Source organism: Fringilla coelebs (assembly GCF_963513975.1).
Source record: "Fringilla coelebs genome assembly, chromosome: 2".
In the NCBI taxonomy this organism is placed as follows: domain Eukaryota; kingdom Metazoa; phylum Chordata; class Aves; order Passeriformes; family Fringillidae; genus Fringilla; species Fringilla coelebs.
The window spans coordinates 23,568,008-23,640,096 of record NC_140029.1 but is presented as its reverse complement, the minus strand read 5'-3'; positions in this window follow the sequence as shown (position 1 = coordinate 23,640,096).

Here is a 72,089-nt window from a genome sequence, read left to right as displayed (position 1 = left end):
CTACTTCCAGGACATGAGTGAGTCTTCAAGGTGCCAGTCTTCAAGGTACCAGGCTTACTTTGACTAAACTTCTCTTATCTTCTTGAAGTTTTGCTTTCTAATGTTTTTTTCTTTCTTTTTGTTTTTGTTTGTTTGTTTTTTTGCTTGTTTGGTTGTTTTGGGTTTTATTATGTTTGGGGTTTTTAGGGTTGGGTTTTTTGTTTGGTGCGTTTTTTTTTTCTGATTACTAGGTTGCTATAAGGACCACATTTTTATAGAAGTAAAGAAAAAAGCCCCCAAAACCATAAAATTTTTCAAAATCAATGAAAAAAAAAAAGAAAGAAAAAGGACTAAAAGCACTTTGGAAAGCACATACAAACCAACTCTGGTAAACTTCCCCAGAAAAAGAGGAAAGATGAGGAGGAATAAGAAAGCAGTAAAGAACCCAGAAAACACTCTCTGATCCAACTATTGCTATGCTCACCAGGGAAAACTGTTATAATTAGCCTTATAAGTGAAAGGGACATCAGAAAAGTGAACATAACTGCTGAAAAAGGAATAGATACTAACAATAAGCCTTCAACAATCTTAAGTACATTACTATTATATTACTATAATGATGATGAGGGTGAAATCTACTTTGAGCCTTTTATTCTACTAAGTAAATCTGGACAAATAATCGTTCTGGACTAGATTCCTGATATTTCAATTATACTACTAATAAATTCTTGTCTCTATTCTTAAATTGTGTCCCTTTTTTGTTATTTTGAAGTTTTAAAATGCATTGGGTTAAATATAACCTGAACAGCTTGTGAAAAATTCAGTCATGAGTGAAAGATGGAGAAGTTAGGTATCCCACCATACTGTCTTCCAAACACATCTGTGTGCTGGCAGGCTTGATGTGTTCTGAGTAGGACACCCTCATCTATTGGATCATGCAAAGTGCTTGAAGCTACTTTTTGCCATTGACATTTTAACTGGGGCTCATTCATGACGCTGCATGTATTCTGTGGAATGAAGATACCGTGAAAAGTAAATGAACAGAATCTCAAACACTATCACAGCAACATGGATATGGTTGTACTTAGTAGTCTACCAATAAGTTTTTGCGATAAATTGAATTCAATATTGTAGTTATGACTAAGTATGCATGTTGTGCACTTTTGTTTGTTCCTTTTTGGGTTCTTCCTTAATTCATTCCTTCTTAAAGAGAAGGAAATATTCATTCCTACAAAAACATTAGATTGAGCATTTTCTGTTTGAGACTTTAAGTCTGCAAACATTTATGGCATTATCTGTCATGTCTATTAGATACTTATCCTCTACATTAAATATTTTTCATCTTCAAATTTTTAGTTATGTATTTAAAGCTATTATTGTAATTGGAAAATCACAGAGTGAAAGAATGCATTTTCTACTGATTTCCTTGGGAACTGGGAAATGCCACATGCATTTCTGAATGGTGACAAGACATGAAACAAATGATGTATTTGAATAATTATCAATTTTTTTTTAAAAAATGACAGATAATGCCTTTGTGTTTATTAACTGTGCAATGCTGTAGCTTTTTGATTAAGGGTGTTTGCTACTTCATACAGTTGCCATTACAGTGTTAAGAAATTCTCATCTATCAAATTGATTTTAGAAGTAGGATGGTAATTAGAGATACATAGTTTTGCTAGTTCCTTCTTAGATTTAGGTTGTTTCTCCTGTTTATTTTGACTTTGGCAGCTGTTTATTTAGTTGTTTTAAAGCTCATTCATCATGCATTTGCTACCTACTAGGGTGTGAACCAGTTCTGGGACTGCCAATCAAAACCTGGCTATTTTAAGTGCATGATGCTGAATAAATAGATTGAAGGAAATATCATGTAACTTCTATTGTTGCTGATAAATTTCTCAAAATAGCTGCTTTTCTGCGTGCAAGCAATCAGGCATGTTTTGCCAATACAGAAAGTGCTTACAGGATTCTGTTGTGTTGCTCATTAATGCTCAGACAAACATTAGACTTCCTGGTCAATCAAACCAATTAACTGCTGCTACTGAGCTGTATAGCTACAAAATTAAATTTAAAAATTTAGTTTTCTTTTACAGTGTTGGACTGAAGTTATCAGAATATTTATAGTGCTTCTGCAAACCCTCAGGACTCTTATTTGAAGAGAACTAGATGGTAACAAATTTACCTCTCAGGAATACTATCTTCCCTAATAAGTGGAGAAGAATAATTAAAACAATTTGATCTTGATCATATGAGCAATGAAAGATGTGGGTGCTGAATGCTGAGAAGGGGGGATAATAATTTTCCTCAGTATTCTAGCTTCATCCTTGCAGCCCAGTACTGATGTGCAGTTACCTCTTATCATGCTTAGTGATAACATGCTGTCCCAAGGGAACCCCTGGTCCTTATCTACAGGGCTAATTTTTTTCCATGCAGTTCCTAGCTTGTACTGAAGCACAGTCCTTGATACCTCAGGTGCAAAACATTGAATTTCCTTTTTCTGGCCCTCATGAAAATTTTGTAGGTCCAATTGTACATTTGAGTGTCTCCTGTCATTTTACTTCAGCTTGCCGAGGTTGCATTTTGGTCCATCACCCTGACACTAATGTTGCCTTTAAATGGCATCATCCCTTCGGTGTCACTTGAACATTTCGTAGCACATGTCCATCTGGACTTTTTCCTATGGACCTGTACCTTTTCAGTATGATGACCTATTTTTCACTAGTCAGTACCCATCTCTGTAGCTTCACAACAAGGATGTTATGGGTAGAACATGTCAAAGCCCTGTCTATCTCTCAGCTCTTTCTGCACCAGCTCTTTCCAAGCTGTATGATCCCATGACACTCCACTAAGTAGTCAGAGAGCTGTCCTGAGCATGTGTAGCCAGACCCCTCAGGGGAGGGACAGACAGAGCCTGCAGGTGCACTTACAGCTCTAATGTTCAAAAGTGGGGTTTTTTGGAACAAGCTGGGGTCTTTTGAAAGCTCAGGAAGAACATCGTGCCCAGTATATGAACTGGGGAAAGCTGGCCAGAAGGGACCATTCCTTGTTCGTATCCAGACAGGACATCTGTCAGCAGGTGGTGAGCAATTTTATTGTCTGTCACTTCTTTCTGTTGGGTTTTATTCCTCTTTCCTTTAAAAAAATTAAAAAAACCCCAATAATAATAATTTGCAATAATAATGACCATATTATATTAGTCATATATTTATTAGTCATATATTTAGTTTTAACTGTTAAATTGTTCTTAACTCATGTGGTTTACCTTTTGTTTCTCATTCTTCCCACTGGGGAAATATCTGACACTGTTTGAAAAATGGGGTGGAACTGCATTTAGACATCTAATTAAACAGGGCTGCTGACAACAGCAAAGAATTGAGGGCAACAGTGAAGCTAAAAGCTCAGTGAAAGCAAACTATTCCTGTTGCATTTTCCTGAGAGCAGAAATTAGGATCTGTTTGTTGTCTGATACCGTAGTCTAAAAGTGCTGTCAGGTACGACCATATCCCCAAGTGCCACATCCAGACACCTCTGTAACACTTCCTGAGGTGACCCCACCACCTCCCTGGACAACTTATTCCAATGCCAAACATGCCTGATTGCATGCATGCAGAAGGCTGATCTAGAACAGAGGCTAGACAGAGCTAAATAAAAGAGTGGGTGCTCATTAAAAGGCCTCAATGGATACACCTTGGGCAGTACAAGAGCCCAGCCAGGGCTGCACCCAAGATGAACCCAAAAAGGTCACAAAGTGGATGACCGGTCATGAGGTCTCTCACTTCCGTGAGCTTTGGTCTACTGGCAGACTGGAGCCAACCATCCAATCACAGCTCCAGGCTATGAAGTTCCATCCTCCCTGTTTTTATCTCTTCAATTCACTGCTGTCCACACTCTCTAAGCCTGGAGCTTCAACAGCTGTCCTTGGATAGGAAAAGGATTGTTTTCTCTACCCAGCCTGTGAAGAGAACTTGACAACACCCTATATGAAGCTCAGAGCTACATACCAAAGCAGCACAGAATCTGAAAAACATAAAAGCCAAAACTTAAGGCATCATTTCCACTCCTTTAGTGATTTTATTTTTTCCTAATATCTAATATGGACCTTCTCAGGCCCAGGGTGAAAGCACTTCAAGAGAATCTCTCACTAGTGTATGAATTGCATTCATCTCTCAAAAAGCCCCCCAAAACTTGAGTTGGCATTGGGATTGAGATTTTGATAACTAAAGCCTTTGGAGTTTTGCCTCATCTGTCTGGATTCCTATCTTGCCAAGTAAGACAGTTGCTACTTAAGACCCTCATCCCAGGAGAAGGTCAACCAGCTAGAATATTTATTAAGAGCAAAGGGTGAAGTTCTCTGCTGATTTAGCATGTCTGAATGCTGAAAGCTGGGCTCCAAAATGCATATCCACATGCATTCTCTTGCAGTATTGATGTAGGATTGTTATATAAAATTGAGGAGAGGCAATATCAAATGATCTAATTTGACAATTATTTATTGTTGTGTGATATCCTTGACAGCAGGCTGGGAATATATGGGAGTAATAAAGGGACAAGATGCACATACACACAAACACCCCCTGAGTTATTTTTTGTGATAAATTTTACTGGAATTCACATCAGGGCCATCACAATGGTAATCTGTAACACACAATGTGCTGCTGGTGAAGCCCATGCCCAGAGGCTGCATCGATAGTCTTTGTTGCTCACTCACCCTGCTAATGTGAAAATGAGAACTGTGGGGTGAATCCTAATAGCTTCTGTCAGGCCTCTTAGGATGAGTGTTTGTATGACTGCATTGGCTTCTCATTTATCCTTGCTATCACTCCCTATTCATTTCTCTCTTGGCTTTGAAGGTGAAATCCCTTATTCTCTTTCATCTGAGTTGACAGTAGCACCAAAGCTTTCTCTCCTGTGCTACAAAATTCTTCTTTGCAAAGCATGGAGAGATTTCATCAGGAAAGAATATAAACCAAAACAAAACTGACTTTTTTGTGTAGGAATGTCATTAACACACAGTTAATTGCATAATCAGTTTTTCAAACTGATATTTAATCCTTTGTTTTTTTCTGCTGATTTGGCAGGGACATAAGTGTTCACAATGTTTAGTTAATATAGAACATTTACAAAGTAAAAGGAATTACTTCCAATTGATGGATTCTTATTTATTCAAAGTTAAAAAATTAATAAGAACTGTTACCTTTTTGAATTGTTTGGACTTTACACAATTTTAAGCACTGCCTTATTTCTAGGAAGACCTATGGCACGCCTAGCAGCCTATAGGATACAGATGATTAGATTTAATGAAAACTGGAGTTCCATTTTTTTTGCCCTTTGGTTCTCTGAATCAATGCACTCTGTGAGGAATTGCTTACATTTTTGATACACATAGTCTTCTGCTTGTCAACCTTGCAAAACTGGCTCTTTGATTCATGGAACCTACAATATATACCCATCTCAAACTTTGCTACACATCTTTCAGCTTGGCTGACAATCGCTTGTTGAAGTTTCTGTGTTGCCCTTCACACCATACAGCTAGGAAAAAAATTACTTGACCCACCAGTAATGCCCTATAACCTCTGATAATGATAGAGAGCAGATAAAAGTATGAATTTGTCCCTGGGAAAAGTTTATTTGTAATTACTTTGTCTCACTAGAGGGGCCTGCATCTAATGCAGTCAGTAAATGAGATTTTTTACAAAGGAAAATATAAATTAAAAAATAAAGAAGGCTTTCATTTTAAGGTTTCTACAAAGTGAGAAATATGAATATATTTTTGATATACAATATAAGAATTCAATGCAATACCACACCAATTAAAAAAAATCCTTAGAGTTTTTTTTAACACAATCAAGAAGGATATGGAAAATCTCTATCCAAATAATTCTTCTTGTGATGGTTTCTCTGATAAACTAAAGGCTTTTTTATTCAGGATATAAGTATAGTCAAAGACTTCAAATTCATGTTAACAAATTGCTGTCCAAGTTGCAACAAGTGCAACTATCCAAATTACTATATTTACCACCAGCAATGGTGGCAGACATTCTTGCAGCAATCACATTTTTCAGTCCATTGATCTATTATTCCTACAGGAAAGGAAAGAATGCCCACACTGACACACACTGTGGATCAAGAAGAGTACAAAAACAGCTCTCCTGCATTCCTTGAGATTCATAGTTCTTCAAAAAGGAGAAGAGTGAAGCTAGGAATTGAGCTAAAAGGGCTGAATTTCCCTACTCCAAAGATTCAAACTTGATTTCTGTGGTAGATAAAATAGTTTGTCCTTTATATATTCTCTCTGGCTGCAGCTGATGGATGTTCATCAAACTTTTGTGCATAAAAATGCCACAATGCTTAGAAGCAGGGACAGAAGGTTTATACCTTGGCTTTAACCATGCAAATAATCTGGATATATGATGAAAATCATAAATTTTAACTTCAAAACCAGCAGAAACGCTGACCATAAGAATAACAGGAATAAAATATATTCTTTAACTTTTGTATAAAACAATATTGGAATAGGGATGCCCTTCAGTTAATAATATTGTAGCTGTAGATGCTTTCATGGACAGAATGGAAGCTTCAGAAAAAATTAGTAGAGAAACCCTCCAGATGAGTCACAAGGTGCAGAAAAACCTCCCTTGCTTTCTAAAATGCTTCTCAGAGAGGAGTCTAGGCATGGCTGGATCCGATTTTAGCCCCAGACTTAGTGGTTTATGTTTAAAGGATTCTACTGGTGTAATTGAACCTTTAAACAACTTTGTCCCAGAAGATTAAGGATGAAAAAGCAAGTATAATTATATAAATACAATTAGTTATTTATTTAAATTGATTAGAATAGTGACAATGTTTAAATGAAAGACCTTTTTAAGAATTATTTACTAAACAGTATGGATAGTTGTAACTGCTAGCAAAATGCAATACTTTTCAAGCAATATTGCAGCAAATATGTTAAAGAAATTATATGGAAGCAATTATATTAAAGCTAGTGAAACATTTAATAAATAGTGATTGATATTATTCACCTAGGTGAACAACTGTGGATAAAACTCTTTTGTTTGGCCTCGAGAAGCAACCTTGAGGACTGTCCCCACTCAAGGGAATTATTTTCACACTCATTTGAGAGGTATGCTGGAAGTCCTCATCATGAAACAGTGGTGTTTTGTAGTATAGTGATTGCATGGCACTCACGTACATTTCACTATTATGTGTTGTGATGCTTATTCAGTAAAATATGCTTTGCTGCTGAAAAAAGTCTAATCAGCTATGGCTTCTTCTGCTCAACACTTCTGACTCTCACTTCCTATCAGGGACTGCACATCCCTTCTGGTTCCAGCCTCAGTCAGGGAGATCTGCCTTGCACATCCTCCTCTAGGTGGGTCTGATGCTTTGGTCAAACTGGTTGTACCATTCTTCAACACTAAAACAGGGGATCATTTTTTGCCATCTTATCAGTGGTCAGCAGACCCTCCTTGCTCAAGCCATCATTGATAACTTGTAAACAAGATACAGTTAGGGCTGCTTAGGCAGAGTGTCCTGATTCAATGCAACAAGATACTAGTCCATTTATACAGTCAGAAATCACAGAAATCATAGAATTGCAGAGTTTGAGTTTCTTTGAGTTTGATGGGACTTAAAGTCTAGTTCCAACCTGCCTGCTATGGGAAGCAATGAATCATTTGATTCTGTTTTCTGTCTGAGTAACTGCCATATGAATACTACTAAATGGCATCCCTAGTATTTAGTCACAAAATTGTTAGAAAAGTTAGAGGTGGGAAAAACCTATTACAGTATTTAAGGAAATTTATTGCTACAGCAGGATTTTTTTCCTCCTGGAATTGTATTTTTAATAGAGTGAAGGATTAAAGCACTATCTGGAAATAGCATTTGTTTTTCAGATTAAATCTTTTCTCCCTTCAATTTATCTTCTAATAGTTCTTTATACTTGTGTATGTTAATCATTTATTCTCTGTTCTGGGTGTCAGATTATAACTATGTTTCTCTTTTGCCTTTGCTTAAAACCCCAACTCATTTAGGCTGAGTTTCTAGAGGAGCTTTTGAAAGATAGAGGTACATATCCACTGATCCTCAGAAGATTAATGGGATTTGGGCAAAGAGCATCCAGTCTTCATTCACTACTTTTGAGGTAAATGTACTTTCAGCACATTTAATCCATATTAAAATTTCTCGCTGGACTAATTATCTTTCAGCATCGTGCAATATGCAATTACAGTGACATTTCATGTTCATATGAATCATAATTATCTTCCTATCTATTATCTCCCTATGACTATGGGCTTTTGCATATACTTATCATCATTGGAAAGGATGATTTTACTGTTACATGTGCATTTTAATACTGTGTCAGTATATCCATTAGGAGATAGTTATAATTACTCCCACACAGAAGTAATTGCATTGATGCATTTTTAAATATTTTCTCAAAAGAAAAATCACATCTCTTTTACTAGATGAACCTTAATATGAACATACTCATTTGTTTTACCTCTCCAGAGTAAATTTCTGAAACAACATTGATTTTTCCCTTTATGGCAGTGTAGTTTATTGCAGTGTAGTATTGGTTGCATACTACTCACTGCCTCTGCTTCTATATATTCACATACTTATTAAAAAGCTTCTGATTTAATGTCAGTCTTTCTGCCATCATCTCTGGAAGTCAGGTCAGGCTTCACAGGAAGTTACAGAACTATGGCCAATGTTGGGTGGGATAACAAGAAGAGCTTTTTTAAGGATGATAAAATCAAGAGCGTGTCAAGAGAAAACATTGTACCAATACTTGTTGAAGATGGTCATATAACAAATATGCATGTAGAGACTGTAGATGTGTAGATGTGTACATGTAGAAAATGTAGAGACTGTCAATGTGGTTTTTTTTTTTTTTTCTCCCAGTCTTTATAATACCAGTAGAACTTGAGCTGCCTAGTCCTGGATTCAGTTAATGGAAATGGTTCAAACCTGTGTCAGAAGAGATTTAGACTGGGTACCAGGAACCATTTTTCTACCTGCAGAGTAGATGAACCCTGAAACAGACTTCTTAGAGACATGGTCAATGTTCCAAACCTGTCAATGTTTAAGAAGTATTTGGACAGTGTTTTTAACAGCATGTTTAAACTTTTGGTCAGCTCTGAATTGGTCAGGCCATTGGACTGGATCATTATTACAGTTCTTTTCTAACTGAAATATTCTAGTCTATTCCATAAGTAAACTGTTTATGTCTTAGTTCCATTATGTGATTCCCCACATTTACACAGGACTTTATGGATAATATTTCATAAGAAAAAAGTCACTGTAAAATTCTCATATTCTCACTATGGTTATTAAAGTTATATTCCTTAAGCCACTGTTATCACTTTCTAGAGACCATTCATCATTCACAAGCAGGATAAAAAACAGATGTATTATTTAAAATATGTATTCCAAAACCATCTTCTAATAATTCCCATAATATTTTGTCAGTTCTCAATGTCTGCTCTATACCAGCTACTTAAAAAAATTCTTTGCACTACTTGTCTGGGATGCAATCTCCTCATTTCTCAAAAAAGCATATTGTACAGTTTTAGAGTGGTTGATCTCATTATTTTGAAGCTTAATATCCTTGAAGATGTCTCAGCATATATCATGAGCAATTCCTCGAGTTGCAAAGTTATCTCCCTGAAAACGGTCTATATAACCCTGGAAGCTAGCTGGCCCTGTATTACAAATGATGTGTGCAGTCCCTGTTTCCTGGCTGGTTCATTTTCTTTTATCACTAGTCTCTCTAGCCTTCTGACACCCTCTGTCATCTGTTAACATTTTAAAAGCTTTTTGCAATATTTTACTTGAGGAGAGAAATGGATGCTACTACACAGGTACTTGAAGAAAAAAATTCTGGAAAAGAACCTATAGTAGGCAAGGATTTAATGTGTAGACAGATCAGGAGCAGATGATCTATTAGCTCTTCTGTCAAGTCATAACTTTTTTTAGGCTTTTATCTGTCAACAAAAGTCCAGCTGTATCTGTGTGCTCAGTTAATGGGAAATGTCACAATCAGTGAGAACCTAGAAAATCTCTTCTATGACATTGCAGTTTTTTATGAAGACAGGAAACATAAATAGGCTGTTTTGGTTTTTGTTTCACATGGCAATCATCAGTTAGCGATGACAACATCTTATTTTATGAATTTCAAGTCTTAACCTCCATATAACATTATTCATCAAGGTAAGCTAAGAAGCATTACAGCTTTCCAGACAAGGAAGCAAACAAAATAAACTTCCACAGATAATCTCTCTACAGGTTATGAGCAGTTAGATTTTGTTCTGAACCGTAACACCAAAATTATTTTGCATCCTTTGCCTTGTGGTGCTTGTATTCACAGAATAAAGAAGTAGAATTGAGAAGTATGGCTTAGCATTGGTAACCTGACTTTATTTCTTATAATGGAAGTATCTTCCCAAATAACCTGAGGTGTTTTTCAGTTCCTGGAGTAAGGTCAGTGGTATAAACATGAATAATAATGGGAATATTTTGAAAGATGTCATTGCATCCCTATAGTTTACAACTCTGGGCCTTCCACAGAAGTTCTAAAGACTCTGTATCAATCATCAACCCAAACTTGCTTTCAAATAAAAACATGCACTTCAGGCTTGGGAAAAAGTCTATGTCTACTACTATTATGGCCCTTGGAGAAGACTTAAGGAGGTAGAGATGTGCAGCAAGTTACAACAGCCGCACTACATTTTGTATTGAGGGCTTGAGCAACCCATATGTTATCATAAGACACTACAATATAATCCTATATATAACAGAGCATAGGAGATTGCACTGAAATACTCACTGTCATAAAATATGGGTTGTATATGTGCAGCTAAGGTTGCTGTAGTGGACATTAAGAGATAACGTTGTTTTCTGTCAAAACAAGCTGTGTGGTTTTGATTGTTACACCAAAGAAGCCACTGCATAGGGAAAATGACAATTCCTGTGGATGGGCTCTGCACATCATGCTGTGGCTGTCTACCTGAGGTCCGTATGGTGCTACATGAAAACATCTAAAGGGATGGAAGATATACTCATTATTTCTATTTCTTTCTTTAATAGATCTTGTTAATAAAGCAATTCTGTTATAGTATTTGCTGCCATGCTTTTTCTTTTTGGATCTGAAAACAATCCTGTGCTTTTGCTCTCCTGATATAAGACGTGCTGGAAGATGTCAGGTAGAAAATTACTGGATAAATGATGCAACAGTTGATGTTCAAGAAACCTTTCACTATTCTTGCTGCGCACACACTAACTGCCTCTTTATTTTACTCTGGCCATCAAAATTTTATTGTGAAGCAAAAGAGGCTTTTGTTTTCCAAAAGTTGTGGAAGAACAATGGCAAAAAATAAGCTGAAGTTGCAAGTTCAGATTTAGTGCCTAAGATTTTATTTAACTTGCTAAATAAAAAGCAGACAAATCTTGTCCGTCTACTCTAAAAATTCCTTTATAAGTTGCAGTAAGTATTATTGTAGAATAATAGAATAGTGATTAACATTCTGTTTATGTTATAACAGCTAGAAATGTTCCGTACTTCTGTTTAGGCAAAGTTTAATACTCCGTCAGACAAGTTATGGTATCCTGGGCATAGTGCTTGTACAGGGACTTGACTATTTCAGAATGGACTATGATAAACTAATTAGCATATCATTAGGTCAGGTGCAGTTTGCCCAGCCCACTTTCCATTCATTTAAATAAATTACTAGTAGTATGGTTTCTCCTAAAACCAACTACTCTAGTGATACTTGTTGAAGAAAGTAATAAATTATGGGACTTTTAAATGTTGCTAAGTAAACATTTATTTTTCCGTTTTCTTCTCACTTTTCCCAATGAAAAGCTCACTGTAGAATAATTTTGTGAGTTTGTCAAATAAATCTACATTTTATTCTAATGTCCATTGGTCCTGGTCTTTTGACCTTTATTAAATAGCTCACTCTCACTTCACTAGTCAAAGGTGATGAAGAAGAAGCTAATGAGCAATACTGTTATTCTGCCAGATGGAAAAGTAAGAAAGAAAGTAGAGGAAAAGCTGCTCAAGCATTAAACATTCTAATATTTTATTGACATTCATTTAGTTCATAGCAAACAATGTAGTTTGACAAGACCTGCAAATTTGTTCTTTGCTAATTCTGAACACATTATCATTATTACATTATAGAACCCAGATTACTTGCAAAGTCAAGTGGCTTCCAAAAACACAATTCGTACTCTGAAGTAGCAATGATCTTAATTTTGATTTATTATTGTTCATTGTTTACTTATGTTCTGTTTTCTCATACTTACACAGACCAATAAATAATGTTAGAACATGTGACACATGAGACATGCTTTATTCTTCTCTTCAGCTGCAGATATCAGAAAGCAGAGTAATTATTTCAAAATTCTAAATTTGCAATTCAGTTTTGGCTTTCCTTTTGCTTTGTTAGTATGTGTTTGGGTTTTTGTGTTTTCTTGGTTTGCTCCCTCCAAAAATTTATATGTAACAATCAGATTCTCAGAAACTTTTTAGATAACATCACTTCTGAAAGTTCACAGATTCACAGACACCTAGAAAGTTTGGGTTGGAAAAGATATTCAAAAGTCAGCTAGTTTAACTGTTCCACAAAGAACAGGGACACAATTTCAATCAGGTTGCACAGAGCCACATTCAACTTGATCTTGAGTGTTTCTGGGGATGGGGGCGTCCTTGTCTCTGGGCAACCTGTGCCAGTTTTTTGCCATCCTCTGCAAGAAAATTCTTCCTTATACCCAGTCTAAACCATGCCTCCTCTATTCTAAAACCATTACCTGCACTAAAACATCTGTTCTTATCTTATAGATTCCCTTCAAATACTGGAAGGTCTCAACTTGTCACAGTGAAAACTTAAAGTAACCAATGTCATATTTTAAAAACCTCTTCCTTTAATTCTGATAATAGGATAAATTTTTTTTAGTGTTTTGTTAAAAATATTTTCCTTTTTGTTTTCTTTATTTTCTGCTTTTTTTGTTTGTTTTTCCTACTAAATAAAACAAAATTTTAAAACAGAAAAGTACTTGGAGGTTAATATGAACTGGAAGTTGTTAAATTTCTGCAGTCTAAAAAGTTTTGTTCTTGTCATATAACATGGTAATAATTGTACACATTAAGTTATTGAAAGAATCACAATGGTGTTCCATATCTATGGAGCTGGAAAGCAGAAAATTCTATTGATCGTTCAGTGTATGCAACATGTTCTAGAAAGTCACTTTTCATTAAAATGAAATTTATGACATTTATTGAAACTACCTCAGAAATAATAAAAACTTTCACCAAAGAGAATACATTATTGTCAGAAATTATTTGCATGGGAGGCAACCTAAAGTAGGCAATTCAAAGAGTGCAATACCAATCAAACAATGTTTGATTATACTGTATTAGGGAGTAAGAACAAAACTATGGATATTTTCCTTTCCTATTTCAAATAAACCTATTTTTTTCTCCCCCATTTTAAACTTTTTCAAAGAACATTGATGCTCAAAAGAGTGGGCAACAACACTACTTTTAGAAATATGGGACAATCTCCCTACAAAATCTTAAGTTTTAGCCAGTGAACTCACTTGCGGAAGCAATATAATCATAGAATTCTTTGGGTTGGAAGAGCCCTTAACAATCATTATAGTTCCAACGCCTGTGCTGTGCTCAGATACCCCTCCCAGTAGACCAGGTTGCTTCAAGCCTAATCCAGCCTGGCCTCAAACACTTGCAGGAATGTGCCACACACATCCCATGTCTCATTACCCTCACTGTAAAGAATTTCTTCCTGATATCTTATCTAAAGGTATCTTTCAGTTTGAAGCCATTCCTCTCCATCCTATTACCACATGCTCTAGTAAAAAAAAGTTTTTCCACCTTTTGTGTAGTCTCCCTTCAGGTACTGTAAGGTCACAATTATGAACCTTAAAAGAGAAAGCTTGTAACGGTAAGATGATTAAAATTTATACCTAAAATTTGCACATGGATATTGTACTATACTGGAAACCAATGTAAACATTCAAATGCAATCTATTATTAATTCAAATGTGCACGAAGTTTAAACCGGAATCTTAAACCTCATACTGTCAGAAGTATCTGAAATCTACTTCAGGTATTCAGTTTTTGTGTAGTCCAAAGTAAAGACCTTACAGAAATAGAAACTGAGAGAAAAAAAAATCTGGTTCTCAAATGTTTTCCTCTAAGGTATATATTTCACTTCTCATAATATTTTGGATCTGTCAAAAAAAATTTTTAAAAACTTATTGAATGTATATTAATATTTATGTTAATGACAGCTGTCCAGATTTATATTTAGAACTTATATTTTTTCAGTGTACTTTGATGTTTTTTTTCAGAAATGTTGAGCAATAAAAATATAATTCTTGAAGATGTGGCCCTATAATAATCAAAACGAGGGATGTCAGACATCTATAAAGCTAGCAAGACAAGTAAGTAAATAACACTTCAGTGTCTAAAGGCTCATATGCCATTGTCGTAATTTATTTTTGTTTTCTACTCACCCCTGACACATCATGCCCAGGTAAGTTGGACAATGAAAAGAAAGGTCAGAAAACATTGCAAAATTGAAAGCAATTGATCATATAGCTCTCATTTAAAGCACATACAAATTTATGTAAATGTGTATCAGACTGGTACTGGCAAATTCCCAGTGTCATTCTCATCAATGCTTCTGACTCATTCCATTACCCAAGAAGGATGGACTAAATCCAAGCCTAATCTCTAGTTTGAAAATCTGCATTTCTTCTTGAGAGAGGATCAGATTTCCTTCCTAGCCTGTCACTCCCTATTGCAATCCCAATGTAATACAAAATGGTAGTGCAGAATAGTTTGTAAGTTAACCACAAAGGAAATTCTGTCATGTAAGTATTTTCTGAACATTTGAAAAAAAAAAATTGCTCCTACAATATCACGTAATTAATATGTCATCCTATAATCAAGAATTAAATGGTATATTATGACTAACTGTAAAAGTCTCCAAGAAAGTTGTGGAAGAATGTTTCAATGTTCCTCAATGTTTAATGTAATATTCTACTCTTACAATCAGAAACACTTATTAACCTGAGATATTTTTCTACAAGTAATGCACATGACAGATTGAAGTCTGACAAATTTTGATCATGCAGCCTCTGATTTTTATCTGTGTTAGTGCCCTGTTGCTTAGATGTTATCCATTTTGATATGTTTATACATCTCAAAGAAAATACACCCTCACTTTTTTTATTGAAAGAAAGTGGAAGACAGATAAAAGACATTACAGCTGTCGAATCTCAGGAGTTGGGCAGACATTGCACAGCATCTTCTGAATACTAAGATGCCAGTACAAATAACACGTCAAGGTAATTCTATTTGGAGGTCTAGGCGTGTCAGGTACTGAATATTGTAATTACTCTAGCTAATGTGGGTGATTAAATGAAAGTTCCTCTGGAGTAGACTTCAAAAAATCTATTATGGCTTTGGTGTAAGCTTTGGTATTGGCTTTCTTCTTCTTTGGAAAAGAAAATTATGGAGGCATATAATATATATATATATGTTTTAGAATATATTACATACATTCAGGTTTAACTTGATATTTTTTCCCAAGGGATACTAAGACACTTGTGGGAGGTTTTTGTCAAGTTTTTAGAAGTGTATATCACTTACTCAGCACTTATGATCACAATAGCAACAATAGATATGCGGTTTAGAAATCTGCAGATTTGTGACAAAAAACAACATTCACTTCCACCTGCATAATTGTAGAAGCCCAGAAGATAAGGGGCTAATGTGTGTCTGTCAAACACCAATAGCTGTGGAGTCAAGCAAGGACTGCATAAGAACATGCTATGGAAATAGGCAGGAAAGAGCAGGATATGGCTGGAGAAGGGGGTCATATGGAAGTGGGACAGCACTTTCCTGTGTCAAGTGGCCTGTCCTGGCTCCTGGAGATAAGCACAACAAAGTATGTTGCAAGATCAAGAAAGAGTCAAATAACCGGCAAGACCAGTAATGGAGGAAACGAGCCCCAAAGATCCCCAAAGCCCTTCTATCAGTTTCCAGAAAGGTCTAGAGGAATGGACTGTCCATGCTAACTCTTGCATAGCAAGTGAGAACCTAAACCCTGGGACAGGGAAATCTTATCCATAAAAAGGCATCCCTACAAAGCCTGGGTGGTGACCCCCAGGGCCCTGGACATCCTGTTGGCCAGATCAACATTGGACCCAGGACAGATGATCTTCTTTCCTGTTTCTCTCTCTCTCCTTTAAATATTTGTCTCCCCAAACCCCTACCCAAATCAATGGAAATCTTCAATGAAGGGATTGAACTTCTTCTTTAACACATTGAAGACTACACTTGAAATTTATGCAGCTTCTGAAGAAGCAATTTCATCATCAGAAAACATTGGAACATTTCTGGAATTTGAAGATCATAAAGCTTCAACTGTAAAATAGTAAGTAATATAATGGATTTTTTTTCCTGGCTCAGAAAGCTCAGGGTAGGTACTATTTATTTTTGAATTGGAGTCAGATGCTGTGTTATGTGTGCCTAACTGGTGTATTGCAATTCCTAGGCAGTAGAGTCTGTCCTACTTGGTAAAGTTGTAGTTCTCATAGCAGGCAGTAATGATGCTTTACACTCAGTAAGGAAAATTAGGTACCTCCAGGGAGCAATTAAAAAAACTTAGGCAAGTTATCAGTCTTTCTCTATTGGCAGCATAGAAAAATGCATTATTCTACAATGATTCAGTAATTCTGCACTCAGAATGAAACCTCCCCAAAAGCAAAGCACTGCATTGGGAAAAAAGTGTCTGTAGTCTTTGAGGTTTATTCTCCAATATATAAAACTCAAAAGATAAAATAGGATGAAGATAGGATTTATTCTCCAGAGCATATTTTCCCCAAGTGTAGTTCTTAATACTCTCAAATAGTCTAAAGAAATAAAGATTTAATTAATGATCCATAGCTGATTAATCCCTCAATTAAAACTGTTCCATATTGTACTCATGTAGAATGCCTCTCTTGAATCTTAGGTGACACAAAGTGATTTGAAAAGATGGCGGATGAGCCATTTCTTTACAGATGCACTCCACAAAGACAACACAGGGACTTGTACTTCTAAAATAAGCCTATAGCCACTGATGGCTGTGGGTGCATGTGGTTTTGTGTGTTTGCAGATGTGGCAGGGTAAGACAGTCTTTATCAGCAAAGAGAGTGGAGTTTGTATGCCCCCTCACTGGTCATCCGCTGGGGAGACTGGGTTGCAGGTGCAGCTACTGGGCATACCAGAAAGCCAAGCCTAGCTGCTGGAGGGCTCTATAATGTACATATAAACAAACATGCACAGACATATATATGGACTATTTTTTCATACATCTATTCCAGCTGAGCAGGGTGGAGGTGCATTACTGACACTCCATACTGGCCCCTCCTCCTGGTCAGCCAGAGAGGCTGGTACTGACTGTGTTCATGAGCGCCCTGTATGTGCATCTGTGCTCTCTGTGTGGCCAGCCATGTACACATGTGTAGATACTGCACACAGAGTAAGCTGTCTACTACTAATACACACTGGATCTTGCTGCTGGGGAGACCAGCTCTTCAATCCGACTAGGAGGAAAAAAAGGCTAACACAAGTGGCCCAGCAGATGTAGGAGGAGCAATCTCCTGCATTCCCAGATGTTTCCAGATCAGATAGTCTCATCAGATCTTAATCAAGGTCAGAACTGCCTCTTCATAGTTTGCTTCTGCAGTGGTACCAAATTGCAAGATCCAAATTAGAGAATCCCTACCTGCAAATTACCATGACAGTTTCTGTAAGCAATCTAAACTGGACTCTTAGCTGTTAGGCAGGCAATGCAGACTAAGCAGTTTGTTGGTTCATGCTGTTTCTCGGACCTTCATGAACTCTCAGGGGAGGAATGCAGAAGTTCTCTTTCTACTCCCTTAATATAGCTTCAGAGATCCCCATGAAACTATAAACACAATTTAGACTCAGAATTTTGCCACCACTGCTCCACATGCCCCTTCCCTTCCCTTCCCTTCCCTTCCCTTCCCTTCCCTTCCCTTCCCTTCCCTTCCCTTCCCTTCCCTTCCCTTCCCTTCCCTTCCCTTCCCTTCCCTTCCCTTCCCTTCCCTTCCCTTCCCTTCCCTTCCCTTCCCTTCCCTTCCCTTCCCTTCCCTTCCCTTCCCTTCCCTTCCCTTCCCTTCCCTTCCCTTCCCTTCCCTTCCCTTCCCTTCCCTTCCCTTCCCTTCCCTTCCCTTCCCTTCCCTTCCCTTCCCTTCCCTTCCCTTCCCTTCCCTTCCCTTCCCTTCCCTTCCCTTCCCTTCCCTTCCCTTCCCTTCCCTTCCCTTCCCTTCCCTTCCCGTGCAGACCATGTGTGTATGACTGTCCATAACGAATATGGGGGAAGGAAATGCTGAATTTGCCATGCTGGGAAGGAAGCAAAAGTATTAAACTCACTGCAGAACATCATTACAGTGTTTGTGCCAGCTGCACAGTAATGCTATAATATGGCTGATGAGAGTGGAATTCAGGGAAAAAAAATGATGCAAAAGTAGTCAGAGAACTCATTTAGCTAAATAAATGTGCTAAAGAATTCTCTTTTACATGCAGCAGTAGGAACCCTAAAATCCTTCATGTGAGGTAAAAAGAAGGGCCACAAGTCAAAGCAGCTGAATTTGGAGTAGTACCCAGTCACTAGGAGTTTCTTGTTCAGACACTGGCCTGTGAACAGGATGAGGGAAATCCCAGGAAGCTGAAATTGGATCCTAGGCTGTAGGCAGGGTACAGGCAGCCCCAAAGCCCAGCAGGACAGGGATAGTCAGGACTGGTGATGCCCTCAGAACCCTGGTACTGGAGTGATATCATGACTGCTATGATAAGTCACTATGCTATGATATTCACTAATTCATTAGTCATATAATTTATATGGATACAGAAATGAATGAAAATGATTTTTTCATCGAGATAAATCTGCATTTCTTCCCTATTAATTCTATTGTAATGAATAATGCAGCAGGAAAGATTCTAATTATAGAATGCCTTTAATTTGGATAGATTTCATACATTTTTTCCATCTTATTAACCCCAGCACTTTTTTCTTGATGTGGAAGGATAATTTACACTCATTCTTTTGTTTAATTGTGCCACTTACACAACAGGTGCTCTCTGTAGCAGTTCATACCATGTGCAGATCAATGCTTTGCTACTGTTGAACACTTCTATATTTAAATTCTTAATAATACATGCTCCCTTGTTACATTAAAATGTAGGAAGTAAGAAGTCTGCCTGCAAATTTGATAGGATTTGGTTATGCAATGTTCCCCTTTTTCCAGCTCATGAATAATCTTTAATTAGATATCATTTCAGGATGCACAAAATTTTAGGATTAGGCCTGAGATAATGAGCATGAAACTACTTTATGTGCCTGGTCCAGAAGGACAATAGTTCCTCAAACCCTTGTGGCTTGTTTTCTCAGGGATGAAGTCAAGACAAATCATCTGGAAATAAATTTTATTTTAGAGGAACAGAACTGTTGCAAATGCAGCATCCATTGCTCAGAGTTACCACCGCTTTAACCCTAATCTTCTTTTTATCCATCTTTTTGATACACCCTGCTGAAAATAGTCATATTGCTACTCTGTGACACTAATTTGTGGTGCGAAGTTATGACTTGACTTTGGCAGTGTTTGTCTATTTTTTGTCAATTGTGCTAACAATAGTATGGGAGAATGTATCAGCTAAGCTGGGCACAGTGGTCCTGACCCACACACTACTGTGCATCAAGGAGCCAGTGATCCCCAGAACAGCTGACCTGAATATGTGCAGGTCTGTGCTGTGTTGTACACGCTTGTGGTCTGCCAGGAGAACTTCACTGATTAATTGTAATGTGAAATCCATATGCAGCTCCCTCTTGACCCCTGGCTTTTGTGCCACCTCATGTATCTTCTTATCTTGAGGGTAAGCAGCATGTTTACATAGAACGCTTCTCTGCTTGACAGAGAAATGATGAATAGAGATGTTTTTGCTAATGAGGAAATACGATAAAACCTCTAAAGATAACAGTGCTGGCAAACAGCACAGAAAGGATCTGTGCAGAATGCCATGCTCTGACCACTGGGATACAGTTCAATCCTATAAAACTTGGGGTTCTCACCATTTGAAGGAGTGTAAGATTATCATTCCATTTTTCCTTCTCCTGTAATTTCCAGTAAATGGCATTTTAATCAATATCTGACAGAGCCTGATTGCTTTTCTTACTGGAATGCATAACAAGCTCTTGCATCAATGCATTACATTAAGCATTTGCTGAATGTGCAAGTCCAGTACCAGTGCCAGAGTCTGGTTCCCTGTCAGCCCCTTTCTCCAATCTGTCAAAGTCTGGCCCTCTGACATGTCAGCCACTCCTCACAGTTTGGTGTGCATTCTGTCCCATCATCCAGATCATTAATGTTGATGTTAAACAGGGTTGGACCCAGTATTGCCTCCTACACTGCTAGTCACTAGCCACTAACTAGATGTACCAATTGATCATAAACCTCTGGGCCCAGCCATGTAGCCAATTTTCAACCCACTTTAGCATCTTGACATCATCAACTCCTCTATGAGATCGTGTCAAAAGCCTTACTGATTTCCAGGTAGGCAGTATCTTCTGTTCTCCCCTCATCTACTAAGCCAGTAATTTTTTTCATAGAAAGCAGAAAAGGTTGTCAAGCATGACTCCTCTGTGGTGAATTCATGCTTATTACTCTGCATCACTTTCTCATCTTTCATGTTCCTGTTGTATATTTATTCTGCCTTACTACCTATTTACATGTGTCTATTAGTTATTTATTAGGCCAAAGTACATAAATTTTAAAATTTGACATGATAGTACTGATTTTATCCTTACTTTTTTTGATCAGTGAGGGTGCATAATAGTGCTGTTGGAAACACTGGGCCAGGACTTCCTACATTATACCATAGCCCTGCAGTAGACAGAGGAAAATGCGCAGTAAGAAATAGCACCTAATCAAACATTCCAGCTCTGAACCAGGGTTAAAGTCTTTCTCCAAAAATTCCTACACATGGTCACAAGAAGGTTATCCTCATATTATCTTTGAGTTATTGTGTTTGCAACCAAAACTGAGCAGCACTTGTTTTTTTCACCTTTTTTAATCTAGGAAAATAACCCTGGGTTTTGACTAGGCCTAATATTAACCTTAAAAAAGAGTGAAACATAAAAGATTTTACCCAAAATATACAAATGCTAATATTTGCTTTATCAACAATTTTTAGGTGAAACTAATATTTCATTAGGTTAGATTCTTTAAAGTACTATCAAAGGGAAAACTATAATTCTGGTGTGTCCTATGGGAGAAATATTCTGTCACCTTTAATTCAAAACTAATTTATTAATGTTCAAAGAAATTGTCACCAAGCGGTTTTAACAAAGTCAAGATGATAATGAAAAATTAAAATAAAAGTCATTTGGAGGGAAGTCTGGTAAAGCTATTTTCTCTCCTTGGCCATTGATTTAAAAATCAGAATGTCATAAGAACAGTCTAAGATTTTAATAGCCACAGCCACATGGTCAAGTTAATTATTAGTGGGTGCCACAACTGACAGCGTAACGCAACTCTAATAGGGAAAGTTACTTTCAGGGAAGAGTAAAAAAGGGGTAGAGAGAGAGGAAAAGGAGGAAAACTGGGCAAAAGCAAAGGCAAGGGAAGATGAAGGCTCACCAGCGGCTGGCTTGGAAGAGCACTGGCAGGTTCCCAGATGAGCATCCTTTAAAGGAGGTTCTCTTTAGTGAAAGAAGTGATGAGGAGGAACATGACAGCTGTGATGATGATTTCTTTGCCTTGCCTTTCACCCCTATAACTATATGATTTTGCCATGCTATAATTTGCTCCTGTTTGTGCTGATGTTAGCACAGATATATACCAATCATGTGTAATCATTGAATGCTGATTATCTGTTAAAGCTTCTGTGCACAAGTATTTTTGGATAATGACAGTCAAGTATTCAAGAGACCATTGTCTATTTTACCATATGCTTTTTCTTTTTTTCTATATTGGAAAAAACTGGGAAAAAACCCCTTTAAATACCTAAAATCTGTCAAACAATAGGAAAGAATAGGCATGTAAAGAGGAGTCACTGCTATACCAGCCATAGCCTCTTCCCACCATAACCCACCATACCAACACAGGTGCAGCTGTAAGCCCACGAGATGAACAGTATGAGAATAACAGTATGGAGACAGAAGGAAAAATAAGACAAGAGAGGCTCAGTAAAGCACTGCTACAGCAGCACAGCTGAAAGGTTTCAGAGCTGCAAAGAGTGTGCTTTTAACATTAGTACGACCAGTGTACCAGGGCACCTCAGTCATTGCAGTTCACATTATTGTATTTTATAATTATGCATATGATTTCATTTGGTGGCAAAAAGATTAGCTATGTCTGTATTTACTTTGCCTTGTTAGTTTTTCTACTTTTTAGGATAAAAACTCACACTTAACTTTATTACAGCCATATTTTTGCAAGTTCTACATTATATTATGGAAGTACAGAGGAAGAGCAACTACTCATTTCATTCAGAGACTTAATTATAATTCAACCTCACATTCATGAACTCTATGGAAGTGGTATCATCTCTACTTGTCCAGAATTAAATATTACTTAAGGACAGCATTTGTAATACTGACTTTAGTTTTCCTTTTAAATTGGTTGTGGATTAAATCAGTACATTATTGCGCTGAAATAAATAACATAAACATGACAACTGTTGCATTATACTGAATATTAATGCCAGAATAACCACGGTAACAAAACACCTTGCTCAAAGGCTTTGAAAAATGAGTTGCAAGGCAATTAATAAGAGAAAATTTATTGTTAAGTCTGAGGAAGAATACTTTGAAATGCAATGCTTGCGTAGACAACTGTTAATTTTAATAAATTGATCATGATTTTTCCTTCAAGTGTGTAATGAAAAAACATAAACATTTGCAGTTCAGTTGTTTGAGAACTTAAAAGAGTCAACAAATGAGTGGCTGCAATTCTAAAACTACTTTCTTTTCTTTGTTTACCAAATCCATTACTAAGAACTGCTATTTAGTTGCATTGCATCTCTGTTCAGTATGATGAGAATGAATCTTAATTTCTGTGGTCAATGAAAAGTTTTACTTTAATTACCAAAGCCAGTAAACATTTTAAACTTACCTGATAACTGTCTGTGTGCAAATTTAGGTGAGATTTGTTGTTTACTTAGCAGAATTGTGGTACACCAAATTTTCATTTCATATTATTCTGAATATATGTATGCCTCACAAGTTTTTGGTTTGAAACCTGAGTAGTTTTGTTTAAAATTGACATCTAATGCCTGTTGTTTGTGTGTATGTGTGCTTTGTTGAGATATTCCTTTAATCAGGAACAGGGGAAATGCAGACCTTATGAACTTTACAGCTGGTTTTTGCAGCACATGATAGCAAAATAGCAAAATATTTTCTGAATTCTACTGAAACAGCTCTCACTACTTTACTCCCACTTGGTGTAAGTTTCCTTGATGGCAGAGTGCACTAGGCTATGTCAAATTTAGGTTATGGTTAAGAACTTACAGGGCACTGCTGTCCCATAATTCTGGATGATGATTTAGGTTTACACGTTATTTTGTGATATTTTATTTTGTATTTTTAACTCATATAACAGGAGTTACATGTGTTATTTTAAGATACATGGAGGCTGGGTAGGTTTTACCAAATAGTGTGTTTAAATCAATTCTGGACTAAAGGAATAGCCCTGGAAACTTTTCTTTAAAAGGCACATGGCAGTAAACCTAAGACTTGTCTAGGCAAGGTAGCTGAGTTTTCCTAGGGCTGAGAAATACAAGTACACATAACAATGTGAGAGCAAATAATTTCAATGTCTGTGTAAAAGTATGAAAAAATAACTTTCTTCAAACCTGAAATGCAGAATTAATTCAATCTCGCATGGATATAGGACTCTCTGATAAGGGGCTCATGGGAAAAGCATGTATTATTCTGTGAAGTAGAATGACTTTTCTTTCCCTTTTCTCTTTTCTTTGCATAAAAGTAGGTCCACAATGCATGCTCTCATGAGAATCAAATATCTCCCATGGTGCTTCGTAATGTGAATATGAATTTCCCATCCATGCACCCCAGCTTTCTTCAGTCTGATGCTGAAAATACAGTAAAAACTACAACTCATGAAAAATGAATGTACTTTTCTATAGGTTTATAACTACATTTACTCTTCTCACCTTTGAAAAATCATTATACAACCTTCCCATTCTACAAAGAAGATTCTAAGGGCTTAATATTCTAGCATATTGTCATTTTGGTAACTGACTGCTAAAAGCCTTCCTAAAAGGCTTTGGGATTTTAAAAAATGGATCCTTTGTAATGTGGAATCAGAAGTCACTGTTCTTTGTGTTTTAAAGCTCATCAGCAAGGTTTTGATTGATGCCTTGAATAATTATTGGGCTTTAATGAATTCTGTGGCAAACAAACAATTTAGTTTGATGTTTTTGGGGTTTTTTTTGGTTTTTTGGGTTTTTTTTTTTGGCAGAGGCACTTACTATAATATTTATTATGTTTGTAGTTAGTTTTAGCAAGATAGGTGAAATTTTAACATTTGTGCTGTAAATTCACAGCATTTATCTTATTTTAATGTTTCATAGCACCAACATGGAGTTAAATTCTGCTTTCTGAGCAAGACTTACTTCTAGGACCATCTTGAATATCGTCCTAAAAGTAGTGAATAGACACATGAAACATTAGAAGGATAAAGTCCTCCTATTTTACCATTACTTAAAAAAAAAAAAAAAAGGTGGGGAAAAACCCGATTTCTTTTTCTTGTACTGTATACTTAAGCAACTCAGTATTGAGCTTTATGGCAGTGCAGTAATGTCTCTCAATCTTATATCCTCTTATTCAGATTATTGTCTCATTAGGAGTGGAAAATAATAACTGGGAAAAAGATGAGTATTTCTTCCTGTCAATTAGTCTCTTGAAAGAGTCCACATATGTTAAGAAACATAGTTCATTTCTTAGTCCCAGAAATTCAATCTATTCACATTCTCTTGGCAATTCCATAAAAAATATTTGTTTGGTATTTTGGATTTTGTGATGGTGAAGTTGCTCTTTTGTTCCTTTTTTTTGGTGTTTATTTATTTTTTTTTATAATTTATCTTTATCACACATATTTAGCTCCTTTTTCATCTTTTGTCAATGAGATGATACACCAAATGGAGATTCTTGTAGAAGAAGTGTAACATTTCTTGTGAGCAGCAAAGGTATAGCACTCAATGTTATCTCTTTTTCATCTTCTGGAGGGAAGAGAAAAAGGAGCTGGGACTGGGGGAAAGACCAAGATTAATATATTTTTCTTTAAAGACCACAGATTCAAGACATCTCAATCAGACATTAAATACCAAAAAGAAGTAATGAAGATAAACAAAAAATAATTTAAATAGAGGTAGAAGTAATGACAGGGCGGAAAGTTTGCAGTTGGAAAGGACATTTAGAGGTCCAGCCTCCCTCCTCAAGCCATCCAGGACCATCCAGAGCCAGTTGCATGATCCAGGGCTATGCTCTTTAACTCCATGGTGTCCCAATTATCCCCTTTACTCCAGCTTATCAAGGTCCCTCTAGATGGTGGCACAGCCCTCTGGTGTATCAGGCAGTCTTCCTGGGTTTGGGTCCTTTGCACAGTTGCTGAGAGTGCAATGTAATCCAACATCCAGATCATTAATGGAGATGTAAAACAGATGTGGACTCAGTACTGATCCCTTGGATGTACCACTAATCACTGGCCTTCAACTAGACTTCACTGCTTCACCTCTGGGCCTGGCCTACAGAAAAAGTAAAAATCACAAAAACTGTGAGAGGTCCTAATATGTTTAAGCATACTTTTTTTAATTGAAGTGCTTTCCACACAAAATGTGGGCTAAAGTCAGTTCATGAGCAATGCATACCTAAAGCATATTTATGGGGCTGTTCTGTTATATGCTATTGCCTCATCACCTTCATTTCTTAGTCCTTGAGAAGAGTTTGGGAATACATGTTGTATATTAATTAGGAAGGCTCACCTTGAGTTTCTGGACACTTTCTTTTGGACATCTCTGTTCTGGTGTCGTGTTTTTTTAAACCCAATGTTGCTTCACCATGTACACACCAAACCTTGTAAGTTCATATTCTGTGAACAGTGCTACTGTTCCAGATTGCAAGGCAAGATGTATTCTATTACCCTCTGTATGGCAGTTGTCTTTTGCCAAGTGGGCAGTTTTCCTTATCTCTCTCTCTGAGTGATCACAATCACTCCTCCCTCGGGAGGAGACATCTGCTGATAACAGGCTATTGGATGTCACTGCATGACTGATAAGAACTATGGCATCCCATTGTGAGATGCTCGGCCCAGAGGGAGGAGCCAAGCATTGCTACCCAGATATAATCTAGAGATTCTGGAACACCAGCATGGCTTCTCCATTGGATTTCCCAGGGGAACAGCAGCTGCCTCTTCTTCTGCTAGATCTTCAGAGGAAGACTACACCCTATTCTGCAAGATCCCTGCTCCAGCGGAGCCATGCCTGACACTTCAGGAGGACTGCAGCCACAATTCCAATTAGACTGCTGCCAACACCCTGACCAACAGGGTGTCAGGTTGCGTTCTGACTCTGTCAGTGTTGTTCTAGTGTACTACATTGTTTATTTTATCCTTTCATTATCTTCCCTCTTAAAGAACTGTTATTTCCTGCTCCCATATTTTTTTATCTGAGAGCCCCTTAATTTAAAATTTATAGCAATTCAGAGGGGTGGGGAGGGTTTACATTCTCCATTTCAGGGGAGACTCCTGCCTCCCTTAGCAGACACCTGTCTTTCCAAACCAAGACAGCTACTTGGCAAAATACTTTATATAGGAGGATTGGTAAGCAACAAATGCTGAATTTTTGTCCAAAGCATGGGCTGCAAATATGGTATCATCATATACTGAGTTCTTTATGGTTGAGGGTGTCAGTGGTGTCATGCATCTATTAAGCCTGTGTCTTGGTTTCAACTCAAATTATTTTCTTTTTAGTCAGGAAAGGTGCACTTTGTGGTTGAGATAAGTAGAGTTTAATAATTGAATGATAACAATATTAATAAAAAATTTAATGAAAATAAGAGAGAAAGAAAGAGAGGGGAGGATAAACCCCAAGATGTACAAGTGGTGCACAATGCAATTTCTCACCACCCACCAAACAATACCTGACCAGTCCTTGAAAAGTGATGGTCAGTCCCCACACGGTTCCCCCAGCTTACATACTGGGCCTGATGTTCCATGGTATGGAATATCCCTTTGGCCAGTTCAGTTCAGATGTCCTGGCTATGCTCCCTTACAGCTGTTTTGCAGCTCCTCACTGGCAGAACATGGAAAGCTAAAAAGTCCCTGACTGAGGATAAGACCTTCTCAGCAACAAATGAATCTTCAGTGTGTTATCAACATTATTCTTCTAAATTTATATCATAACACCATACTAACTACTAGGAAGAAAATGAACCCTATCCTAGCTGAAACCAGGACAGCCTGTTGGACATATATATAGTTAGGCAAATAGACATAGATAACATAAAATCTGCTTCTCTCTTTAGCTAAATCATTCACTTATATTTTTCTGTGCTCCCCATATAGCAGCAGCTGACTGACTGTCCATGTCACCTAGTTATACTATACCTCTGCCTCAGCACAGCTGGGCCTAACTAGCAGTAAATCAGAAAATGTGTAATTAGCAAGTTTTGTGCCTTTGTCCCTGGCTAATCTGACATACTATTTCAGACAAAGTTTGGCATAGAAATGACTGCAGAGAAATTTCTCCAGGTAACAGCTATGACTTCATGGCAGTTTCCAGCTTTGTCAACCTTCATGAAGTCAAACTCAATTCATAGGCCTGTACAAAGGGACTAGCACTGCCTGTGGGAGGGTGAATTCCTTACTTCTTGGACAAAAATGGTGTTGAAGAAAATATGCATTTTATTAATTGTGGGTGAAAGCACAGTTGAACCTTTCAGCTATGAAACCTTTCCTCTCATGGATGATATATCAGCACATCATTATATCAACCATCAATTTTTCAGAAACTGTGAATGACTGCTGAAGCTTTTATTCTACTCAAACTCTACTTTCTGTGGTAGACTTTTGCCCAGCATTTCGTTCCTTTTATAAGACAGTTTCTACAAAAGGCAATGTTTAAATTCTGTCATTTAAACACATAAAATCTCCAGTCCAGGGAAAGTGCAAAAAATCCCACAAGCCAAAGTCAGTGGATGAGCCTCTGCGGAGGTAGCCAATAATGTTTGGAAGGGCTTCTGAGGAATGAAAATGATTCTGGAAGTGAGGCAAACAGAAATAAAAGGAATGTGTGAAGCAAAGCCAGTGCTATTGAATGACAAAGGTGCATGCTTGGTGGACTCTTTGGCATCAAAAAACATTCGCAGCTGCTGGTACTTAAAATTCTCATTAGAAGCCATGCCTTGCTTCTTTGGCAATTCACTCCGTCAGAACTAAAAGCAAAAGATCAAGAACAATATTTTAATTTTTTTCACCCTCTCCCTAATGGTGACTATTTTGCTTAATTTTCTAATTTGAGTGCTTATGATTGAATATTTCTTTAGCTATTTTTCATGGAGTTTTCTGAAAGAAAAGTATGTCATTGATGTCCTCCCATTGTATAATCTCTAAATGTCAATATTTGAACATTTATAATTTCAATTATGTGTAGCCATAAAGCTGTTGTCTTGGAATATACAAATTGTACATGACATCTCATCTTTTAATCTAGTAAATCAAATAATTTCCTTCACAATTTCATTTGGAAAGAAAATATAATTGGTAGTCCAATAAAATCTACATTAGCTTGTTCTAAATTCAATCTGGGAAAAAAAAAAAAAGAAAACAGCAAAACCCTGCTGCAAGAAATCACTTTATTATAATCTCAACTACTCCAGTAAACCACAGTGGCTGTACTGAGCAAAACTCTGCTGAAACAATCATCAGACAATTATTAATTCTAAAATTTCTCATTTTTTATGCTATCTAGCATTGGGGTTTATTGTTTGTTTGTTAATAAACAAACCTGCTTAATATAAGATTTTTTAAAAATTTATTCTTTTGCAAGAGTGAAAGTCTCACACAGACACATGGAACTGAAATAAATCTTCATTATAGAACCTCACTGTAGGTTCTTGAGGATGGAAATATAAAAGAGAATGGAAAACAGGTGTATACAAAAATACTGAAATCCTTTTGTAAAGAGTTAAACTCAGATTTGCATGACCTCAACCTATTTTTGAAATTTAAAGCTGGTAACACAGCTTTCAGCTACTCCACTTCCATTTAATTCAGTCTTGACTTTATTTTTATTTTGCCTATAGCTCAGTGCTATTTAATCTTTCTGCTATGCTGACATACATGTAGGACCCCCTTCACCACAACATGAATTCATAAGAGCACATTCACAGAATGTGTCTGAATTCTTTTAGACTGACTAGTTCAGAAGTGCCTCCCAGAATCTAATCAAGAAGGACTTTTTATCATTTACTTCAATTTGATGGTTTTATTTTTCTTTCATCTTTTATTATTGACTATATAATTTGTTCCTCAAATTTATTTATAGAAATAATCATTATACTACTCCTTTATTTTTCTAATATTTTTTGTATTTCTTTTTCACTTTTTTTTCTCTACAATTCCCTGTTACTTCTAAGGGAGGGTGGGTAAAGAAAGGAAAAAAAAAGGAATTCTGTACAGTGAGAATATAGTATATTAAGGATCAAAAACATACTGCTTTGATGGGCAGTGGTTCAGCGGCCAAAACTGCTAAGTGAAATGGAATCTTTTACCATTTACAAATCCTTTTAAATATATCCATTAAAATGTACAGAACTTTTTCTTTCTTCACAGCTGCGGATAGATACAATATCCTTAAAAGGCAATTTGACTATTTTCTTTTTAATATGATGATGTACAAGACAAATGTGAATACTTGTTTAAGTTCCCAAGATGAAAGCCAACATACAAGATACAAAATGGCTTTGGTGAAATTGTCAGGGTTTATTTTCTTCATGGGGTTTGGTTTTTTTCCTGTATTTCAGAAAACAAAAGTAACATTAAACTTAATTATAGTTATAAAGAACTAATCACATACTCTGTGTTGATATCTCTTTGAAGAATTTTTTAAACTTTGACTTCTCAAATGCAAAAGTGAGAATACTATTTAAAATAATGAAATATTAGGTGAGAAAAATTAACTTTTTTCTATATTTTATTTATTTTATCAAAGAAAAAGTCTCTACTGTAAATATATTTAAACAGTCAGCATTGGAAAAATTATATTAGCAAGATAGGTAAATACACTCTAACTTAGATTCTTTCAAGAATTCTGAAGAGATGCCTGTTGTGGTTAAAGCTATCTCATAAAATATTAATGGATTTGAACAATCACAACATATGAGAACTGGGGCAAACAAACTGCAGAGCTTATGCAATAGTCTTAGTAGTTCATGTCAGATTACTGTTCAGAAGTTTGACATTAAGCTTTTACTTTGATGTCATGAACTGCTGATCAATTAGAAAGCAAGCTTTAAAAGTACAATATGTCTTGAGAAAAATCAATAACTCTACTTTGTCATATTTTAAAGATAAGATGAAAATTTGCAACTGTCAATGCACATTAGTGTTACTAGCAATGGGAAATCCAAAGACATACTAAATGGCTACTTATAGATAGTTATGTACAATAAAAGGTTTAGCTCAGACCTTCTCACCTACTCTGACAGACAACCATTGCAAAACAAAGACCTTAGTATTGATAAAAGGTTTGACTTGGCATCATAAATGGATATATTCATAGTTACACCAGAGCCTATGCACTTCACCCCTTAAAAAATATAAATCTAATGCACAGTGCTGTATGCTGCTGCAGAGGTCAGAATTTAGAAACAGAATAATAGTTTTTACAATACTGGGAAATCCTAGTTGGACTTCAATGATCCTTGTGGGTCCCTCCCTGCTAAGGATATTGTATTATTTCATTAATTGATCTCTCAATAACATGCTTTAATTCCAGTAGCATGAATTTTCAATCAATTTCAGTATAAGTCAATTTATAATGGCCCTGTGCTGCTCTTAAGTGCTTTCTGAGAACTGTCCTCTTTGACCAATATGTATCATGCAACTAGCTGAGATAAGGTCAGGGAATATATTAATGTTACACTTAGAGTTAATTGACTTCTATATTTAGAATTTTTTTCAGCTATTTTGTTCTAAAAAACACTGGACTAAGAAATACTATTTATTACCTGTATCTCTTTCCTAATACTTGGCAGAGATAAGCATTACAAGGTAGAAAAATTTGCATCTATGAAACCCTTTTCCACTTTTGCTAATAAAGTTCACTTTTTCTCTTTTCTCATTTCTTCTGAAAAATTTTAGAGAACTGAAAATATTCCTCAGTCTATGGCTATCCACCATCAAAACTATAGTAACAAAGTTTTAAATATGCAAAAAAAAAAAAAGGATGGACAAGTCAATCCAAATCCATCGTCACCTATTTACATTTATAGTATAACCTTAAAGATTCCTTCCTTACTTTGGGGAACTACCTTGAAAAAAAATTTCATATAAATCAGTGTGAAAAGTCAATTGTTTAGTTTTGGTGAAAAGTCAATTGTTTAGTTTTGGCTTGGTTCTCTGTTTCATGGACCAGTGTGGTGGATGCGACAGACCAGACATTAAACTGAATGTCTATCACAATTTAAAGACTATGCTTGTAACACACAGAGCTGTCCTATGCATCCATATTTGAGTTAACATTTAGCAAAGTAATGGTGATGAACTGACAAATTCAGATGTAACAAACTTGTTCCAATTCCATGGATTCTGAACCACTTCATATTTTACTTAAGAGGTCTTTCTGAAAACAATGAGGTCAACTACCTGCTGTTGCCTTCTAGGTGATCAGAAATTGTTATTTCTATTATTAAATTAAACAACTTTCAGGCATAATTGTCCAGGCAAATATTGTCTGACAGGCATTTGCTCCTTAAATGATTCTAAAAAATTAAAGAAACCAGCAATATCACACTGTTAAAATTATGATATAGAGGGACTAGAATATCTAGAACTCCAACTGTATAACCACCCATTCCTTGAAAGCAGGTCAATTCAAGGAATTTGCTTTTTGCCCTAATCCAACTCTATTTCTTTTATGATGCCCCCCTGGAAATAAACAGGAACATGAGGAGTGAATCTTTTCTAGGAGTAAAGACATTTTATCTCTGTTATCTGTAAAATAGGTTCTATACAACAACCCTATCCATAGGACAAAATCCTTGACTTTATATCCACAGAGGATACCATACTTTGTTTAAATATAAAGGATGAAAACTAATAAACTGGAGTTACTGGAAAACTAATAAACTGGAGTTACTGTACAAATATAAATTTTGTTTTATGTTAAAGCCTCTGGGTATGTTTTCTTCTCTTCATGTGTACTAATATTAATCTGATTTTGTATTATATACTCTTTAAAGTATTACTGAAATGCTGCTGTGACATTCATACTCCATTTTCCTGCATTTTATCCTTTACAAGAGCATGAACATCTGACATTTAAGAGACTTATAAATGCCTATATATGTCAAGAGAACTAAAGTAAGTGCTATTCTACACAAATGCTCAGACAGAGAGAAAATTGTTAAAAAATAAAATTTAGAAAAATGGAAACAGTAAAGAACTCAGACGAGAAAATGGAACATAGTATTGGATTTCTCCAAGGCTTTAAACTGTTCAAATTCACTGGTACATTCAGGGAATATCTACATTCATGTATATATTATCATGATGTCTTACACCTAACACCTAGAATAGAATCGAATCGAATCGAATAGAATAGAATAGAATAGAATAGAATAGAATAGAATAGAATAGAATAGAATAGAATAGAATAAATTTCCAGGTGGAAGAGACCTACAACAATCTTCTGGTCCAACTGACTGACCAATTCAAGGCTGACCGAATGTTAAAGCGTGTTACTAAGTGCATTGTCCAAATGACTCTTACTTCCAAGAGAATCCTTGTATTAATTCAGGCTGCTTTATATTCAAGAATGTAATATTTCTGAATACAGTAGAGAGTCTGACAGTAGCATAATGAGAAAGCTCCCTTAGCAAGAAGGTGAGAGTCAGATGATATGTCTACATTAATAAATTAAATGTACTCAGGGCTGTTCTCTGACACTTAGGTCAGCTCACACTGAATGGCATCCTTCCACACTCTTAAACCCTCAGATTCTCTAAAGCAAGAAAATGTTTTGTTCAGCTCCAGAATATGCTGTGCTACTTTGGGCTGGGCATTCTCTGCAGTGGAAAAAATTGTGGATTAATCATTCTTGAATACTGGTAGGATAGTTTACTCCCCAGCCTGATACTTAGGTGATTCAACATCTCCTCAAAGCCGCAGCCAAAAATGGTGCCCAGAAAGTGAATACAGCAGAAAAGTGCTTTGCTTCACTTAAGAAAAAAAAAAAGTAGATGGATTATTTCTAAAGAATTACAGTGAAGAATTCAAGATCTGAAGCAGCTATTTGCAAAAACTATTTTAAAGCCTATTTTGAAAACTAAGGTCTACTCTGTTTTAAAGTGTTTCACAGGCAAGAAGAATTAAAATTCTGGGTAACAACAAAATATAAAAGTAGGCTAGAACTTTTATAAATCTTCTTTATATTTTCATTTGTCAAAAATTAATTTCTTTTATTTCTGTTGCTTGTAGACTCTCCAAACCTGTGAATATGATGAACAACCCATAATAAGGTTGTGCATTTTCTGTGTACATTTCACACAAGAAATTTTGTCTTCAATCATTTTTTCTTTCATCCCAAAATAGAAGGTGAGAACAAAAGTCAGGGAACAGCAACAATTGAAACCTTGCTAGTCAAAAACAAATATACACAATGAGGAAAGAAACAAAAAGGAAACAGGTCTTCACAGCAACTATAAATAGAGATATTAATGAAAAGGAGATCAATATAAAAAGTCAACACTTATGAATGCCCTATTTGAAAATACAAGGAAATAGAGCTCTCATTGGCAGTGCTCTGATTTTTCTATGACTTTTAAATATTGTTGACAAATATTTTGCTCTTCCTACTAACAGGATAGGAATGGATTGGACAAAGAAAATAAATCCAGTGTAAAATACACAGCAATTAATCTTTCTGTTTAAGCTGTATGTGCCATATTCCATGTAAAGACATGAAAACATGTCTTAATATTTGCTTCCATTGTGTTGAACACAAGAGATTAACAAATTCAGCTAGAATAAAAAAAACTGCACTCAGAAATCAAGTATATTTGTTTTAGAATGACAAACTCCACATCCTCCTGGGCTGCCTTTGGCTAGAGGGTAAAGAGAAAATATGAAATATTACCTGAAACTACAGTTTTTGAATAAGTTTTTCATAAATGTTCTTTTCAACTGGAGTCCAAAATATTTGAGTTTACAAGGATCATATAAAATTTTTCTTGTTGTAGAACAAAATTTATAAATAACATGAGAAAGACAAGACTATTTTCAGCGCAATATAGCACAAACCCTTTGAAATAGGTTTGCTTGTCAGAAAATATAATTGGAGCACTTGGCCCCTCCTCTGATCACTAAGATGATTCAGGACAGTTACATAAACAAAAAGACCAACATTTAAAGACTAAATGATAAATATATCCACGTTTATTTTGGCCATCTTATATACAGGGTAAAATAATGGCTTCAAGTTGCATCAAGTGAGGTTTAGATGCAATAGTAGAGAAAAAATTCACAATAAGAGTTGTAAATAATTTCAGCAATCTACCCAGGTAAGTAATGGAGTTACCATCTCTGGATGCATTAAAAAAATGTGTTGATATGGCACTTGAGGACATCATTTAATGGTGATGGTGCTAGGTGATGGGTGGACTTGATGATCTTAACCTCATAGATTCTATAATTCTATGATAACAATGTTGTTTGACCAACCTAGTAGACAATTATGAGACATATTCATATCTTTAAATGCTTTCACTATTCAGTGAGAGTGTGTTTCAAACCAAACATAATAGTTTTTCTTTATGTAGCAAACTCAAATGCAGAAAACAAATTTAATACACAATATATGCATATAGTAGGCAGATATCTTTATAATTCTTTTCAAAATAGCTGATATGTTTTAAATTACTCATCTAATACCAAATTATCTCTTTGATACAATCCAAAAGATATCAGTTCTTACTAGTATACTAATGTGTCTTCCTTCCATGTTCCTAATGGAAATTTTTATGGCATTTTTATAGCCAAAAACTTTTTAAAACAAATGTTCTTCTTTAAAACTAGCAGCTGTTGATGAAGCTGATAGATTTCTCTTAATTCACTACAATTTCCTAGCTTCCAAAGCAGGAGCAGGCAATCCTCTGGCAAATTTCCCCTGAAAATAGTTGTTGCAAGAGTTTGTTACCCATGTTCTGCTACAGAGGTAAGGTCATAATAAGTTAAAGAAATATGACCAGCTTAAAATTTGGAATAAGATAAATATGCCCAGATTCATGAAAGGTAAAGGCCAAAAGGTCATAGCAATCTAATATAGAATAAATTTGTGTGATGCACTTCGACTGTGAATATAAAAATGTTCACTTTATTGAGTACATTTTAAAGTATTTGAAGTATTCACATACCTGCAGTCAGTTAACTCAAAAGGAATGCACACTCTCTAGGAGTAACTACAGTCCCAGATTAAATCAACAGGTTGTGGTAATTCCCCTGTTTTGTATTCTGGGATTAAATACTAAATCTGAAGATTCTATTATTCAATGATGATAGAAATGACACTGAAATTAGTATCAAGTCTGCCTGCTTAATTAATGTGCTTTTCTAAATTCTTTCCTAAAAAGACAAAGTAGTAGAAGTCAATATTTATCCAATTTGTGATGCCAGTACTGGAACATTAATATGAATATATTAAGAATTTTATATACTTGTTATATGTTAGATTACGATAGATATGAATTACATAAATTATTGTCATTTTGTGGTTCTATGAATAAAGTGCTGCCTGCATTTGATTTTACCTGAGCACTTGGGTTTCACCAAAATAAAAGAACTAATTCCGTCATATACATAAGAGTGGTTTAAGTGCTTGTAAGAAAAGTGCAAGGTATTTCAACTGTTTTCTTTCTTATGACTTAACCTTTCTGGTTCAAACACATTACTTGCTTCATATTTAACACACCATACTTTAAACTTCACTTTATTTTTCCACCTAATGCTCTGCTGAACAGTCTCTTTAAACTTTAGATAAAACAATATCCAATTCATTTAAGTGGAACACACTTTTGCAAATAGACCCCTATGAACCAAGAAAAAGCTTTGAAAACAGGAGGAGCAGAAGGGCATGAAGAGGAGGAATCAAAGATGATTAAATATGTAAGACATATTTTCAGTGGTTCAACTATGAAAGGATAGAGTTTCACAGATTATTTCATGAGTAAAACCTGAGATGTCAACAGTTATTCTGAACCAGATAAGGAGGCAATCTCTTCTAAAGTCAGAAGTTCTATACTACAAATTTTCCTTTTTGCTGTAGATTTGAGGAGTGTTTAAGGCAGAAATGCTCTTCTGTTTATCAATCTCTTTTTTAAAAGTTGTATTTAAGTAGCTTTCTCACACCATCTAGAGCCACCTCAAGATACTTTACAAATGTCTCAGTAACCTAACATACCTTCCTCTTCAGGTGTACAATTCAGAAATTATTCATTCTAAACTTGCAAAGTCTCTCAAATTCAGAAAAAAAAAAGCAAGGGAAAATGTCATCAACTTTCCAAAGAGTAAAATTCTAGCAAAATTTTAGCTACTATTTGGAGCCAGAAAGCCCCTCACATGTTAGAATATCCAGTGCACTCAGTAATGCATTTTTGTGGGATTTTTTAGCCATAGAGACTAAATAGCTACAGTCACTATGCTTTATTGAATCTTAGAATCCAGTGATCAATTTTCCATTTCCAACTCTTTCAGCTGAAATGATCTCTATTTTTAGCTGCCTCCAAGTCATCAGCCAGGTGCATAGCACAGAGGCAAACACTTGCTCATTCTCTGCTGCTGGATCCTTCATTCATTTTTGATATTGGAGTTGCTAAAATCATTGCAAATGGAGAAAAAGAAGCAGAAAATATTTCCAGACTCAAACTACTATTTTGTATTACTAATATAAATGTACTTCATAAAAGTATTTGTTTCACTTTTTTACAACACCCCGCAGATGACGCATGACACATGACAGAAAAATTTGCCTTAGCAAATTTTCTATGCTCCTTAGAGCACTGAAAACATGTTCTCTTGCAGTGTATGGATGGAAACAGTCTAGCACATTTTGTAGAATGACGAAAAGACAGTTCTGACTAAACCTAAGCAAGAAGAAATGCTGATACCATCTGCTATCAAAGTTCACTATGGACCTTTGACTTGAATAAAGCCAAACATGAACTAGTGATGATGAATCTACATTTCTGTATCTGATCCTGATACTAGATCTGCTCATGAACTCTCTCTAAAAATACATACCTTCCATATAAATAGATAGCATCTCGTGTATCTTCTCTTAAGACAACAGAAGGACAAATTTTTTAGATCTTGCATAGACTGTTGATTAAAAAGAAAGGATTCTTACAGTTATGAGTGAGGAAAAATATATTTTTTTAAAAGTTATTTCAAAAGCACCCTATTGTGTTCCTTAATTTATTTTTTTGATTTGGTTTTAATCTGAAAAATTAATACAAATGGAAAAAAAAATAAAGGAGGGTAAGAATTGAAGCAGTTACCTATTTAGATTCACTGAAGTTGCTCTGCAGAGGAACAAAACTTGCTAGGCTGTTCAAAATAGTGAACAAAATTCCAAACTATTATTATTAGTATTAGTATTAGTATTAGTATTAGTATTAGTATTAGTATTAGTATTAGTATTAGTATTAGTATTATTATTATTATTTTGGTGTGTCTGAGAAGTGATTGGATCCCCATTTGTGGAGAAAACATGAACCACGAAATCAGAAACTAGAACAAAGTATCATGTGTAATTCAGGCATATTGAAATGCAGGCATATGGTCACATTGATCAGAGAATGCTGTTATCAAAATGAAAATAACAAGCAACCAATAGTACTACAACAACTGCTAACAGTTAAGAAGTAGAGCCTTTCACAATTGTAGAACACAGCAGATTTTTATCCCATTTAGGATTTGATCTTAGCTTCCACTTCCATCCTTGAGCACAGAATTTTTGACTACAAGCAGAGTGTTGCACAGTCAAAATCTAAAGATTCAAAGGTTGTATGATTTTTTATTTCCATCCCAAGAGGATTGCTTGCAAACTAAGGATAGCTCAGATTATTGAATCTGAGTATTGCACCCCACTGAGAAAGATACTGAGGAAGTAGCAGATAGCTATTAGGTTGTGAACAAGATTTCTTTGTCTTGGTGAATGAGGATATTTATGAAAACTGTCTGCTACACAGACTTTAAACTCTGGTGACAGGCATGCTGGGTGGTGTAACCTTACCTGTGAAGGCTGGCTGCTATAGTACATTTCCTTCTGAAATGTGAATGATGAAGTATGAAAATTTTATTTTTATGTAATGAAAGATATGCCATCAACCTTCATGGATGAAACAGTCAATGATGTCTTTTCTTCAGGTAATAAAAAAGTGTTTAATTTTTCAGTGTATGCTTTTAGAGATGGAAAAATCTCAATTTTCTTACTGTACAAGACGGTGATATTTAGTGAAAACTGGGTTATGGTCTTTCGAATTAAATTATAAAATGCTATAACAAAACACTACTCTTATATCTGATGTATGACGATATCATATCATGAGGATGTCATCGGCCACACTTGAGCAAGACTGAAACTGGAAAGGATTTTGGGGTGCATGTGGGTGGGGGAAGGGGCAGGTTGGGCCTTGCCCTGGCAAGGCAGTAAACTCTCCCACATCCTCCAACCCCCTGGAGCCTATAGCCTATATCCCAGCCTGGCAGTGGTTGCCAATCACTGGCACACCAAAGGCAGTGCTCCACACCTGCCTTCAACCCCTAACCCAGCTCCTGAGTGGCCAAATTAGCAGAAGACCCAACTGAGGAAAGCTCTCAGGAATGCCAAGGGGTATTTAAGGGCCAACATGCAGCAAGCACACATCTTGACCCTACCTCCTCTTGGGATTTCTATCAGTTGAACGTCACTGGAACCCAGGAGTTGGTATATATCCTTTTCTATATATTTTCTTTTTTCTCATTCTTCCTCTTCTAATTCTCTTCTCTTGGAATTATTGAGTAGTTAAAATCAAAAAGGCTTAGAGTTTGCTAAATGGATTATGCTAATGTATTGAGAAGTTTTTTGTGATGGTTGGATGCTTCTCTAAACCTTTTGCCAAAGTTCTTTGCCAATAAAGGCTTTTTGTTGTCTTGACCTCTTGAGAATATCTTGTTAGTATTTCTTCTGTACATCTAAGTACATGAACAACCATAAGTCCTTTCAAAAGCCTCATCAAGTAAGTTTTTTTGGGCCTTAAAACTGATAAAATGACATTGAAATCGATATAATTTTTGGATATTTTTAAAGAGTAACAACTGCACTGCTGATCTTGTGGCTTAGTTTCTTTTTTTTTTAATCAGTTGTCTCACTGCTCTCAAAATTTTCTCCCATTTTATCATCTCTTAGGAAGAGCAGCAGCCTTTTGTTTAACTAAAATTGTTGCTCAAAAATATAGCAAGTTTCTAGTTTCTTTCAATGCTTTCTAGTTTCTTCTTTTATCATCTTTATCCAAAGAAATTCTGAGCACATCTTTCCAACTAATTAATATCAGAATTTAACAGTTCATTTAATTGTGAGTCTTTCATTCAACTGGATACGGCTCCTTGCCGATAAAGCTTGAATGCATTGATGTTATATTTAGTCCACTGGCCTCAGAAAAATCCCTTAATGCATGGTATTTCTTAAAACTCTGAAGTTGCTTCTTGATTTTTAAATACTTATTGCATTATAAATCATCTTAGGAACATGAGAGGCTATTAGACAAAAGGAAGTGCATATTCCACTTACCATTTATGAGGGCAGCTTCTCTGTTCAGCTCTCCTCCTTCTCTAGTCAAAAGAAAAGACAAACAGAAAACACTTTTGAGCTTCTCATTGTCCTAACTGAAGGGAAAACCTCCATCCAGCTCAATTTAAAAGAAGGTTTTTCAATGCATAGTAGAAGAAATATAATTCTATTATAATAATTCTCTTCCAGTAGAAGCAATATAATTAGTGTTCAGCCAAGTTTTGCAAGTTCTGATCATCTAAACCTGAAGTCTTTCCAGAAGGACTGAAAATATGTGCAGGTTGTTGATGAAATCTGGCAATATAATGTGACACTTTTTAAAGCTGTTTGGCCCAATAAACATTTTTCTAGGGAGACTTGATAAAGTTTTTGTGCTGATGAAGAGCTGTTACTTAGGGTTCTTCAGCAAACTTGCTCACAGATAGCTTTCCTTTCTGTTCTTCATGCTCCATCAGGTAGCGTAGGAATACCAATAGCTAAAAATGACTGGGTTAGCAAACTATTGGGAAATGTACTGTTCTCTATTGGAATGGGTTTCCTTCTTCTTTTTTCCTTTCCCCCCACCATCTTTATATGCACTCAAATAAACCAAAAACATCTCTTTTATATAAAATTGATTTTCCTTCCAAGTTACTTTCTGAGGTATCTTGGACTTCCTCCAACAGCAGTTGCAGAATCTGAACAAGACTCATTAAAGACATGTATCTCTGTTGGGATGGGGTGGGAAGGGGCAGCAAGGAGAGACAAGGAAACAGACAGTGCTAATAGCACAAAGAGAAGGATCTAGAATATTTCTGCTACTTTTGTCAAGAAAAACATAATACCTCTTAAAGGAGAAATGGTGAGATAGTGCCTGGCAATGACTGATGAATTAAAGAGTTGTCCTATCATTTTCAATCACTTCTACTCACAGTTTTTTATCATTATACCTCAGGAAAGCACACCTCACTCTAAAAACCTTTATTTTTTTGACAGCATACAGTGACTTTTATAGAATATGTTCTCTTTTAGAATGCAGTGGAAAAAACACTGTCATAAAAAACTTAAATAATATAAAATCACTAAAAATTTATTCTTTATTTCTGACCACCCCAGTAGGGATTAAAAATCACAAAACTTAGGTAAAATCACCAAAAAATATGCAAATGGAAAAGGTCAATGAGGTTCAAACTTGGAACCATAAACTAACAGTAAAAAAGAAACCTGCCTTTTAATAGGAATCCCTTGCATTTTCATCAAAGCATATTAAATATCTAATGATGCAAAATGATATCCCATGCACTGGATAAATGCTGGGCCAGTGGCTTTCCTTCCTGTTTCATTTTTCAAAGTTGATATATTGACCTGAGTAATAACTCTGTTTCCTACAAATAATAACTCTGTTTTCTATGACCAGGGTTGCCACAAATTGCCAATATGTTTGGACATTGGTTGTTAACGCCAGAGAGCAAAGCAATGCAGTGTACACTGTCAGTGTCTAATTAAACTACAGCTTTTGTTTCTTCTTTCTTTTCAAAGAATAAATCTTGTCATTCTGCCACAGAAAATCTTCTTGTAATGTGAGTTAGTAGAGCAATGGACAAAGTTTTTTTGGTCTTCTGCAGGTCAGAATTGCACTGGAAGACATAAGTTTGTTGTTTTTTTTTTTTCATGACTACAACTCTTTTTCCTAGAAAATAACAGATAAAAATGCAAACGTCTCCCAAAACATTGTGAACAGTCTGCAAAAACATCTCACTGTTCATTTGGATAAAGGAGAATTGACCCCAGTGTTACTATCTCTATGCTTTCTAAGCAATTCAGAGAGTAGGAATTAAAGAAGATATCCATGGACCTGAAAGTGAGAACACCTCAATGGAAACACAGAAGTCTTGTGAAATGAGAGACCTCTGTACTTTTAAATTGCAACAAAGACAGAGGTTTGTTTTTTGATGAGAAGATTAGTGCTATATACCATGTAAATTCCAGTAAAATGCACAAGTCAAATGATGATTTCCTGCACCTAATAATAGAAAGGACTTGTGAGACAGACCTCAAATGGAATGTATTTCTGTGAAGTTGAAAGGAAACAGTTTAAAAAAGGGAGACAAGTGTAGTGCAAAGCCAGTGTTCAGTGGTGAACAAGCAAGTGGGTTTGTTTTTACACCAAATAATACTCTGAGTATTGTTTCACCCTCAGGAATTCTGACTATTAAAGAAATTCTATTACAAAAAGACCTAAAAATGTCTTTTCTGTTACTGCTTCCCAATGAAACTAGATGAGATTCATGTCCAAATATTCCTTAGGAAATGCTAACTACAATGATGTTTTTTTCATTTAGCTTATGCTGGTATTATAAGCTTTACTTCAATTAATTTATTTCAATTCACCTGCCATTAAAGAAGAAGTATTTTAATTTTTTTTTCAATTAAGCAACAGAATTTACTTATATATTCTCAATTAAAGGAAGAGGAAAAAAGAAACAAAGAAGAATAAATGAAAACAAACAAACAAAAAGAACTGGGCAGGAAGTAGAACAATGAAATCATTAATTGTTCATCATGGACTAATCATATGCAGATATCCCAAAAGTATCATTGTAGATATTTGGCTACAAAGTGTATGAGAGCTGTACTAACATGTCTGAATGGCTTTGAAGCCAGATGTATTCCTTAATGCATTTAAATATGTGTTTCCATCAATGGAAGAGTATTTCAATTAATTACATACATGCATGTATACACATATATCTCCAGATACAGCTATTTAGTCTTTCACCTTGTTTAATTTGAGATGATGCACCATAAAAAGATTATTGTTTTCTTTAATATGTACTTTTGAATATCACAAGCAAGTTTTAGCAACTTAGTTATATTTCAAAAACAATTTGCCATGATATTTTTTTGAATCTCTGCAAGTACTTTAAAAGATAAGTACAACACCTTATTTTAGAAAAACAAAACCTAAGTTTCTGAGTAATAAAATGACATTTATTCACAGATCCCAAAAGTGTTCCTTCCATGATATACACACTACCATCAGAACCCTGCAACTCAGATCCCTTCACAACATAGTCCATGAGAAATGTCAAAGAATTGATATAAGAAAAAAGAAAGCTAGGCAAAATCAGAAACCATAGAGGACAACTGAAAAGTGAATACTGTTTTCCACAGGTAGAGAGATGAAACAACTTCCCAAATGTAAACTTGAGAACAATAGATGTATATAATCAGATTCTTTTTGAGGGGGAAAAAATATGGGGAAAAATTGTTTTATTTTGTGTTCTTGGAAAATCACTAGTATTCTAAGTGGTGATTGAGGTCTTTACTTTAGCATAATACCTTGCACCTTACTGTAATTTGGCCAAACTTTAGCAATATAGGCTGTAATTTTCTGTTTCATGGCATTTGATGGCATATGATCAGTGGATAGGAAAACATAGACTGCAGTTTAACCCATTCACACTGGTAACAAGGGTTGACAAACTAATTGAATATGTTTTGAATAAGCACTCAGATTAAGTCTTTAATTACCTTGTCACTTGGTATTTTTACACAGACTGTGCCTTCGTAAATGCACAAAGTATTTGTCAGGATACCAAAACTGAACTGTGAAATAAACTAGGATCTTTGTTTCAACTGCTGCAGATGTTGGATTTTGTGCAGTGAATGAACTAAGAATGGAAGAAGGAAAAATTATCTTTTATGTCCAGGTAATGCAGATAAACACCAGTCTGGTGCTTTCAGTTCTCTCTCTGTGATGACAGGCAAGTCATGTAAATGAATATTTTCTCAGATGCACACTAACTGTATATTTTCCATGTTCTGAATACCACTGAGAACTGAGAATCAAATTAGCAGGCATGCTGAATGCTTAGTAGCAACAACTGCCATTTAGTAGGGAATACTTTGGGAAGGCAAAGTGCCAAAAGAAAAAATCAAAAATCAGAACATAGACATAGACATTTAAGCTTACTGAACAGATTTGGTGCTAATGTTTTTGTGTCTTTTTATTCATTAATTTTATCTCCATATGCATTGTGAAAATTTAAGTAAATGGCTATGAAGCTGTGAAATTCCACAGTGACATCATGGTAGAAAATACCATTAATTATAAAGGTAATAATCATAACTAATATCTGAACAGTATAAAATAAAATAGGATAAGGGCCATACCCAAAGTGATAAAAATGCTAAACTCCTTTGAGATATATTCCTACAGGAATAACTTGGAAGCTTAACAAAAGTAAAATCTGAAATTAGACTTCCTTGCTACACTTTGGATACCATTCCCTGTTTCAAATGATAAGAATCTTCAGTGACAGCTGGTGTGAGCCTAATTTTACATTCCAAGAAAAAAGTTTCATCCATTTTTGTGGAGTTATGCTTCATTCCATCATCCTATTAATAATGGCCAAGTTGTACTGTCAAGCATTTTCCACGTTCATGGTGAATAACAGAGGAGCAGAGAAGAATTCCAAAAGGTCTTGTGTTCTGCTTCGCTATAGAAAAAAGACTGCAAGTATTTCTCACCACGGAGAAATATTATGGACTAAATTTTCATGAGAGTCTATAGCCTTAGGGAGCATTTCTGTGTTTCTTATCGTCATTCCAACCACAATTAGTCTTTAAAGCAACACTACAATACGTTGCACAAGCTTTGATTAAATTTCCTGCATAAAATACAGCCTGAGCTGTTAATCAGTTTTATGCCAGGCACCAATGAGTCAACATTTCAAATGCTGCATTATTTTTGTTATGGCCATATGTAAGTATAAGAAGCACTTCCATGTGTCTTAGGTGTTTGTGTCTGGATATCTTTCATGAACACTTAAAAATTAAAAGGATATTCTATCTAATGTCCCAGATAAAATGTAACTGTTGACAATGTTGTGGTAATAGCGTGTTTAATCATAATTTTGAATGCATGAGCATCAAGAATTCCCACTATTAAGATTCTACTAATTTCATGATGTAAAGCAAACCCTGGGTCTAAGCCCTGATGCTGATAAGTTTCCTGATAATCTTGGATAATTTTAACAGTTTAGGAAACTTTCCATAAATCAAAACACCACCATCAAAGTTTTCACCTGCAGTTTTGGTAGACTCCAAATTCTAGACTAAGAATTCTAACAGTGCTTTTAGGTGAAAGCACAAAAGAATGTATATGTGAACTAGCTGCCTCACCTCAAATTCTTGTCAATGGAGATACATGTTTCAACTCCAGTTGACTCACCTTAAGTTCATGCTATTCCCAATGCCCTGAATTACCTTGCCAGCCTCCAGTTGCTGCCCTGGAGGACATGGATTCCTTGTAAATAATATCCTATATCTCAACACTCCATGCCTCCTACACCTGCACATTACATATATAGAAATATTTATAAACCAATATGACTTCCAGCAGGAGACAAATATTTGCCCTACTTGTCTAAAAAGTACATATATAAAGAGATTTATATACTGTTGCCAGAGAGATGGAATACATCACAAAGATTGGGTTTTTTTTCATCTCTGCTGAGCAATCTCCCCTTGATTTTTTTGTTGTTTCTTCCTTGAAACTGAACCCTTTACTGCAAGCTATTTGTCATGAATCAGTTCTGCACTGGTCTGACCCCTGAAAAAGGTAAATCTTCAGTAATTTTGCTTTACTGGCTACCTTTGTAATTTATATGATCAAGTAAAGTTCATAGCATTGGTTTTTAAGGAATCCTTCAACCCTAAATATTTCCTAGGCTGTGTACATAGAGAAGTCAGTAAATTCATCATGAATAGTGAAGCTGTGAGTTATATAGTTTATACCAAACCCACAGCAATAAAATTTTTATACTGCAGAACTGCATATTCTGTTAAAAATTCCACGTTTTACAAAATAAAGCTATTATAGAAATGCTTCAGAGAGTTTTGCTTGGAATACAGTCATCTATAAAACTAGTCTGCTTCACACAAAATTTATCCACATCTACAGGCATCCAAGGGAAAAAAAACCCCACATAAATTAGCTTTTCTGTACACCATGATGTTCAAATCTCTTGAGCTTATATTTATGAATTTTGTGGGCATAGACCAAACTTCTCTTGGATCCTGTCCAAGGACAGCCTTGATGTGCCTGAGGTAGTGTTCATCTTCTGCTCCCTGCTTTGTGCCCTCCCAAATAGTCTTGTGTCAGGCCAATTGTCTGACAGGGCAGAAAAGGGTAGGAATACAAAAAAGAACTGGTACTGAGAAGGCATACTTATTAAAATCTGCATAGCAATACTTTTTTTCTTTTTCCCCAGAAACTCGAAAGGAAGTTATGGTACTGCACCACAGGCCCATATCATACAGTTGACCACAGCAGGTAGATGAGGTTTATAGAGAGGTCTGACACCTCCTTTTATCTCTGTCTCTTTGGAAATGAGGTAAAAAAATCAGTTATAGCGAGTGTATGTAAGGGGAATTTTGAAATGCACTTTTGAAATGCAATTTTTGAATCTTCTCTTCAAGTGCTAATGGTGCTGTTTATTTTATTTCTGCATTTTATGTAAGCAAGACACAGCTATTTTGTCATATGCATGTTGTTTTGTGGGTTTTTTTCCGCAGAAAGTTGTATCAAGTTCGGGGCAAGTATAAAGCAAGTAAATTGCACATTAAAAAATACTTATATAAAATCAAATTAAAATATTTGGTAATGCTATTATGTTCTTGTGCTCTTTTTAAAACTCAATTAGAAAATGAAATCCACTCATATTGCCCCTTTTGATTGTAGAGGAAACCTACTTGGACAGCTTATAAATTGGAGTCACAATTTACTGAAGAAATCTTGCTGAATACAACAGTATTGATGAAAGACTGAACAGCAGGGAGGGTGGTTTACCCATAAAAAGGGTGTTCACTTGTAAAGGCTGACATAGAACAGAGACTAGATGGAGCTAAAGAATAAAGAAGGTATTTATTAAGTGGCCTTAGTAGATCCACCTCGGCCAGTACAAGAGCCCAGCCAGGGCTAGACCCCAGGTGAACCCAAAATGCCACAAAATGGGCAGCAGGTCATGGGGTCTCACCCTTTTATAGGTTCTGGTCCATTAGCATATTGGAGCTAATTGTCCAATTACAGCTTTAGCCCATGAAGTCCCATCCTTCTTGTTTTCTCTGTTCAATCCACCGTTGTTTATGCTCTTGGGCCTGAGATCTGGATCGGCTGTCCTTGGGTCCCCAGCTAGAGGAGAAGGAATTGTTTTGTCTACCTGCTCTGTGGAGAGAGCTTACTATCCCCGTATATGAAGCCCAGACCCACACACTAAAGCAGAATAGAATCTGAAAAATATAAAAACTAACACCTGAGGCATCAGTAGCAGGGACCCTCACTACGCCGTGCATCTCCAGAGAACAAGTGAAAGAAAAAAGTGAATAAGGAAACAATGTTGAAAATGAGTTTCCATGGTTAAACACCTTCCCCCAGTCAGGAAACCAGGGAAAACAGGGGCAAAGAAAACCTGGAAAGCTATTTTTTCTGGAAAGGGCTTTGCTGCTGGGCTGCTTGTTGCATGTCACCTTGCAGGGGCTGTCCCCATCAGCAGCGATCTCAGGGCTGGCTGTGCTGGGGACCTGCAGGGTGACTCCTGCTCCTCAGTGAGCCCAGCAAGATAAAAAGGACCCCTCCGTGGCTGTTAAATGTGGCAAAACCACTCCTTTCCATGACTGGGCAAGAAAAATGTGCCACTCCTGACACATCAGAATTCCCTGCAGAAAACCCTGCTCTCCACGGCGGTGTGTGGGGTATAGAATAAACCACCAAGACGGCATCTCTTATCCCTGCACCCTGGGCAGTTACACAGCAAAATGACATGCTCAGGGACTCCAGAAGTTCTGATGTTTGTCTTCAGGAGCAAACCCAAGGGAAGTAGCCAGACATAACTTGATGATGGGAAATAGAGAATAAAATATTTGTTTTTCTTTGTTTCTATGCGCACCTTGCTTTTGCTTTATTTCACTGTCTTTATCCTGAACCATGATGTTTTTCCCATCCTATTTTCTCCCCCACTGTGTCCTGCTGAGAAAGGGAAGTAATAAAATGGGTTGATGAGCACCTGGCATCCAGCCTGTGTCAACATACAACAGAAGAATCCCTGAACCTCAGAAGCATCTCTGTATCATTCCAGATACATGGTGTCCAGAATAAGGACCTTGAGCATTTTCTGTATTTATATGATTGTTGTTCAAGTTAAATTGCAGTTGCAAGACAAAAATAAATCCACATTAAGTTTTATAAATCAGATTGAACCTGAAAGTCAGAGAGGAGAAGTATGGTTTTCCCTCTCATCTTTCATGTTTATATATTAACCTAAATCAAACATGACAAAAATCACAAGTAAAGGCTTCTTTACTGATGACCTTTTACACCAAGTAATTGGTTTAGACAGGTACATAAAAAAAGACAGAGCTGGAATTTGTTACACCGGATCCTGCATCTACAGCATTTTTCAAAGACTGTGGTGTTTAGGACTGACTTCATATAACAGGTGACCTTATATGAACTTTCATTGCAAGCCATTGTTAGTTTAGAAAGCAGTGCTGAAGTGACTTGATTATAAACTACAGTTTAAAAAAGTTCATGCAAGCCATATTTCTGATAGAATTTTTTGACTGTCAAAACAGGCCCCTCAGGGAACTTTGATGCAGGTGTTAATATTAATATAGCACTATACTTACCATACAGCACCTACCCTTCTGGGTTATGTGCCAGCTGAAATATCAAGGTCCTACTACAACATAAAAATGTGGTTTGAGAAATATGTGTAATTATGCAACACCCTGTGACACATAAAGACTCAAAAGAAAGATGAAGCACAGCTCAAAATAAGGTCTGACAGAAATAATAGTGGTTAGAATCGATCTATAATATTTCTTCACCATTTATTAAAGAGGTCTGTCCTTCAGCTGTCAGGCTGGCCCTGAGAGTCCTCAATATCATCTCACAGACTTGTTTGGGAGCCAGAGGCCAAAAACAAACCAACAAACAAGCAAACAAAAAAACAACAAAAATAATATATAGCATTATTTCCATCTGTCATTAAACAGTGACTCTATTTAAGTTTTAAAATCAATCCGCAAATGGGAAATAGTGAACTACAGAAGACTTTATCAGAATGTTTACTCACTTGTCCAGTCCTTCAAATCTCCATAGTAAATCATTTAGTCCACATTAGTTAGACCAGAAAAAATGATTCTGACTCTTAAACTTTCTAGTGAAATTCTGTAGTCTGTATGGTGCAGATGCCCATTTTAGACAATCAAATGCCCTCTTTCTTTTCAGATTTTTTGGAATTTATCTATAATGAATAGTATCTGTGGTCAAGATATCTGTGATTACTGAAATGAACTACACTAAGGGATGTGACCTGTGGCTACCCTAGATCAGAGGACATTAGCCACTCACAATTCAGTGTTTTCTGAGGAGACATCTTCATTCTGTTAAAATTCACACCACTCACAAGGATAAGAATGGAGAGACTTGAGAAGTCTCATTCCTGTAAGCCGTTGGGACAGCAATCTTTACAAGATAAACAATGTGGTTCTGAATAGCAGTCTTCTAATAAGGTAAACCAACAATTAAATATATTATTTTTCCCTATTCATGCAGAAGTCTGGCTCAGTTTATGTTAGTCTCTTCCATTTTTACCCAATTTCCTTTTCCCTTTAATGAACAAGTTTTACTTCCAATTTAGAGTAATATGTTTTCTCTCATTTTTTTCTTTTTTGCCTTTAAGGAGTGAGTTTAAAGAATTTGTTTAAATTGTAATTTAACTCTCTCCTTGTCATGTAAACTGCTGTAATCTATCACTATGACTGTTTGTTTAACCTGCAATAACAATTATGCCTTTATTCAATACTCCATCTCTTCCAAGTATCCTTTAAGAGATTACAAAAATCTACTCAGACTGATCCTTAGGCTCATGGCAGAAAGAGCCAAAACTCATGGATTTCCTTACATCTTTGAGCAAGAGGGAGTTTCCCTCTGCACCTGGAACTGTTTTCTGTTTTTATGCTGACTATTGAGTTTTATTTTTCCCAGAACAACAGAGAAAATATTAACTTATCTGGAGGATGCAAGTGAAGGAGTCATGATCAAGTTTCCTGCTATTTCATTCCAGAACTTCTTCCAGAACTCCATTTTGAGAATGGATTGGGGAGAAAAAGCATCAGCTTACAATACATAAACGTTGGACAAAGCTATCCTCCAAAGCTAGACTTTGGAGTTTTCTGTAGAAAAGTATAGGTAAGGTCTACCTGAGTCATCAAAGGTCTGAAGAACTTAGAATGAGACATTTTCTGCCTTGGGACAGTCTTGTGAGAAATCCTGTATTGCAACATGCTAGTAAGATCTTAAAAAGAGAGGGAGATGTCCACCATCAATATTTTCCTAGGATAATTGACTTTCTTATTCCTTAAAAGATACTTGTAAAAAAGCAGTCATATTGCAACAACAATTCGGTAAGAATAAATACTGTACACGAGTTATTTCCAGTATTCATTACCCCTATTTCATTATTTATTTCTTGGTGGAAGGATTCACAGTCAAAATTCAAAAGGAAGACAAGCAGAATTCAGCAAATAAAATGAGGCACAAGCTATTATACTGAAAACTGATTAGAGATTTCCTCCTTCAGTAAAAAATTCACTTTGACTGTAATTTATTCATGAAAAGACTCAGCAGTCAACTTTGGTCATCTCTGTTTATATTTTTCTTGTGAGATATTTCTTCCATTTGATTATCTGCTCATTCAACCAACATACCTAAACATGCCTGGGAGATAGTCTCTGTTCAAAACCTTGCATCTTGACAAAGTAGGATATTTCAGCATTTTTCTCTGAAAATATAATATAAAAAAATCATCTGTAAATGAAAGATTAACATTAAGCTCAATCTATCTACATTGCAGAAATTCTGTACAGCTCTGTATTTTTTTTCCACAGGCCTGATTTTTTTTTCTTTTATGTATTCGTCTCTTTCAACCAGTCCCTCTTATTGTAACACAAGATGATATATCCAAGAAAAGATGGGGTTCTGTGCTACTACTATTAGATGAATAACTAACAGATAAAGGATTTTAACTGAAGGATTCACTTTGGCCTTTTTCTCTGCTAACCTGGCATCCATTCATGAAAGCAACCTTAAAGGGGAAAATCAGGAAGAGTGGAATGAAAGGAGTTCAGGATACATCCTTTTTTCAGAGTTTGGTAGAATGATAACACAAGAAAGTCTTATAATGTGGACAGGCAGGCTAAATATGTGAGTACAGGACAAGATCCCATAAGCTGAAGTTTTGGGAATATTCTTCAGGAACAGCTTCTTCTATGCCTGTTCTCCACCACACAATGAGAAATGCACAACTTCCAGTTAAGAAACTGCTTTGCCATGCAAAGGAACAGGGTGGAGGAGCAGATCTAGAGGTTAATTTACAGGCATTACAGAAGTGAATCCTAATCTTTTCTGCTCAGGTTGAGTGTTATTTTCTGCACCTCTGTGCACAGTTCAAAAACAATAATGTTTTTCCATTTCTACTTCTAAGTTTCATAGGTTTACTTATGAAGTTTGCTTTATTAAGTTTACTTCTATGAGTTACCTGATGATTATGATCTCTGGCTTGGAAGCTGGTGCCATACAGCTTCTTCTGCCTACTGCTCTGGTAACCAGTGCCCAGTCCAATGCAAAATAAAACAGGAAAACTTCCCCCTCCTTGGGATGTAATGTTCCCTGGAATTTCACTGTTGTTGTGTTTTCCATTTGAACCTTCAGTGCCTGATGGCTCTGGTTTAAGTTGCTGTATAAAATCAAAATCATATTCACCCTTCTTTCCCCATTGATTTTGAAAAGACTCCATCTGTTGCCATTTCAGAGGTAAAAAAATCATTTTGATGGCTTTAGAGAGCAGACAATATGGATCTGAAAAGTACTAGAATATAAAGGGCATAGGTTTTTTCTGTGCTTCATGTTCTGTTGTCCAGATGATTTGTAATTTTTGTTAGATTTGAAATAATAAAAAAAAGATGGATAAAAAATGCCAAAACTTATTGTGTAGAAATAACACAGACCAAAATATATGTGTAGGTGAAGAAATACCATTTTCAGAGAGCTGAGAATGGCATCATGTATTTAATTGTTTGGCCAGGCAGAAATAAATAAGAAAAATCTTCTATCCTTCTTGCTGTACAAATATCAGACTAATAACATTTTTTTCAGAGAGGAATTTTATATCTTACTATGTTAATTTATGGAATAAAAGACTCCAAAATACCATGGATGATTATTAGGACACATTTTTGTATGAGAACTGTTTTGATCCCACTGAAACTGTTTCTCTGAAAAACTCAGTGTATATATATATATGTATATATAAAAATATACATACACATACATGCATAATTCTTGATCCAACGTTCTGTGTCCATAAGTTAGAACAGTCTCAGATGTTTAATAATCATTTATGCAAGTACCAGAAAAAAACACAATATAAAATTAGCCAAGTATGAGTAATATTTTGAACTATTAAAACTAAAAAAAAAAAATAATAATAGTAATAATATTGCAATAATGCTACTATTTTCACAACTGCATTAGGTTTTCTGCCTAATGAAACTTTAAGCTGATGACTAATTAATATCTCCCTGTTGCTGCTTAACAATATGCATATACTATAGATTAACAGGAAAAATAATATTAATTCACAAATCAACTGTAAGTAACTTAAAATTTTGAAGTAAGTCAGATGAAAAGGTTAATTTATTCTTGTTTTCCTGTCAGACCTTCTTTAATATGTCTAAGTGTTTGATATAGTAAGAGTACACATATTACTATTCTAGTAGTACTCTAGAGAAATATTATAATGTTTCAGACATGCATTCTGTCTGGGACACAGGCAGTAATTTCTTGATATGGATCTTATTTCTCTTTGATTTTTTAACTATTACATATTCTACATACAGCAGCACCACTTGCTGTTCAGAACATTAAATAGTGTTAGAAAAGGTGGGTATTTTTTCACCTGTTTTTCACCCTGCTAGTTTATATTCAAGTGCTATGAGAAATTCTATCCAAAGGAAAACTGAAAGAAACCTATTCAATATTTTTTGAAATATACATTACAAAAGTATTCCACTTGTAAAGAGATTAAAAAGGAAAAACAGGCTTTAGTTTTCAGTTAAGTATATATTTTCAGACAGGTTTTAGTAAATATATGTGTCAATTTTTTTTTAAAAAGGTGGTTAAAAAATCATATTGAAGGGTAATAATATGGAGCAAAATGTCTAACCTTGAAGCTCTTAGCCTTAAACAGGGTTTATCTCCACAAAAACAATTCCACTGATAACACTTTTTTTTTACAAGAAAATTACCCTTTTATCCAGAAAGTCATACATTTGCCAATTTACCAGTTTTTCCAATATTCAGTCAAAGACTTTATAAAAGTTTAAAGTGCAGCTGTAAAGCATATCTTAAAAAAAGTTGTTAATTTCTACAAGTAGAAAATTTAACATATCCCACTCTGCATTTCAGTCCAGCAACGTCATGTAATGTTTTTTTCTTTTTCTTTTTTTGCTTTGGTATGAAAATAAAAACCTGGAAACTTAGGGGAATAGACCACTTTTGGGGGAGGTTTTAAAGTGTGTTTCAGTTTTATAGGAGGAAAACAGGGTGTGATAAAACAGAAAGAAGTCCTTAAGTAATTTTTAACTCCGGCTGTATTGGCATTATGGCAGAACATAGGATTATGTTCTTGAGGGTCATCTGCTGTACAAGTGTTTGGAGGACTTGCACACTGAGCAAGCTCTAGGCTGGATGTGCGCTCATTAACACCTGGCACACTTACTGCACTCCCAGCACAAATCTACACCCCTACATCCATCCACATGCAGCCTGAGATGGCCCTGTGGTGTAATCCAAGGCACAGGGATAGAGCAGAATCAAGAGAGTCACTTTAAAACTGCCCCCTATAAAGCAAACTAAACATTAACATGGACTCAAAAGCTCTGAAATTTTCCTGGCCTAGTTGTTCAGTACCATTATTTTTGCATTTTCCTAGAAAGGGCAATAAAGCTGGTAAAGGATCTAGAGTATGAATCTTATGAAGAGCAGCTGAGGGAGGTGGGGTCCAAAAGGGTCGTCAAGTATTGGAACAGGCTTCCAAGGGAAGTGGTTGAGTCATCATTCCTAGAAGTCTTCAAAGGATGTGGTGCTTTGTGACACAGGTTATTGGAGGACTTGGCAGTGCTGGGTTAACAGGAGTGAAAATCCTAGAAGTATTTTTCAATCAAAATTATTCTATCATTCTATGACTTCTAAAGACAGCCAAACTGAATACTCTGTTTCACAGTCATTACTGTTAGGTTCTTAGTTTTTTTTGTCAAATGTATCACCTTTCTCCCTTTTAAAACTTCTTTTAGCATTATCTTGTGAAACAGTGGTACAAATAACACAAATCTGATATCTCACAGCTGTATTTACTATTCTACTTCTGCTATTTACACAATTACTAGTACAAACTACATTTTTGTTACTACTTTCCTTGAAGACATTAATTTCAGGCAGCTGCATTTTTTCCATCATTCCACTGGTAAGGTTTCTGTGTTTTCATTCCAGTGCATTTTTTTCAGTAGTGGTTTGTATTTATTATTATATTTAATTAGTAGTGATTATTATTTATATTTATCATCAAGTAATTGATGAAAATGTTGAACAGAACTGTGTCCAGTACAAAACTCTGTGGAACATGATGGAGAACAGACAGAGTAATAGCTCCCCTGTCTGTCAGGCAACTGATGATCTACTTGTGTGGTTCCTTTCATGATCATTTCAACTCTGCTTACCAAATGTACAATCTTATGAAGGCTGACAGTGAAATCAGATTTGCTTTGCAAGATTTATATTCCAATAAATCATGTTGACTACTAATAATTATATTCTCACTAATTAATTCATTATGGTTTAGATTTTGTGTCTATTTGTCTCCAGTATTGTCCAGAACTTATTCCAAGACCTTTCCACAAAACTCCCAGTGTTCTTGTATGAATCTGGTCCTAATTTGCTAGTGTAAATTTGTTAATAGGTTGTGTTTTTACACTCAAAGTTTGCTAAATAAAGAGATTTGGTGAAAGAGCAGCAAAAGGTCAATTTTTTGCAAAAGAAAGTTAGCAGAGGAATGTGCTGCTGACTGCTCATTCCAGAGTTTTCTTCTCCTATTAACTGCTAACTTCTCTGTAGCTCAGAGCAGAAAGAGATTTCAGGACTACTGTAATGCAAAGCCCAGTTAGATATTTTTATCATTTAGGGCATTTCAAGAAACGGACATTTTCAACTGTCTACAAATGGCTGCTGTTGTAAATGCCATTTTCCTCAGGGATCTAGCTGGGGAAGATATGGATCACAATCAATAGTTCTTAGAAAATTTTCCATTTATTAAGCTGCTATTAGTAATAAAATCCAGGTGTTATTCTAAATCATAATCACTAATATAAGAATTTAATTGAATCAGCTGAAAAAAACCAAATTATAAAATTCCCCTTGATATGCAATTTAAATACACTGCCAGAACCAGTTGTAACACTGCCAAGTCTTTGCCTTAGATCTATATAGACTTTCACAGGCACAAGCCACTCTAACACAGTGCTGTTCTAAGCAATACCACCACAAGCAATAAAACCAAGCAAAACATAGGGCTTTTTCATCAAGATCAAAAGGTCTGTTTTTTGAATAGAGCATACAAGGAACATCTCATCAGCAGGAAGTCGTGCACCCTAAACAGCCAAAAGATGAAAGCAAGGTTATAGTATATAACATTACTCTATCAGGAAAATAAACTATAGCCAGACACATGTGCAGATTCCAAATTTACATTGAAAAATGAAAAGCAAAAAAAAAACCCCTCAGAACAAAAACCTTGCCTAAGGTTTGTGGAAGCTGGAATAAGTAACGTACAGAAGCAAAGGACTGCTTAATAACACCTGTCAACTTTTGCAGAGTATTTACAATTCTGTCAAAAAAATAAAAACTTTATTGTTGTCAGTCAAGAAGAATCAAAGACGACCCTCTTTAATGCACATTAGTGCTCCTGGACAGGCAATGTGGACTTATATACCTTGATGATCTTGACTCTGTAGGTGCAAAAATATTTATGTGAATGAACAAAATCCATGTGAGAATGAGTGTGATAGCTGAAATTAACTCTCCTAAAGAATTTGTAAATATATGTCAGCTTTCTCTGCTCTAAAATATCAGACTGAATTTTGGTACATTAATGTCTTATATTAATCATATTAATTTGAAGCTGATATGAAAAGTTGATTATTTGAATTTATTATTTGTATTAATGTGTTTGTAGTATTTATTACTTTTATTAACTTGAAGGTGATATGAAAACTTTGATTCAAAACCAGGATGGAGTAACATGATATTTACATGAATTTATTGTCTTGCTTGCTATGCATTGGCCATGTGGATACTGAGGAGAGTAGACAAGTAAATAAGATGGTTGTTACACAGAGAGACAATTTAAAGAATGAGAAGATGAAGAGCAAGTACCAAATTTCTCCCCTGCTTCTGAAGAGGAGACCACTTGAATGGCTACTTCCAAGTGAGCAAGTATACTAATCATCTGGTTGTGTGTCAGTCTGTTTTGTTTTGTCTTGCTGTGTTTCTGTAAAATATATGCTCATTAATAAGTTTTATTTTTTTCCAGACTACATTTCAATATTATTATTTTGATCCTGTAAGCAGCACTCATTTTCAAAGTCTACATGCAGTCTCTTCTTATACCAACTTTTGCCTTGTTTTCAGAATAGCTTTCTCAGGCGCTTAATTATCTTCCTTAGGTTCTAGTCAAACACTGAAGTGTCTTTATTAGTGCCCTGTAGTAAGTCCATGAATGAATCATATTTGTCAGGCACTATGGAGAACATTTTAGCGTTTGAATAGTCTCATGGTGCATTGTGCTTCACGTGGGTGATGTGAGAACACACATATCTTGGTGTGATGCAATTGAGATGTGAGAACATACATATCTGGGTGTGATACAATTAGGCTCAACTTCATTTCAGTTATCTCAACGCTCCATAACTCAGTTGCAAACAGTTAATTTTATGCAGCTACTCAGCCCTTTTCCACAATGTATCTATTCCACACACAATACACTCCAATCTGAGGAGTTTAGACTTTCTTGCCTTAACACTCATGTTAAAAACTATGCACAGCTTTGAGGCTGAACTTTTACCCTCACTATACCATTTGATTATGGAAGGAAAGGAAGGAAAAAGTACTGTACTTCCAATTATAGCACTTAGTTTTTCATTGTTGCAATAAGAGATTAAATGTGATGTGGGTAGTATTTAACATCTGGCTGTCATTTCTTATCTTTATGCATTGTGAAATAAATTAGTGAATGCTTTAGGATATTTCTGCAAATAGCTGCATTATTCAAACTGTATTGATGAGAAAATTTTGTCAGTAAGGCCAAAAGAATGGACCATGGTCACAGAACAAACCCACAATAGAATGACAAAAGAACTATTTCTGACAGAGGATCTTTTGACCTCTAGTAGGAAGATGAAACTCCTGCGTGTCAAATGATCTTCTAGTTGATCAAAATTTTTCACAGAAGCTCATTTAATTTGTATATTTCTATATTACATCTAGTGGTTTGCCTTTAACTTTTCGCCTTCATCCTGTAAACCTTTACCTGTATAAAATTACTTTTTTATAAATACGGGAACAAGGCCTTTAGTAATTGATACTTAGAAACTTAGGCTTTGCATATATTGTAGAAGAGAAAATGAATTACTGCTCAGTGAACAATTTTGAGCTGCATTGAAATACATGCAAATTGCCAAGTTACTGCCAGATGGACCAAATCCCAAGCCTGTAATGTTATGGTTACAAAGTGTGTCTGTGTGTACTTAGAGGCCCTCTCAGGCTTGTCAGTTTCAACACAGGTATCAGAAGTGCTTATATGGTCTAACACAACCAGGCTCAGTGCTTGTATTCTTCCATATGGGCACAGATGAAAGCTGATGCTAGATGTGAAAAATGAGCCTAAAAATGAGCTAGCAAAATATTTTCATTTCTGCTTTAGACTGGAGACATTTCTGAATTCATACATAAATTTTCAGTCTCCTTGGTTTATTTTGCACTTTTGCTTAGGTAGATGAACAGTCTATAAGTAGCATTTTTAAATTTCTGTGCTAGTTATTTATTAACCTGCTGCTTTTCAAATTTTAATTTAAATACTAAAGGTTGAGATAGCTGGAATATATTAAGTCTTTGGAGAAAAAGTTAAAAGTTATTGTCAAGGTTATATACCAACCTCACTAAGCAGCCTTTTATCTGTATTAAAAAAGAAAACCCATGCAAATTAACACTGAAAACTTAATTAGGTGTCCGCATGAAGGAAGTTCACATTAAAGACTGATTAGGTTGGTATTGTAAACCAATTTTCCTAGATACGGCTGAACTTTGTGCCTCCTCAACTTCAGCCTCTCTAATTCACAAATTGCCTTCTATTCATGTGCCTCACATGAAAGGCTATAAAAATTTGAGTTTTTCAACATCATGAGGATGACAACACCATCTCAGAAAAATCTTCCAGACAGTGCAATGTCCAGTACTCCATCTATTCATGCCAAAATAAAATCACAATTCTGTAAATCCTGATTTTGTCTATTTCTTGCACAACATAAAGAAAGCATTGGGGTGTGTCTATTTACTTTCAATTATCTTCTACTTCTGGGCTGAAGGATGATATCCATCAAGGCTGAAGAATTTAGGTGGTGTTATTTTTAAATAATTTTTGGGAACCATTGTACTTTAAAATGTGATCATTCTATCCTATATCCTGTTAAAACAAATTTTAATCATTAAATGAGAACAATGAGCCTTGCTATTATTTAATGTCCTAGTATTATCTTTCAGGTATCTGTTCACCCTGAAAAATTGTTTATTATAGTGCACATTACCCTGTCATTAGGATTAGGTCTTCTCTGACTTGCCTAGAAAGAGTGGAAAGATAAAGTCAGAGGAAAGAGGTCATTTAAATTTTAATTACAGAAATGTTTTATACTGTTATTAAACAATTTACTTATATATTTATAGACTGTGGCCTTTTGCATGTGTGTTGAAACCTTTTTTTCACAATGAATGAGGTTTTAATCTATCACACAGAGCCACAAAAGAGAATACCTCCTATCCAGTCAGGACTGCAGTAGCTCTTTGATTGTATATACTCCCTTTGTTGATGTAAGGGCTATAGATGGAGAGAAGTGGCAGCAGCCAGGGCCCCTGAACCCAGCTGTATCTTAAGGTGCACAGGCCAATGAGAGCTGTGGCAACTGATCATATATTTATCATTGTATTTATCTTCCACTTGACAACATACAAATCCATTTATGCTGAATGTTTCTCTAGAATTTTTATATAGCTTTCTGCATGCAAATTCATTTGTATGCAAAATAAATGAACCATGTATATACAGTCTTGAATATAATAGATGAATAGAAATGTAATCAGTTCATCTTGAAATGACCTCTTGTGTATAATCACAAAATCATTAAAAAGCACCCAGGTGAAAATCTGAAATTCAGAAACTATTTCTTTACCTGAAATTGACAGATATTCACATTGACTGATTCCTTTCCAAGTGCCCATGCACAAATTAAAATTTAGCTTTTACATTAATGAATTATTCTGAATAATGCTTTTGCTTTAAAATAATGCTGTTATATTTTAGATGTTTGAGTTTTTTATTTCTAGCTGCAATAGTCTGTTCAATGAAAAATCGAACAGTTTGCCGTGGGGGAGCAAAATATCCTGCAGCAATTTCTAAGAAAGAGGCACTTAAACCCCTTTCAAAGGGCACAGAAGTCAATAGACTCTTAAAAAAGACAGTGAACTTTGGATAAGAGCATACAAATAAAATTTTCATCAGCCTAGTCACTACAACCCTTACAATTGATTCTCCTTGATCTTATACCATCTCAAGTGTGACCACATTTAAATTTTCCATTGTGTCCATAGCATAGAAAATAGGTTAAGACAGAAAAGGTTTTGGGCCACAGTGTTTAATGAGAGTCTGAAAGATCCTTCTGTATTCTGAATGGTGTTAGTTACCTGTATCCTGAATCATACTTACTGTATTGTGCAAAGTCTCGGGTGTAGAAAACTTTTGGATTTTTACATAATTGTTTGAGGTTTTTTGATAAAATTTCTTTTACATAAATCTGGAGTCCTTTTAGTTCTCCAGTCATGCTACACAGAAATCATATTTAGCAGAAAACTACTGTTCTCATATTCCTTGTCTTTAGAAAAAGAGCTTGACTTCTGGCATGGAAGTTAATTTATTATACTGAAAATCTATGGAACTCTACACAAATCTAGCAAATTTACAAAGCTTTAAAAATCAAAATTTCCTTATTTTAATGAATGCTTACTTAAACCATTCATACATTTGATAACATTTATTTACACTTGTCGGTTTCACTGTTTATCTAAGCATAACATTTTCTGATCTGGTCTTAAAGATCTGGAATCCGATGGCAGACAAATTAAATAAATGAATGTTCCTACCATGATTTAAGAGCAGCCGTCATTCTTTCATCAGCATAACAGGAAGAAGAGGCTATTGATTTGAATAACAAGATGACAAGATGCAGGTTGGAAAGTGAACAAACAAATACAAAAGTGGGCAGAGTACTCAGCATGAAAATATAAAATATGTTTCTTAAATGCTGAGAGCAGTTGGACAAAGAACATAAAGCTGAATGAAGGTGAGCTGATAATAAGTTTCTTGAGGAAAGAAGATAGATACTGGGAAGAAATCCAGAAAGACTAAAACCACTAAAAATTAGGGAAGAAAAAAAGCAAAAGTGAATTGAAAGAGAATAGTGTTAGAGATAATGATGATGATGAAAGAAAAAGAAAAGATGACAGCATGACAGCATAACTGGCAATAACCAAGGAGAAGTTTAAAAAAACCCCAACTTTTGAAAATCTAAGGAAAGATGAAGAGACTAAAGAGGAATAAAAATATTAGACTAATATTTAGTAGTGAAAAAATAAAAAAGACATTTGGAGGTCTTAGAAAATGGGAATGACATCAGAGATTAGTCAGTTACAGAACACTAGTACAGGAGGGGCAAAGAGCCAACAACTGAGGTAAAGATAAAAGTGTAAGGAAAGGAATGCAAAGCTGATTGTGTAAAGATAATGAGGTAACAAGTTTTAAAAGAGGAGATACCAATTTTGCAACCATGTAGATTAGAAGGAATAGAGGAAATCATGTATGGGGTTAAAAGGCATAAGGAATTTTCCCATCAACGGTATCGCGTGATGACATAACATGTCTGGTTGGGTCCAGCACTGAATTTAAGTGATTGATAGACATTGTCTAGTGTACTATATAGGTTAGGTATAAAATTATAGGTCTTTTTCTGAAAGGAAGATATTTGTGCCAGTGTCAAGATGTGGTACACTGAATATTTTTGACACTGAAGAGAGTACATTCATAAGGTGATTGACATAATTTGCTCAAATATTGGTGTCTATGGCATCTGAGGTGCCATAAGGTATACAAGAAATACACAGTGGTCCAACAGGCAGGACATAGGACCTATGTGAGGCTTGCTCTGACTCTGAAACAGCAGCTGAAGACCAATCAAAAAGTACTCTGGAATGTGTTAAATGGAAAAGTACTCTGGAATGTGTTAAATGGAACCTATCACAAGTCTTTGACGTGTACCATATCTCAGCTTGAATATCTAGTTTTACTAAGGCAAAAAATTAGTGTTCAAATAAAGGTAATTAAATCAATTAATGATTTGAACACAGAACCCATCACATATTGTTTTATCATTTTATAGAATAAAAATTAATTCCATAAAACAACTAAAGGTACTAGTTCTGGGCACTGCAAGAAGAAGGTCTTAAGCAAAGGGCCAAGGACTAATTTTTTTTTTTCCTTCCATTGCAATCAGTAAGTATTGAGAAAATACATGGAACAACCAGGAAGAAAATGGAATTTGAACAGCTGCTGACTAGTGAGTACTAACATTTCCAGGCACCACTTGGGGCAGATCCCATGTAAATGTGGTCATGCAAGTAAGACAGACATGAAATAAGGAGATATGAGTGCCCACTGCACAGACAAGCTGGTTTCTGATATCTCATATTCTTGAGTTTACTTTTTTTTTTATTTTGTTAAAGATAATGGGGTTTCATTTCACACTGGATTATTTTATAATGTTACATATACATAGGGCTCCCTTTGACCACTACAAGAAAAGCAGCAGGAATTTTTCTCGGGCCAAGATGGAATGCTGAGCAGTATTGTGTAAAATTCACCTTATCTAGCTGGTTTCTGTGACAAAGAAACACAGAGTTCTCCTATGCTATCCAAGAACAGTATATTGCACTTGGGTTAGTCCTTTCTTACCACATGAAAAGAAGAAACCCATTTATTTGGTTACATTGTGAAAACATGTTTCCAGGACTTTTCTCTTATAGAGAAAAACAAAACAACAAAGTAAACAAACCAACAACAAAACCCACCAAGAATATAGAGCTTTCAAGAAGCAGCTTTCTTTCACAATGCAGAGAGGAATAAGGAACAATGAGCACCTACTTGATTTAGGCAGACACTACAAGTCTGTCAGGAGCAAGGAGATGTGCATAGACTGCTAAAATACACAGACTCAAGAGAGGGAGCTGCTGCAGTTATATTCCATCAAATGGGCTGACATATAAATGCTTGATTAAATAAACTAATTTGACTTCAGTCAAAGGCTTCCCTCTTCTCTGAAAAAAAAGTGCATTTATCCAAAATTAAAGGTTTTAAAACTTATGCATTTTTTTGTTCATCAACAAGCTTTAATCAGGGGCTAACTGGCAACCACTTTTGTAATGGTAGGAAAGTTAAGGGAAGTATGTGAGAACATGCCTGTAGTTCTTGAGTAGTAAAAGTACTAAGTGCACACAGGCTTACAGCATTATTTTTCAGGCTCAGGAGCTCACAAAGACCAAAAAGTCAAGTAAATATGAAACAGGGTTCAATTAAATGAAGAATTTCTCCTCCTGTTTATCCAAGGCTTGTTGACTGAGTTTACATCCAGATGTGAAAGATCTTAGCAGTTTCCTACTGCTTGTTGGCATCACGATTAAATGCTCAGGAGCACAGTGTATTTCTGCAGAAAGAAGGTCTCAAATGAGTGTAGCAGGTGAAATTACTCTCAAGGAATGACACAGTTCCCTTGGTTATTTGGTTACAAACAAATACTATTTGGTCTAATACAGGAAAAAAAATCCTATATCTTCAGTCATAGAATCAAGTATGCTTAGAACTTAGAGGAAATCATCATGTAAGCAGTTCCTCTGAACAGGGGTTTGTGTTCTGGGATGAATAATTCCACTCATAAACAGAAAAGACACTTCTGAGGAAAAATTAAGGTTACTTGCTGTTGACTTTGTGATAGTGTCCCATGAATAAAACATCTAAGCCTTCATCTCATTTCAAGACATTAAGGAGAATTGTGATCATGCAGGGATCAGGTTGTAGGCAAAAAAATAGCAGAAAAAATAGTGAGAAATGACCACAGAACAAGATCAGAGTGTCTTAGGTTGATGCCAAGATTATATCTTTTCTTTTAGATACCTTTTATATAACTGTTATGCATCCTCAGTATTCTTAGCATGCATACTTGTAATTCCTTAAGTCTGATAACTTAGCACAGTCCTAGTATTTTGTCAGGCGAGGAGACCAAACATCCTAAAGGTCTCATAGTAGGAGGCTGGAAAGCCCTATGCTATCTTGGTCCTCTGGGTCAAAGTCCTCTCTAGAACATATCCTGTAAACTAGAGATGTGGCCCATGCAGGGGGCAATTCCTCAGATGGGAAAATATCATGCCATTCATCAAGGGCTCCCATTGGGGCATCCTTGTTAGATGTGCTAATTAGTAGAGTCAATAAATTTTATACACAATCTATCGTCTGTGTGTGCATTGCGGCGCATCCCACCTTGGCCAAGTGCTGCCCCAATAATGATCCTTATTAAAATGCTGAGGTAAAAAACCCTAATCCTTTAACAGTGTCTGGCTCTCAAATTTTTAAGACCAGGAAAAGGCATCAAGGTAACTACAAAAAATTTAACTTAGTATAAGGGTTAAACGTGATAACTTAAGTACATCCACTTCTAGTATAGCTATTAATGAAAGGTTCTGCTAACAGTAACAGAGTAAGAGATGAGCTCTTTCCCTGGAAAAATGTACTGGCACAGAGCTGAATCTTGAGGTCCTAAGAGGTCAGCCACTTATAAATATTTCTTAGCATCTGAAAAATTAGGACAGTATAATTCTTCAGACTCTTCTGATTCGATTAAGTTGACAAGACTATACTACTACTGTAATTTTTTTCAGTTATATCACTCTGAACAATTTATAGAATTCTATTGCAACTACTTTCAGTAGACCAATCAATATAATCAATTCTCTGCTAGTACTTTGATTTTATTGAATCAAGGACTTGGCCTTGTTTTGTTCTCAGCTCATATCTTGGGATCAACATCAGGTTCTTACTTTAAATCACTTTTTCTAATGGGAATTAATCTTTTAAAGCTATAAATTTAATTAAACACTGCACTCCTAAAATCATAGTGAATTAAAAACTTCTGATTTTTTATTCTTATAGTGATCATTTCAGTAATTCTAAATATTACCCTCCATTTTTACAAGAATTGCTATGGACACAAAAATTAGCTCTCTTAAAACCACTCAAAAGAAAGAAGCAAAAATTAACCTTTCTTCCAAATCCCATCTTTGCATGAATGCACAAGAGATGGGTCTCCACAGTCATGAAAAATTGCCTTGCTTGCACAATTTCAGCTGACTTGAATGGTAAAACTTATCTATTGCTTTCTTCTCTCCAGTAACTTTAATTTGCAAAAGGGTTGACCTTGCCTGTAGTTTGGTTACAGCCCATTGCATTTATGACACAGCCTGTGTTCTGGATTTGCATAGGCTAATTGCATCCCCAGATTTCCACCCTCCCAGGTATCCTCTCTCTGAAATTTGTAAAATAAAGCTTTTGCTCTAGTCCTGGATTTCTCTAATTTAGTAGCTACTTAAAAATGTGCCTGATTCCAAGATTGACATAATGTTTGCATATTGATTTAACCCATGTAGCTGACAGCACTTGTACCACATCAGATGTTCTGTCTTGCGTATACTTCAGCCTCAAGCTCTTCAAAGGAAGTTTCTGTTGGTAGTGAGGAAGGTTTGAGGAGCTGTTGGAACTAAGGGAATTATCAAATCTCAATTTTCTTTTTCATCTGGTTATTTTCTCAGGGTTGTTTTAGTGTTGGTTTAATCATCTGTTTCATTTGTTCTCATATGCCAGGTGGCTGAGTTTGTAAGAAATGCATTTTTTTTCTTACTCTTGAACTCTTCACATCTTTGAATATTCTCAGAACAGCTGTCAGATTCAATCTTCACTGGGACTATCTTGAGAGAAAAGACTTTTCCACCATGTCTACAGTTGTGACTTGCTCAACAGTCCGCTGCAAAAGAAATCACCTTACTTCAGAGTACTGAGGGAGGGAACCTACTGTTACATGTAGAAATTATTCCTTTAGGGATTTCTATCAGTGGACACACAAAAGAATTTTGAAATCGTTCTGTCATTCTTCCTATCTCTGAGAACCTGAGGGGACTTCTTCTTTAAATGTGATAGATTGCTTGGAGGAAATTCAGGCATACCTTTGCATATTTACTTTTCAAGACAGAAGCCCAAGACAGAAAGCTTTTGGAAAGTCTTGTCTTAGATTCCCTCCACTGAAGGTCTCACCAGCGTAATATTTCCTTTCTAAACTCAGTTTATATATATATACTTCCTCCAAATAGCAGTAACCCAAAAATTACTTTACCTAAGGATCATTTTTACCAGGTCTTTTTACTCTCAACTATTACCTTCAAAGATACAAGGAGGTGTTTAAATGATTTTATCTTTTTCCCAGTCTTTAAATTTATTGCTTCATTTTGATGTGGTTCTTTCATGAGAGTTGCTAACAATAAATCTCCTTCAATGGATTTTTAATTTCTGTTGAAAGTTTACACAATTCCTTTGTTTTAGCAGCTGATCTAGTATCTATTTTGAGTACCATCCCAGAACCTTTTAACTTTTTCACCATGAAATGTTTCTTGCATTTTGTAATGTCACAAATACACTGCAACAAAAGAACGAATGTATGGAATTGACTCACCAGAAGTGTGCTCATGAGCGTCCTGTGCTGATAAGAATTGTAAAAGTGAACAGCATTTCCACATACAATCTGAAGTAAGCATTCGATTGTAATGAAAATATTTAAGTTCAGGTGATAGAAAGCAGTTCAATGGTGAGCTGAGCATGGGGCAGCTGAATATCACGTTTCAAGTGCTTCCAGGTGTTTGGGTGATTGTCAAATCCTGTATGCCTTTTCATGAATGCAATAACTGGAGCCACTATAAAACGTTAGTTTTCAGGCCCATCTGTGTGTGAAAGTAATGATTGAAAGTACCGTCTTCTCCATCTTTTATTTCATAGCAAAAAATGCATGGCTCTGTGGTTATTATGCTACATAGTGTGATTTTGACTGGTCAGAAAAGCAAAATGTTTGATAATCATTAGAAAGTGTTCCTCTCTTTGGTGGTGGATTCCCTCCTTTCCTCGTTGGGATGCTCTGTGATCTCAGAAATGCTCATTAGGTCTCAGCCTTGATCAACAACACCCAGACTAAGCTTCTCTTGAGTTTATCAGAAACACGGTCTGCTCCAAAGAAATTAGGCTATCTAATGAGCTCCTGTTTCTTAATGAACAGCTTTGGAAACTTATTTTTCTTCCATGAATAACAACCCAAGTGGAATAATTTGCTATTGAACTTTAAAAGAAAATTACAAACCCAAATTGCATCTAGAATGAAAAATTATTATGAGTAAAGCCAATTTTAATGACCTATTTAACAAGTCTATAAATGTGATCTTAAGTGAGATCCTTTGAGTTCTCCTGGATGGCTGCAGGATGCAGCCAGTGATCTCCCTCTGAGTGGGACATGTCCCAGAGACAGCAAGCTCTCAAGTCTGCTATGCTTGGAGGATCACTGCTGAGCAGTGACGGAGAGCCTGGGCAGATACCCCCACACCTAAAGGTTCAGCATTCACCCTTTGAGAAGATGCAAAGGCATCCAAAAGGAGTACTTCACTGAATTTAGGGGAAATTTTTCACAGCTATAATTTTTCCATATTTATTTAGGTGTGTGTACAAGTGAGTGTGGATAAGCTATAATAAACGTGCTACAAATGCTTCTCTCTTAGGTCTTACATGTATTGGAGTTGTCAGTTAAACTTATCAGTGAGTTACTGTTTAGATATAGTAAATGCTTTCTGATTTTTTTTTTAATTTTTTTAAATAGGTTGATGCCTCAATGGGACAATAATCTCCCTTATTTCTTTAATCCTTACCCTTTTTCTATCGTTACCCTTTTCCTGGTCACCATTCACCACAGCCTCCATGTAATAATTTTGGTGTTGATTTTAGTTTTAGATTGATTTATTTATGATTTTAGGGATTTTTTTCCTCTGCATGCTTTAGCCATCTAGTAAGTAGTAGAATGAACATTGCCAACAAATTTTGTCATTTTTGTACTAAAATATATGTGTCATTTTTGTACTAAACCTGCTTTTGCTGCTACCTTTGTTGGGGATTCTTTAACTGACCTAAACCATTAATTTAGATTATCTGTGTGGCTCTCCTTCCCATGCCATTTAAACTGCTTTTTCTGTAATCAGTACAGAGTTCCTCTGAGACAATGACATTGGAAATTAATTCTTGACAGTACCATTAGCATCCAAAAATAAAGTACTGGTGATTGAATGAGAGTTGTTTCTCCATACTTTCACAGTGACACAACTCTCATTCTACCACAATTATATTATTTTTTATATTTGACTACCTGTACACTTCTGTTTTACAGGATTGACGTTCTGGCCACATATAGAGCTGTAGAATAACATCATTGAGGCTGGGAAAGACCTTTAGGATCATCGAGTCCTACCTTTGACCAAACACCATCATGCAGATTAACCATAGCACTGAGGGGTGTGTCCAGTCTTTTCTTGAATACCTTCCCAGATGGTGACTTCACCACTTCCTTGGGCAGCTCATTCCAATGCTTGACCATCCTTTCAGTGAAGAAATTCGTCCTGATGTCCAACCTGAACCTGCTCTGGCACAGTTTGGGGGTATGTTCTTTTGTCCTGCTTGGCAGGGAGAAGAGGCTGACCCCCACCCCCACTGCAGCTGACTTCTCTAGCTGCAGTCCCACTCCATCTGCTGGAGCAGCCCACCTCTATGTGCACACACGAAAGTACACCCCCATACATGCACCTACACCCTGCCCACTGTAGGAAAAACATTCAAAAAAGAAGCTTAATGATGATGCAGGAGATGCTGTGTTGTCCACTGCAGACACTGCTGGCACATGGACTGACAGGCCCCTGCTCACACCCCAACAGTCCCTTTCACCCTCTTTTTATCTGCTCCTCTGTTTCACTTCTTGCTCTCAAAATCATCTTGCTGTCTCCCTTTCTGGCCTTGTACCTTGAAAATCCGCAATGACACAGAGTGCCCCCCTTTCTTACAAACACCACTAGTCCTTTGTACACAGCAGCACCATGACACCACTTGTTTCTTTCTGGCATCTCAGTGTTTGCCCCAACACATTTCACACTCGTGTCTCTGCTTTTCAAACTCCTCTCCTTGGTGCCTCTCTGTAGGCACCCTGCATGAACACTGCACACATGCCAAGTAACTGAAGCCAGCGACATTTCTTCTGTCAGAATTTTATACAGTGTGGTTTTGGAGCTGTTGTAGAATCTCAGTAGCAGGGAGAAAAGTGTAAAGGGACTCTGAGAGAGAAAATTCAACTTTGCCCTTGCAGAGTTTTAGGTGGGATGGATTGGTATAGTTCTCTAGGAGACCACTAGTGCTTAAGGAATGTAGGCTTCTGTGGAAAATTGCAAAGCTTATTTCATTGATGGCATCACTGTGCACAACTATTTACTAGAGCTCCCTTATTCTCTGCAGTAATACTCGTGTCTGGTTCAGATAATTTGAGCAACTGTTAGGATTAAAGACCTAAGAGAGTAATAAACTTCCTTTCTCATGTTGATAGTACTGCTGCAGCAAGGACTCTTAATTTCTGATTCTTAAGGGGAAGAGAACCACAAATTTTATTATGCCAGCGACTCTTCAGTGTAGAAAAGGAAGTTAAGTACTTAATCAGGAGTAGTTCTTCCTTTTCCTTTTTGTGAATACAGTTGTTAACAAATAAGCTAATATACTCAGAATTTCCAGGGGGCCCAGACAAATCCTTACTTGAAATTCCACATATATGATCAATGGCTGATATTTGGGTATTACTTTTTTTTTTCCAATATCTTTACAATGGGGTTTTAAAGTCCTTAATGTAAAACAGCAGGGTAAGAGCTCAGCAAATGCTGATGAACTGTCAAATGAAGCAAATTAATCAGAGCATCAGTATCAACAATAACATGAAAACTGGCACAAGGTTTTTAACAAGTACCACTTGTACAGCTATCAGATCATTTTCCCTTATAGGATCTGCACTTCAGTTTGAACATCTTAAATCTGGATACCAGTTATAAATGCAACTGGAGGCTTAACAATTCTGTTAAAGAGGAATGAAGCTGATGAATAGGACTCATCCTCTAAGTACTGCAATCAGACAAATTATTCTATGATGAGGAAACGTCTTTTAAGATTAAAGGAATGAGGAAAAGGAAGGATGTTAAGACTACAGATGTGATGGGTCTTTGTCTATCAGCTAGGAAATGCTGGTGTCATCTGACAAGAGTGCCTAGATTGTAAATAGCACCTTAACAAGTTATATGAGTGCTACAAGCATCATGTAAAGATAACATTATGGCAGTGATTGGTTGTGAATGCTAAAGTAGGTTGAAATGTGCTGAGTATCTCTAAAAGAGCAGCATCTGCAGCAGGATGCATTGCCTCTCACTGTTGAGTTTGCTCTATTGCAAATACTGGATGAGTAACTATGGGGAAGTATCCCACATAGTAACTTACCTCAGTTTTAACATGCTGTACCAGAGATGGCAAATCAGATGACACCCCTGTGGGTGAACTTTTGGCATTGGTAAATTTTTTTGAGTGAGAAGGGCTTGTTTCTGTGAGGTAGCCTCAGGCACCCTGCTGTGCTCTGCAGAGTGGCATAATATTTTGTAGCTTTAACATATGTTAGACAAATCATGTTAAAAAAAAAAGTATCAACTTCTTCATTTCTTGAAATGCAATAGCTTTGGGGGGAAGCTTAAAACATGTAGTTCTTATCCCAGTTCAGCCGTTTCTAGTTACTATGAGTTTGCAAGAATTGTGATGCAGTTTGTGATTCAAAAAGAAATGCAGTCAATTAATGTGCATTCCTTTGCAAGGTCTGCAATTTCCAAAGGCTTTGTGCTCTACTGCTGTGCTTCCAGTACATGGCAAATATATTTTCCCTGTATTTCAATGGCTTAAAGCCTGGGTTGTTGCAGTTGTTGGCAGTGATATGACAATCAACAAAGGGACAAATGCTATCATTGCAAGGTTTTCAAAATAAAAGAAAAACCACTAACAACTGAATTGTATATTCTGGGAAGACACAACAGAGTTAGAGGAGAGTACAGGGAAATTTATGTTCAATGGTACCAAAAAACCCCTGCCAAAACCACAACTGTGCTGTAGTGCAGATGTAGAAGATTATATCAGGAATTATGTGAGGGTGAAACTTATTTCATTACTTAGCATAAGAAAAGAAACTCAAATCTTAGAAAGCAGCAAAACAAGAAAAGCAGATCATTAATAGCTGAAGCATGGTACAAGAGGAAACTGCCTAAAATGTGATCCAATACCAAATGCATTTGGTCATGTAATGCCACTGCTAAATAACTTACAAACCCTCTTAGTAAATATAACAAATGTGTATTAAAACATCCCTACTCACCACTCTCAATCCTCAAAGTTACTTAAAGGAACCAGTAAATCAGGAGGAAGAAATTTTCTGGGAAAGACTATGTTGTAAGGATTTTGCCTTAGATCAAAACACACTTATGTTTAATTAATTATTTTCTATGTTTTTTGGAATTCACTTAGCCTTTAATTTGATTTTTTAAATTAAAAAAAAGAAAGTCTGTTATACAGACTTATTTTGAATAGAGCTGATAAAATGATGAATTACAGCTCTCGATTAAAAGCACTGCAGATTAGTTCTCACAAGGATAGGTTCCAAGTTCAAAACAGCTACATCAGAAAGAAGACAAAAGCCAGCAAGATGCAATGTCACCTTGGGAAGCAATCAAAAAATGTTATTCTTTAGCACCCTTTTATCTCGCAATAATCAACTTATAGACTCATAAATTATAACTATACATGAGACATGTAAATGATGGGCAAGCTGGGACACAGATTTGCTGAAAAGTGCTTGGGGTCCCTAGCATATGTGAGACTGAACATGAGCCATCAGTGAGCTTTGTCAGGGAAGGTGACCAACAGTATCTCAGGATGCATTAAATGAAATGCAGCATTCCTCATTCAGCAAGTCTAGATACTGCCTGCAGCACTGGGCACCCCAACACAGCAAGGACACCCAGGCAAACAAGCTCAGGGGGAGCCCCGTGCTGAACAGGAATAGAATTCCTGCTGAGAACACTTGCACAGCTGCAAGGACTTCTCTGCATTTCTCCTCACACCACCGAGTAAGAGGGCTTGGGTTTCACACAAGGAGCTGGGAGGGGACACAGCCAGCTGTGGGACAGCAGATCCCAACTAACCAGAGGGATATCCCACACCATACAGCAACATGATCGGCAGATAGAACTGGGGGAAGAAGGAGGAAGTGGGAGAGGTTCAGAGTG